General features: G+C 38.4%; 5 protein-coding genes and 1 long non-coding RNA gene across 7 annotated transcripts in view; 3 read left to right on the forward strand and 3 right to left on the reverse strand.

Annotated features, from left to right (window-relative positions):
• Nucleotides 1-3,838: 3,838 nt before the first annotated feature.
• Nucleotides 3,839-4,786, forward strand: LOC142101506 (olfactory receptor 8G17-like). Its single transcript, XM_075185961.1, has one exon. It carries the CDS (start codon nucleotides 3,839-3,841, stop codon nucleotides 4,784-4,786), a length of 948 nt encoding a protein of 315 aa, XP_075042062.1.
• A 6,603-nt stretch (nucleotides 4,787-11,389) lies between these two features.
• Nucleotides 11,390-12,337, forward strand: LOC142101507 (olfactory receptor 2AP1-like). The gene has a single exon (XM_075185962.1). The coding sequence runs from the start codon at nucleotides 11,390-11,392 to the stop codon at nucleotides 12,335-12,337; it is 948 nt and encodes a 315-aa protein (XP_075042063.1).
• A 1,440-nt stretch (nucleotides 12,338-13,777) lies between these two features.
• Nucleotides 13,778-17,554, reverse strand: LOC142101508 (olfactory receptor 6C74-like). Its single transcript, XM_075185963.1, has 2 exons — nucleotides 16,646-17,554; nucleotides 13,778-13,807 (listed from the first exon to the last, which is right to left on the reverse strand). Exons 1-2 carry the CDS (start codon nucleotides 17,552-17,554, stop codon nucleotides 13,778-13,780), a joined length of 939 nt encoding a protein of 312 aa, XP_075042064.1.
• A 5,153-nt stretch (nucleotides 17,555-22,707) lies between these two features.
• On the reverse strand, nucleotides 22,708-23,661 carry LOC142101509 (olfactory receptor 5B21-like). Its single transcript, XM_075185964.1, has one exon. The coding sequence runs from the start codon at nucleotides 23,659-23,661 to the stop codon at nucleotides 22,708-22,710; it is 954 nt and encodes a 317-aa protein (XP_075042065.1).
• A 19,501-nt stretch (nucleotides 23,662-43,162) lies between these two features.
• On the forward strand, nucleotides 43,163-49,396 carry LOC142101461 (uncharacterized). Its single transcript, XR_012679023.1, has 3 exons — nucleotides 43,163-43,338; nucleotides 46,785-47,189; nucleotides 48,130-49,396. It is a non-coding gene; the product is annotated as an uncharacterized LOC142101461 (long non-coding RNA).
• Nucleotides 49,397-54,337: 4,941 nt separating this feature from the next.
• Nucleotides 54,338-72,089, reverse strand: part of MVB12A (multivesicular body subunit 12A) — an 18,451-nt gene continuing 699 nt past the window's right edge. For both annotated transcript variants that reach the window (XM_075186765.1, XM_075186764.1), the window contains exons 2-10: nucleotides 71,497-71,595; nucleotides 69,297-69,389; nucleotides 66,836-66,929; nucleotides 62,331-62,463; nucleotides 61,152-61,283; nucleotides 60,923-61,020; nucleotides 60,770-60,831; nucleotides 59,378-59,437; nucleotides 54,338-57,612 (exon numbers count right to left, since the gene is read on the reverse strand). In XM_075186765.1, the coding sequence (XP_075042866.1) occupies nucleotides 57,568-57,612; nucleotides 59,378-59,437; nucleotides 60,770-60,831; nucleotides 60,923-61,020; nucleotides 61,152-61,283; nucleotides 62,331-62,463; nucleotides 66,836-66,929; nucleotides 69,297-69,389; nucleotides 71,497-71,571 (792 nt within the window). In that variant the 5' untranslated portion in view covers nucleotides 71,572-71,595 and the 3' untranslated portion in view covers nucleotides 54,338-57,567. The remainder of the gene's footprint in view (nucleotides 57,613-59,377; nucleotides 59,438-60,769; nucleotides 60,832-60,922; nucleotides 61,021-61,151; nucleotides 61,284-62,330; nucleotides 62,464-66,835; nucleotides 66,930-69,296; nucleotides 69,390-71,496; nucleotides 71,596-72,089) is intronic.

Raw genomic sequence — 72,089 nt, forward strand, 5'->3', positions numbered from 1 at the left:
AACGCCATCTACACAGGACCTCCTTATACCTGCCAGACATAGGACCAAAACCAACCAAATGAAAGCACAGCAAGAAATCAAAATTACTGTACCCAGTACTGGTCTGCAACAACAAGCTAAGCCATCAAACTTTGAGTGATGAACTTATCAATGAAAACTAGGCTTTGAAAAAAAATTAAAATAATTGAATCTCTTTATTAAATAGCCCCCAGGAAATAAATGTAATGTAACTGCAGAAACTTAGCTTTTGCGTCTGTTATTTTTAGAATATTAAATGAAAAAAATGTTGTTTATATATTTATTTTTCCTGCTTCTGTCTGTGAAAAGAAAAAAACAATATAGGTGTTTGTTTTATGCTATATTTAATTACTAGCAAAAAGTCATTTGGGACTATTCCAGTTCAAAGAATATAATACTTCAGAGATTAATTAAAGATATATATAAATAACATATACCAACCAGCTAGTACTTGGGCTATAAAAACAGCAGCCCATATGGATTATTCTGTTGATGAATATAGATTTCCAGGCACAGCAAAATATTATTGTCAGTGAAAATGCAATTACTATTGTGAATCAAAGAGATCTACTGTAAAGAGTAATTAAGTGCATAATTAACAAAAGTGTGAGCTGCTAATAAATTATCTTTTAGACTAGACATTGAAAATAACAATATATAATTATAATGTTGGTGCAGAAAGGCTTCATGTGACCTTGAAGCTATTGGATTCTGTAGTATTCTGGGTTTTGTGGAACTCATGGGGCTTGTACAGCTTTCAGGACTAGGTCATTATAGAGTCACAACTATTACTAGAAAACTGCCATACAGACTGAGATTTCTGCTTGTGGAGGTAAGTGAGGTAGGCTCAATCATCTGACATTTGGCCTGCAATATTACCATATGGCTCTGTTTTGAGTTAAAAAAAACTATTTTTATTATTATTATTTATTTATTTTTTTGCCGTGAGGAAGGGCCTAATTCATTAAGGAACTTATGCAAGAATTTGAGTAAATTTTCTTTCTTAAGTTTTCTGGACAAACCCATGTTGCAATGCAAGGGGTGTAAATGAGTTTATTATTTTGCACATAAGAAAAATAGGTTGGGTGATTTTTTAATCTAGCACACAAATACTTGATAGCTTATTTGTTCACTGAAATTTAAAGTTGATATTTGTGTACTACATGAAAAAACAGCCAGTATTTAACTTATGTGCGAAATAATAAACTAAGTTGCACCCTTTTCATTGCAACATGTGTTTGTCCAGAAAACTTAAATAAGAAAACTTACTCAAATTCTTGCCTAAGTTCCTTAAAGAATCAGGCCTGAAAAGTTTATTTCCAAAGAATGTGTCTTATTTTTTTTATTCAAATACAAACTGTAATTATTTATTTGCAAATAATATAGGTTAGCAGAGCAATAGAACTATGGATAAAACACATAAGACATATTTGACATGGAAAATCCAACTACAGTAATATTACTGTAGCTGGAATGTCAACATGATTTTTCTATGGTGAATATAATGCATATTCTACAATCAATTTATTTCAAAATTGTGCATTATGAATTGCCCAAAAGTGTGTATCATACTCAGTTTACCAAAATATTTCTCTTTTTCTTTGAGTCACAAATGTTTTGTCTAAATTTTAAAATACATTTTAAGGTAAATTATAAAGCTATTTATCACATAAATCTGTTAAATCTGTAATATTTTCTATTTTAAAAAAACTTGTTATTAAAATTATATTTAACCACAATTTTTAGCAATTCCATGTGCAAAATAAAATTTTTGACACCTGAAAATTAAAATACATTGAATTCTGAAGCATACTAAATTGTTTTGTTAACTTCTACCCAGAATTAAGGAAAGAGAACAATTGTCCCAAGAACAAATAGACTATAATATAATATCATACTAGTACACCATATAGTTGCCTCTAAAGTAAACACAGAAGCACTACATACAGGATTATTACAAAGTGATAAACTTTAACATGCTAGAACGCACTGATCCACTAAAGCACGCAAAATGGATATGGAGGGATACTATGGCATTCTAATACCCTAAACCTAAAATGTTTTTGGGAGAATGGGAAAAACAAAACAAAAAATGGTAATACTTCTACTTTCTATTATTTTTATAGTATATGCAATGGAAGAATTGAAATCTGCATATAGACGGTTTAATTTTCATATGGACTCTCCAATTTCTCTCCATGCATTGAGACAGGAAGCAGCTGTATATGAAATCTACCTAAGGCTCCTCAGTCTGATCTCTTACAAAATTTAGAGACTGCTTATGAATTTTAATACAGAAACGTTACAAAATGTGTAAAAAAACTTGGTATAGATGCTGTACTGTAATATAAATCTAAATATTCAAGAACACAAATATTTCTTTCTTTAAAAAGTTTTGTCTATACTATTTCAGAGTATGGGTTTTCCTTAAATTAGATGCATTTACCCAACACCCTCATGGCTGTTTATGTATGTACGTGCAATTGTACATGGATGTTTCAATATATGACAATTGAATATCTTGCATTTCTTGCATATCTTGCTTTATTGTTGAGTATTGGACACATGGAAGCCCAATTCTCCAAGAATATGCTCAAGATTCAACCAAACCTCCTATACACACCACCGTTTATAGAAACAAATCAAAATATCCCAAAAGTTTATCATTATCGTCCAACATTTGTGTATTGTTATGACTATAAGGAGATATAGTCCATTCCAACTGTCTAGACACCACCATTAATACTTCTTGCGCAAATCCCAGATGTAACATCAGAAGTTATCACAGCATTGACAGACAATGCAATGGAGCCACTATGCAATTAAAAGATGTAAGTTACTAATTCACTTAACATAACATGCTGTGGGGGAAATACATTGACAAGAAACAGGAAGAGCAGAGTGTCTAATCTGTAACACTACTGTGGTCACTTTGATCTTGGCTGAAATAACATTCTCTCTACCTTTTCTCTTTTCTCATAGTTTTTCTACTTAGAGTAACCTCCTTGACTGTGCGTGGTGGACGTTTTGAGAATACCACTGTATAGCTGAGCCCTGTGGAACTAAAGATATAGTATAACAACTGTAAACTGTAACCATATAGATCTCAAGCTGGGAATCTCCAGTCTTCAGGAAGGTTAAGACATGGCTAAGGAGCAATGCAACAATTTCCAAATGAATGGGGACAAGGTGGATCATATTGAACTAATCTCAGCTTCTCCTTAACTCCATAATGGTACATAAGGAGTAGTGCACAAATTGAATGCAGCTCATTTCAGACAGGTGTGAGATCTGCCAGGATCAGGGAGGGACCAAAAAGAACCAACCTGGGAAATGTGTCCTGTCTAAAGAACCAGAAAGTAGATCCAGACAGCTGAACACAGTAGACAAGGCCAGGGACTGGAGTAGGTAGGGTAATCACAAACTGAGATCAAGATTGGAGAGAGTATACTGGTCAATGTCACTACCTGAGAACAAGTGTTGGAGAAAACTGAGAGGTAATGCAGGCAAACATTCAGCAACAGAGTATGAACAGGCAATGGAGTTCTTACTGCAAATGTTTATAATTAATTCCTGGCTCTGGACAGGTATCTTAAATAGGAAAAATGAAAGTGTAGGTACCAATGAGACGCAGTGGCATAATCTTGTGACAAAGCAATCCGAGGGCAACAGATGCAGTGACAAATGTATTGCTTAGAATTAATTGCATTCTAAAATTTCCTATAATATATTCCCTTTTTATTATAAGAACTGTGTTGTGCACTAAAACAAAATGTATTATTCAATATGTGTTGTCTGTTACAGATAAAAGTGGTGAGTCATGTTTTTAAATGCTATAAATCAGACTATGATGACATATTTCATTATTAAAGGGATTACAGATGTCCCAGAGCTTCAGGCTCCTGTCTTTCTTCTGGTTCTACTCATTTATCTCCTCACTCTTGGTGGAAACATGACCATTCTTCTACTTATCTGCTTGGATCAGCATCTCCACACTCCCATGTATTTCTTCCTAAGCAACCTGTCCATTGTGGACTTGTCTTCTATCAATATCACTTTGCATAAAGTTCTCCTCATCTTCATAGCTGGTGATAATACCATTTCATACATTGCATGCATAACTCAACTGTATATTTTTGCATCTTTAACAGGTCATGAACTTTTAATTTTGACTGCAATGAGCTATGATAGATATGTAGCCATCTGTAAACCATTACGTTATAATATGATCATGAACCATAAAGTTTGCACTATACTTGTTACTAGCTGTTATTTGATGGGCTTTCTACAAGTTATTCCCGCTGTTTTGTTCTTCTCAGGTTTCTCATGCTACACAACTAATGAGATAAACCATTACTTCTGTGATATGATAGCTCTGATGAAAATTTCCTGCAATGAGAAGTCAGTTTTGGAGATTACATTTCTTATTCAATGTCTTTCAATTCTAGCACTTATTCCTTTCCTTCTTACCATTATCTCTTACATTTTCATTATTTTTGCCATATTGAGGATCCATTCTGACAGCGGGAAACGAAAAGCCTTCTACACCTGCTCATCTCACCTCTCAGTAGTCATCCTTCTGTATGTGACACTTGTCTCTCAGTACTTAACACCAACATCGAATGATGCATTGAACACAAAGAAACTTTTCTCTCTTCTTAATACAGCTGCAGTTCCTTTGTTAAACCCGCTAATTTATAGTTTAAAAAATAAAGATGTTATGTCAGCTGTGAAGCAAAGACTGAACTTGTGTAAAACCGTGACATAAAGGATGATTAAATACATTATACTGTGCCAATAATCTACTATATATACAATGTATTTTTTGTAACATACATTGTACTGAAAGATTGTTTTAAAAACAATATGTCTTCTCTTTTCTTGCTAAGTAAACAAGATTGCTAAGATAGCTGATATAAATAATTATTCAATAGTTATTTTTTGAACAGGTACTGTAGTTTTTTATGCTTTTACAAAAACTTTGGGGAAATATTTGCAACAAGCTGTACTTGTCATATTGAACATTATTTCTGCCTTTAATGATATTGTAATCGACTATAATGATGTATATTGTTAATGTACCTATCATCATCATCATCATCACCATTTATTTATATAGCGGCACTAATTCCGCAGCGCTGTACAGAGAACTCATTCACATCAGTCCCTGCCCCATTGGGGCTTACAGTCTAAATTCCCTGACATACACACACACAGACTAGGGTCAATTTTGGTAGCAGCCAATTAACCTACTAGTATGTTTTTGGAGTGTGGGAGGAAACCGGAGCACCCGGAGGAAACCCACGCAAACACGGAGAGAACATACAAACTCCTCACAGATAAGGCCATGGACGGGAATTGAACTCATGACCCCAGTGCTGTGAGGCTGAAGTGCTAACCACTGAGCCACCGTGCTGCCCTACTTATATCCTCTGACAAAATGTATGCGTGTTTTAAAAGTGTTTAAATAAACAATAACATATCATGGAAGTAAAATACTTTACTGTTCAATACAGTCAATAAACGCTTAGACATATCAGACTGGCCATTTAGAGTAGCTCTTTATTTGTGTGTTCCATGACAGTACAAGTAATATAATATAATGCACTATTATTAATAAATATAACAACTAAAGTCAACAATGTAGTACCTGCACCAAATAATCTATGGCTGTACATTTTACTGTTACATAGCAAATGCATTTTCAATATCTGGGGCTAGATTTACTAAGCTGCGGGTTTGAAAAAGTGGGGATGTTGCCTATAGCAACCAATCAGATTCTAGCTTTCATTTTGTAGAAGGTCCTAAATAAATGAAAGCTAGAATCTGATTGGTTGCTATAGGCAACATCCCCACTTTTTCAAACCCGCAGCTTAGCAAATCTATCCCCTAGACTGTAAGTTACACCCCATCATAATGACACATTGTTCACACTGTGCAGTAGAGATATGTGCAGACCCCCTCATTTTTCTTTTGGTTTTGGCCCAAAATCCTCAGGTGTTTTGGTTGTGGTTTTGGATCAGGATTTCATTAAAGATTGTGAAAAACAGGTAAAACTGTCATTTTGAGCAGTTTTTGTTCCTACATTAGTATTTATAACATTAACATTCATTTACAATCTATTTTCTAATAATCTCTTTACAGCTGTCAACATTTTCACCAATGATGGGCAAAAGCTGCAGCGAGCTGGTTGGCTTAAATTTGTGACAGAGCAGCAGCACAAATACTTGGCAGTTTAATAAAAGATATAATCCCTATGAAACATTGTGGCACAGCAATGGTAGACAGGATGGCAGTTTAATAAAGTAACTTTTTCGGAAGCTGCTACAATGATCTACATGCGGTTGCTGAATGCCGAAAATACTCAGAAATTTTACGGGCCACAGACAGCATCACCAGCACCAACCTCTCATTTTTTAAGAAATTCTGAACAACCAACTTTGGTATGCAAAGCATGCTACAATACATGATACAATACAGTGGCAGAGCACTGGCTGATTGAATCCTCATTTTAGAAAAGAAAATAGACAAAGGTGTGCTGTTCCCAGAAATGAAATAATGGGAGAAAGATCATGGACACAATATTTTCAACATTAGACAGCATGTGTCATGGAAAGTAAAGAGGCAGTAATTAAAGTTTATTAGATGCAAGGCAGTATGAATAGATATTTAGACGAGTGGATAGATGAAGGTGGGTTGCATCCAGAATTAAATAGTTAGTAGAATAGAAAGACCACATACACAATATTTTTAACATTAGACAGTCTATCTCATGGAACATAAAGATGCAGTAATCAGAGCTCATTAAACGGATAGTGTTGGCACCAGTACACATTTTACACAAGCTGATAGACCAGGCCTTAACGTAAAATATTGCAAGATGGTGTTGCCCTTGGGCGCTCCCACCCACCCATATGTTAAAAAGGACATGCATAGTTTAACAAACCAAGCACTTCAGCGACATGGACTGTCATTTTTGTGGCTGAAGTACTTTTTTTTTTCGGGCCCCGATAAGAGAGAACATTTTGGTTGTTGGTTGTTCATTTGGAGAACCAACAGGGATTTTAACAATTTGCTAATGGCCATTTGGCTAACAGTGGCCATCTTCATCAGTGGTGATAATGTCATCACCCTCATCATCAAGCTCATCACAGATGTCAATATCCATGTTATTGACATCTTCCTCACTGATATCTGTATGAATTAAATTATCATTTTAGAAAAGAAGATACACCAAGAAGGTAGGCAGCATGTGTGACATATTGAGGAGGGACAGCAGCGGCGGAAAACAGATCTCATAGGGCAGCACGGTGGCTTAGTGGGCAGCACAGTGGCTTAGCACTTCTGCCTCACAGCACTGGGGTCATAATCATAGCCTTATCTGTGTGATATGTCTTAACCACTTATTGTGCATGTTTCCTTTACAAAAACCTTGCTACATTGTCCCAGGAATTCTCCCAGGGGGGGGGGGGGTTGGTGACTTATCTCCTGTCAGCTATATCCAAGGTCATGGGCGCAGCTCCTTGCAAACAACAAGCTAATAATGAATGACTTCTATAAACTAGCTGTCTTCCAGCTGTGAAAGGACAAAATGGATGACAGGTAACAAGATGGCAACAGCTTAGCAGAATCACATTTCTCAACCCTGTACATCCATTGATGTCTCTGTTCAAAGATAAAATGTTTCACTTGTTTTGAATAGACTAGCCTGAGACAACCTTAGACAGAAAGAAAACAAAACAGGTCCTCTGAAACATGGGAGAATTTTATTGATACTCTACCCAGGATGACCAAACAGCAATTATATGACTGTTTGAGACATACCACATGGTATGAAGACTGAGAGTTTCCCACGTGGCCTCCTTGCTCCTCTTTTGTTGACTCTTTCCAACCCTTCTTACATGATATCATATGATGTTGATTTCTGTCTGTAATAGTAACACATTACCACCTTTAGGAATCATATTATCATTTTAGTATTAACCAAGTTATTGTGGAATAATAACTGTTACTATATAGTTTATAATAAAACCTCATGCTTGTTCTACAGTGAAACTCTTATTAAGTAAGATGATATTGAATGGTAATGTTTATACTTGATCACTGAGTTTGTAATGCATCACAATGCTTCTATAAAAATAAAAATTGAAAAAACTATATTTAAACTGTAGAATAGCCAGTGAGTGGAGGCAAATTGGGAGGTGCGAGTTGAACGAGGGGATATGTAAAGAGGTATGAGGGGCATGTGGGGAGGGATGAGTGGCTTTGGGAGAGGTGTGGGGTACATGTGAAGAGGTCTGAGTGCATGTGGGGAATATGTTGAGTTGTCTGAGTGACATGTGGGGGGCATCTGGGGAGGTCTGAATGACATATCAGGAAGTCTGAGTGACATGTGGAGAGATGTGGGGACACATGTTGATGACTGAGTGGCATTTGGGGGTGAAATGGGGAGGTCTGAGTAGCATGTTGAGACATTTTATAGGAAGTGGTGGCCTGAGTGCATGTGGGGGAATTGTATGGTTAGTGGGGGAATTTTGGTGCAAAAGGGAGGTCTGAGTGGCAAGTGGTGAAACTTTAGAGCAAGTGAGGGACATTTTAGAATAAGCAATATGGGGTTACAGATGTTATTTTGGGATGTTTGGGATGTTTTCACATCCAGGAGATCAAGGTTAAAGTGCAGCCCTATTGAAGGCTAGAAGGCCCTTGAAGTATATTAGGTCACCATGACTATATTACCGCTGCTTCTTAAATCATAATGTTAAAGTACAATACAATGAGTACGGTAAGGTTTTCCACATCTTACTTTTACAATTCAAAGATTAAGTTCATATTTCATTTTTGATATGTTTGATTGATTCACATTTAAATTGCATTTAGATATAATTATTATTATTATTATATTATTATTATTATTATTATTATTATCATCATCATCAAAAAACTTTATAGAATAATTCTTTATACAGATGTAAACTTAATTTTTCGGGGTTAGTATCAGGTTTTGTGTATTTTTTAATCAGATCAGCCAATAGTGTTTATTATTTATTATTAAATATATTCTTTAGATGTCTCAGGGTTGCAGAATGTAATCCTACCTCCTACATCTGCTCATTAATCTCATCACCCTTAGCGAAACATAACCATTCTTCTACTGGACTATCTAAATCACCAGCTTCAAATTCTAATGTATTTCTTCCTGCCAACTTATCCAGAGTAGACATGTTTTCATCCACCATCACACTATATAAGATTCTTATTAACTACAAATCTGGAAATAACATAGTTTCTATCTATGCTTGTTTGACCCAAAAATATAACTTTGTATTATTCACATGGTATGAGTTTATCATTCTGACAGCTATAATCTATGACCAATCTGGAGATTATTCCTCCCTACGCTGCTCAGGACAATCTATCACAATCTGCATCCAGCAGGGTATTTTAGAAATTTTAATTAAAAATGTGTTTTTTCTTATTTCTTGTACCTGTTTCTGTCTGTGAAATAAATAAATATCAATGTTTGTTTTACCCAATATTTAATTACTAGAACTTTACATCACGTCACATGGGACCGTCGCAATTCCAAGAAAATAATACCCCAGAGATTAATTAAAGATGTACATTAATAATACTATGTATCATCCAGCCATCACTTGGGTTATAAAAACAACAGGCCAAATGGATACTTCTGTGGATTAAGATTGATTACTGTTATGAATAAAATAGTTCTATCCTAATGTGTAAATAAGGGCATTATTAACAAAAGTGTGAGTTGATAGCTAACAAATTGGCTTTAAGACTAGACATTGAAAATAATAATATAGTAAATGCTTAATGTGACTTTGAAGCAATTTGATTGTGTTTAATTCTGGGTTGTGCGGAACTGTTGCGGCTTGTACAACATTTAGGACCAGGAGATTATAAAGACACAGCTGTTACTAAAATAGCTCTGTACATACTGAGTTTACTGCCTATGCAGGTAAGTGAAATAGGCTCAATCATCTGCCAACTTTTGTGCATTATCACCATATGGTTCTTGTTTGATTTGCATAATTATTTTTTTTGCTGTGAGGAAAATTTAATTTCCAAAGAATGTCTTATTTTTTTATAGTCAAATATGAAGAAATTGATTTATCTGTAATTATATTTAATATAAATAAGCATAGCAATTGAACTAAGGAAAATAACACATAAGACATCGTCATATAAATTCAAGCTACAATAATATTACTTTCCTTTCAACATAATTGTTCCATGGTGAATACAAAGCATATTCCAGATTCAGTTTAAAACACACTGACCCAATGAAGTACACAAAATGTATATATAGGGAGACTATGGCCTTCTAATGCCCTACATTTAATTTGAAGAGAGTAACATATCTTCAACAGGAGAATGGAAAAAAATAAAATTAAAAATGGTAATGCTTCTACTTTCAAAAAGTATTTGTATATGTATATGCAATGGAATAATTGAAATCTTGACTATAGCCTGCCTTGTTTTCATTTAGACTCTCCTGTTCTAAGTTGAAATTCTCATCATACAATGAGACAGGAAACTGCTGTATAAGAAGTCTATCACAGGCTCATTATTCTGATATCTTCACAAATTTTAGGAGGTATATGGCACTATGAAAAAAATGTGCACAAAACCTAGGAATAAACGCTGTACAGTATTCTATTTCTAATTAAATAGAACAGACAACATATAGGGATTTTTTTTTTTCATTTTGTTGCATTTGTCTGTAATATTTTAATGAGTGAAAACTGTCAAACTAGTTTAAAAAGAGGTGTAAAGATAATGTAGTTTATCTCTGTAACATATTCCATTATAAAGGATTACATCGTTTCTAACCTCAGTTAGATTGTCTACTTTTTTCCATTCTTCCCCTTACCTTTGTCAGCTGAACCCTGTGGAACTAAGTAAAGTGTATACCTAACGGTACATTATAATCATATAGATCTCCTGCAAAGAACCCCAAGCCTTCAGAAATTACTCTTCCCTGCTGATGCCTCAGCCCCTATCAGTATGCAAGTATTTAGAATTATTGGAACTGAATCATTGGTGGGAGTGAATGTGTTTAAAATCTTGTGTCAAGCAGTACAATCTTAGGGTAAGCAGAGATAAGTTTCTCTCCTCATTGCTTGGCCCTAACTTGCTTAAGTGTCCTAAATACTAGAAATACAAGTGTAGGAACTAATGAGGCATGATCTGAGTACAACAGTTGCAATGACAAATGCATAACCTACAAAAAAATGCATTCTAAAATGTTCAATAATAATTTCCTTTCATCTTGTATGCGCTGTACTTTGTATTGAACAACATCTTTTATTCAACATCTTTTCTCAGTTACAGATAAAAGTTGTTGGTCATGTTTTCAAATCCTATAAATCAGACCATGATGACATATTTCATTATTAAAGGGTTCACAGATGTCCCAGAGCTTCAGCTTCCAATCTTTCTTCTGGTTCTACTCATTTATCTCCTCACTCTTGGTGGTAACATGACCATTCTTCTCCTTATCTGCTTGGATCATCACCTCCACACTCCCATGTATTTCTTCCTAGGCAACCTGTCTTTCGTGGACTTGTCTTCTACCACCGTCACTTTGCATAAGGTCCTTCTCATCTTCATAGTTGGTGATAATAGAATTTCCTACAGTGCGTGCATAACTCAGATGTATACATTTGCATCTTTACTAGGTCATGAACTTTTAATTTTGACAGCAATGAGCTACGACAGATATGTTGCCATCTGTAAGCCTTTGCGTTATCATAGGATCATGAACCATAAAATTTGTACTATACTTGTTACTAGCTGTTATTTGATTGGTTTTGCACAAGTTATTCCCCCTATTGTGATCTTCTCTGGTTTTTCATGTTACACCTCTAATGAGATCAACCATTTCTTCTGTGACATGATACCTCTGATGAAAATTACCTGCAATGACACCTCCGTTTTGGAGATTATATTCCTTATTCAAGGGCTTTCCACGATAGTCCTAATTCCTTTGATTCTTACCTTCGTCTCTTATATTTTCATTATTTTTACTATATTGAGGATCCAGTCTGTCAGTGGGAAACGAAAAGCCTTCTACACCTGCTCATCTCACCTCTCAGTAGTCATCCTTCTGTATGTGACACTTGTCTCTCAGTACTTAACACCAACATCAGATGACACATTAAACGCAAAGAAACTTTTCTCTCTGTTTAATACAGCTGCAGTTCCTTTGTTAAACCCGCTGATTTATAGTTTAAAAAATAGAGATGTTTTGTCAGCTGTGAAGCAGAGACTGAAAATGTGTAAAGCTGTGACATAAAGGATGATTAAATACAGTATACTGTGCCAATGATCTGCTATATCTAATATATGTTGTTTTGAAAGGACATTGGACAACAAACTTGTTGTAAAACCATATGTCTTTTCTAACATTTCTTGCTATGTAAAGCAATGTTACTAGCATAACTAATGTACATAATTATTCAATAGATATTTATTCAAGAGGAACTCTAGTTTGTCTTAGGTCTACAAAAACTTTGAGTAAATATGCGTATAGAAGCTTTACTTGTTATATTGCATATTGTGCCTGCTTATAATGATATTGTAACTATAATGAGGTACATTTGTGATATATTTTATATTAACTAACAATCTTTATGGCTGTTTTGTAAATGTTTCAATAAACAATAAGATAGAATTAACTTAAAAGAAATACAGTTTGTTAAAGGCAAGAGACACTCTACTGTGTTTCTATCAGTCTGCTCATTTACAGTTGCTCTATAATTGTGCTTTACTTAACAATATGATACACTATATGGACAAAAGTATTTAATAAGCTTTTTTCATCTCTGTTACTTTGCACTATAGTGTTTTCATTTGGCTTATAAAATACAGTTGTGGGAATCTGCACTTACTGGACAGCATTTTTACAGTGGTTTTACAATTATAATTTGTTTATGGTATCACTTGTGCTGAGCGCTGATTGTGTATTATTTAAATTAAGATTAAAAGCTGACAGGATTGGAAAATAGATACTAAACTCATCAACCCAAGGAGCCTTGGTACAGCACATATATATAGGGATTTCCCAATTCTGAAATTTAGTAAGAGCATTGTGCAGTGCTCAGAAATCAGATTCTGCCGTATATCTAGTAGACCACATTAGAGTTCCTAAGAGGAGCAAGAAAAAGGTTGAGCAATTACGGGACACAAATGCAGACAAAACAAGGTGGGACAAACAATAAGGATGGAAGGCAGACAGAGATCAGAAAGGTATTAGTGGGCCTGTAGCAGTTGGAAGTTTGATGGACTCAGGCTTACATTTTGCATTGGTACCCACTGCATACTCAACAGTTTATGTATGCATAGAACGCTGTTTTATCATCTTTATATATTATTGTACACCCCAATGAGATTTTTCCATGAAACAGAGTTTGCAATTTAGATACCTCTTTAGGTTTGTTGCTGAGGTTTTTAGCTTTGTAGCTCCCATTTTACAAACAATAAATTTTGATATATCCTTTAAAAATCTACTTAGCAAAATATATTTTAAATATATGAGAAATAAGTTATTGCAATTCTTAAAATTCTTTAGAAATCTTAAAATGCCTGCAAAATCTACTTTTTTCTTATTTTTTCCTATTAAAAAACATTTATAGCAAACATCACCTTTTCAATTATTATGCACCCCTAATGAAGATGCAAAGAGTGCATGAAATATTGAATCTTTATATACATTAAAACAATTATTTTAAACCTGTTAACACTTTTTATATAAATATGTGATTTTCTCTGGTATATGAATCTTTCCATAGTGTGGACCAACTGAGTTTTCAACTGCTGATTGTCTGCAAATAAAGTGCACTATTTTGTGTGTCATGGAAATGAAAGTCAACCTTAAGATGATTAGAGTGTTGAATGATCTGAGATTCCTTTATTAAAAGCAAAGTTAACATGTATTCATTCATAGAGCATTCTTACATATAGACTTCATGCTGTTTAGATAGTACTACCATGAACCTATGTGACAGTGTGATTGACATATGTAACACTTTCCTAATCTTTAATAATTTACAAAATATAAGGCTTGGAAGAGACCCTGAAAAAATAAAAATTAATATTGGATAAGATAGGACTCACTTATTTCTTCAGAAAAGTTTTTTCCTGAAGAGGTGAGGAAGCCTTCACGAAATGTGGTAAAGTGGTCTGAGTGAAGGAATTTCTAGAATTTGCCTATTGGAGAGTAGAGGAGAGCTCCAATATCAACATGTCTAGTTTAATTGTTTCACCCAACTTTATGAGAGTGCAGAGAATTATTGATAAATATGCAGTATTTTATTGCACTATTATTGTTATTTTTAATACTGCAAAAAAAAATGCTACAATTAACATGGTTCTTTGATGTTGCACCAAAAGCTTTACTATGTCATAGTCATCTTTGGTTGAAGGTCCTATCCCGATTGTGAACATAGTGCAGATTGTTATTAAAAAATATCTTGAATCAAAGGAAAAATATATTTTCACCCTTATAGCAGAGTTTAACATTTTCAGTTACTTTTCTATTACTTAATAGTACACAGTGAGTACTATGTTGCACTTACTTTTCTATCGTGCACCACTGATATTTTTGGAGGCATTTATAGTAAATCAGAATAGATGGCGTACCTCATAATTTACTGGTTATTCACTTTCAATTATTTTTTCTTACCTAATAAGGTGAGTTGTTTTAAATTAGCTACTTATGGTTCATGGTTTTTAATTGATCTACTCTATATAATTTTTCTGGTTTTCTGCTGCACAGATCTTTTGCAAGTGATCTACATTGGATGTGGGAGCTTCTCATCGATCCTGGGCTACATTTGAGGAGCCACAATATATTTGAATTATATTGAAAATTAAACCATCCTTTGGCACAGATTGTGACTTTTATTGTATTCTTCATCTTTAACATATATAGTATAATAAAGACACGTGTAGTACATGATAACATTAGATTGTAAGCTTACGAGAAGGGCCCTTTTACCTCTCTGTCTGTATGTACTACCCAGTTTATTGTTTATTACTGTTTGTTCCCAATTGTAAAGCGCTACGGAATCTGCTGGCGCTATATAAATGAATTTTGATGATGATGATATAAAAGAAAAAGTATAATTTTTATTATTATCTTCTATTTACGTTAATATTTGAAAGATCATTTTCACAAATTAGAAATAACTGACCCTTGGAAGAACACGTTCATTGACAGTGTACAGCTGTTACCTGGAACTAAGGTAAAACCGTCTTTGTTATACTTGAACATATTTTACTAAAGTACAAAACATTACATTTTTAATTAACTTTCCGAAGGTGAAATTGCTGATCTGAAGAAGTTTTAGTAACATAGTCTATCAGCTTGATGTTGTCTTCCTCATTGTGTATTCCTGCTCAATTCCAACCTTCAGTACTGATTTCCAAGTGGTGTAATACATTGTGATCTAATTTGTCCCAATTTTGCAGTTGGAAACGTGTAGATGTATCTTGTTCCATCATATGCCCTGAATTTATTCATGAGTTCTTGATCAGTAAACAATCCATAGAGCTGTGTCTGATAATGTCTACTATTTTTATTTTGCATTGAAAATTTGCTTACCTAATTTGAATTTTAGTAAGATTTTTGTTAAAAAATATTCTGGAATAATGATTCATCTACAATTCTACATAGTCCTAAAATCAAGAATAATCACTTGACAAGTAGTCTATACTACAGACAGCAATCTAACTCTAATCTATACAGTCAAACCCTAAATCTCTCCTGCTGCCTGATGTTACAACACTTTAGCCTTCCAACCTAATACACACCCTTCCATCCTGAAAATTACCCGCTACTATGCTTCCCTGGAAATAGGAACACTTGTTTTATTTAAAATAGCAATGGTAGTCCAGTGTCTAATGGATGCTTTATTCATAAGATATGGCTTAGTAAATTTTGGTAAGCATAGTGTGCTACACCTTGTAAACATTTGGTGGCTAAAGGTATTGCTTAATTGGAGTAAATAGACAATATGTCATTGTACCTCAGATGAAAAATCAATATCTTTCCACCATTATAAGAAATAATGGGACTAATACAACTATATAAGTTCTGATATGAAACTATGTAATTGTAAGTTCTATATTAGTGTCACCTAGATGTGATTTTTGTTCATGACCCTGTTTTGTTGTCCTTCTGTCTTGGTCCTAATGTCATTGATTGTGACTTTATAACTAGCTGTCTGACTGATTCTAACTTTCTTCTCTAATAGATTATATATATAGCACTTACTGTCATCATTCAGAGTCCAACCATAATGAATCTTTTTTGTATGGCTGGCTCCCTTCCATAGGCCACTTTGCTGATGATGTCAGGTTTGTGACACCGTGGAGGGGTGTAGCCCTCACTAAAACTCACTAAACTTTCCCCTTTCAAAGATAGCTGACCTGTGGTTGAGGTATGTTTTATATGTACTTTACTAGTGAGTATATACAGAAAAGGCTTATTGATAGGAGAGACAATACATTTTATGTATTTGTGCCTGTACAATTAGCCTCTAAAAAAGTCACCACAGAAATAGACTTTGCTTTTAAAGTACACTCTACATTTTTTAAATACCCTTCTAAGTGCTGCTTTTACATCTTTATTTTTTAAGCTGTAAATCAGTGGGTTTAGCATTGGGACAGCAGCTGTGTTAAATAGAGCGAAAAGTTTATTGGAGTCCAAATTATCCGTCTGGTTAGGTCTCAGATACTGACAAAGAAGAATTATATAGAGAAGGATAACAACTGTGAGATGTGAGGAACAAGTATGGAAGGCTTTACGTCTGCCAATGCTGGAACGTATTCTTAGTATGGTGGCAATTATGAAAATGTAAGGAATAAAAGTCAAAGGAAATGAGAATAATACATGAAAAATTACACTTGCAAGAATCAAATTATTCAAAAGTGAAGTGTCGCTGCAAGCAATATTTTTCAAAGGCAAAATGTCACAAAAAAAGTGATTGATTTTATTGGATCGATAGCAAGAAAAGTTGATGATTATTATGGTATGTGGTAAACATTCAATAAATGCCCACATCCAGCAGACAGAGGCCAGAAGAGCACACACTTTATGACTCATGATCGTGTGATAATTCAGTGGCTTACATATGGCCACGTATCTATCATAACTCATGGCTGTCAACATTAAGAGTTCAAGGCCAGTTAAAGAAGCCCAAACATACATCTGTAGCACGCAGGCAGTGTAAGAAACCATTGTAGCCCCTGAAATGAAGCTAGTGAGGATCTTATGTAAAGTAACAGTGGATGAAGCCATGTCCAGAATAGACAAGTTGGCCAGGAAGAAGTACATGGGAGTAAGTAGTTGACGATCCATGCAGACCAATAGAAAAATGGTCATGTTACCACCAAGAGTTATGAAATAAATGAGAAGAACTAGAAGGAAGATCGGAATCTGAAGCTGTGGAAGATCTGTAATCCCTACAATTATGAAATAATCCACAGAGGTATGGTTGGTGGGATTCATTTACGAATGGTTTTTAAGAGAGTTTATTGTGCTATTTTTATAATGTTGCCTTTATTGTGCATTCCATACAGAAACCAGACAAGGATCCCATCATTTGCTGATGTTAGTTTATCCCAAAAATAATGCAAATGGAAATGGAATACACTGCAGTCAAAGGCAAAAACATATCACACAATTTTCTGTCCATAGCCATTGATTGTTGGAGGTTGTGGTAGTGGTGGTGTTGTACAAGAGCTCTGGTCCGAAATGGTGGAAATAGATATGTGATAGTGGTCAGTAGAAGATGGATGAGTGGGCTGAGTGGAAATAAGCAGCCACAAGTATTAAGATTTAGGGGGTCCCGAGAAATTAAGTAGTGGAATAAGTGCTGTAAACATTCAAAAAAACAGTGCTGCAAAAAAATGGGAAAATTATTTGAATAGGCATAGGGGTACAAGTGGATTATTGGTTATAGATCAGAGATATATATATATATATATATATATATATATATATATATATATATATATAATATTACACATGTAGTACATTAAGAGTATTAAGTGGTGGTACATAGGTATTAGGATAGCAATGGTAAGATGGTAGTGAGGAGTATAGTATGGTAGGAAGTAGACATAGAAGATGGGTGTATAGCTGTATCATTGAAAAGATGTGCAAAGTGTATAGGATAATAGAATGGAGATATGCAGGCTTTGTGACAATTAAGAAGAAATGGTGTTACAGAATAAAGTAATTTGGCAATGTTAGAAAAGTGAAGCAAAATAAAGTGGGTATATATAGTAACATAATCAATAAAATTAATAATTAATTAAAGTAATACAATATTAGAATAACTACTAGTGGAAGGTGAGATGGTGAAAGGGGATATTGCATTTAAGGAAATATCATGTCAATAACAAACACAAAGTAAGTTAATAATGAAATAAAAATTAATTCTGTGAGCAGTACGATGGTATCTGCAAACGCATTTTGCCAGCTGTGACTTCCATGATGGATTAAGAATTTGAGCTTCACGTACTTTGAATAACTAATCTTTTACCCTATTACACTTTAACTGTCTTAAAAAATGACCTACAATTTAATACAGTAATTGTCAAATGCAGTAAGAACTATTGGCCTGGACATTTTAAAAATACTGTAGAATATAAACTTGCAATCAGTGTCCTCTTACCTCTATCTGGTTGTTAACACCTAATCTTGTTTTTTTCCCTGTCTTTAATTTTGCAATTGTGCAATTTCGTATAGATTTTGGACAGTTTGGGTGTTCCTTGCTGAGTGCAGCCTAGGTGTATGAATGCATGCATGTGCAAAAACAAGATTTCATTATGTAGGAAGAGATTATTTAAAAGATATTCAAGAAGTGGATAAGATTCAGGAACCGTTTCCCTATTTTTTGGGAGACCACATAGCATTTATTCCCGTTCTGGTTTCAATGCGATGGCCTTTGCCACTTCCGGGCACTTTATATGTGCTTTATATTTATAGCGCACTTTACATCTTTAATTTTGTGCACTTTATATTAGAATAGGCATATCATCATCTATTGTGCGCCACAGCTCTGTACAGAGAACATTTTGTCATTCACATGACAACTCCAAAAGGGAAATTTGACATATGAATTGCAAAAAGTAAAGTACTATGTGAAGGTGACATTCTACTGTAGTACTGTTAAATAGTGAAACTATTCCACTACAGATAGCTGCGACTGTTTCCACATCTTTAGAACAGCGTCCTCAATTTAACTGATAATTGCTACTACTACTACTACTACTACTATTGTTGCTACTACTATTGGCCCTGTCCCTTTGTATGGATTAACCAAATCACACTGTACATTTCTGCCAAGCCGTCAGTCACTCTCTGCCAGTTTAATTAGAGAAGCATCACCCTCAAAGGCATAACTACCATAGTAGCAGGTGGTACAGCTACTATGGGGCCTACATCTGATGTGGGCACACCTTCCCCATCAAAACTCGATGGGCCTGATTCATCAGGGCATGCATACTGAACGCAATGTGTGTCTGTTTTAAAACACACAGAATTCAACATACACACGTCCAAATTCAACAAGAAGTGGATCTGAAGATACATGTGCTGATGAATACAGGTGTAGGTCTGTTCATCTCTACTACACAAGACACTGCAGGATAAGTCCAAAAGCTATGTGGAATTTAAATTTGCAAAAGAAAACTATTCAATTATTGTCATCTGTTAATAATAAAGGCATTAATGATAAAACAGTTTAAAAAAAGCGCTTTTTTTTTTTATTTCCCCCCTTCCCCAGTGAAATACATTTATTAGGATGTTCTTAATGTCTACGGAACATAAAATACATATTTACAGTTGTTCCTGATTGCAAACACATGTTACAGCATGCATAAGTGACTGTCGTCACTAGTAATCAAGACTTAGAATAGCCCTGTAGCTGGAGCAAGAGCTACAGCAGATAAACAAGTATCTCTGAGATGCCCAGAGCGTGAATCGGACATGGCTGTGTGTGCTCCAGTTTGGCACGGTCCTTACTGTACACTGACTATGGGTGAACGCCTTTTCTCCGCCCTGTTCCCTTATAGAAATCATAAGCTGTAGCCAGTGTCCCTTGTGTACGTAGGATGTGGACATGCACAGATTAAATTTGTGGATTATAAGCAAAAAATCAACATTGCTTTCCTTGATGAATCAGGCCCCATGTGTAAATGTGAGTTTTCTCTATTGGGTGGTACATGGGTGCCCCCACAGTTGTCTAGTGATGCCCCTGACCTCCCTCCTATCATAGTAAGCTGCTACAGAAGTGTGAAATAAAGGTGGGAAGACCTATTTAATTTAAGTATAAACACTCCAGTAATTTAATGTCTATCATTCAGCCCAGTAATATATAACATTTGATATTTTTTAAAATCAAACAGTGACTTAGTATGTAAATAGAAGTATTACATACATAGACGTGTGTATGTACATATGTACTACATACCTGTCAGTGTGCATGCTGCACGCTGTGAAATCATCTACACTGTGCAGATCACTGAGATTTTTATCCTCTTTTGACAAGCTCAACAAAATGTCTTCTGAGGTTTTGAATACCCAATAGACCAATAGAGACTATGGTTTTATACTCATTATGGCTGCGTGGGAAAAGTTAAAGATAACAAGGCCGTTTTACTTTATGTAAACATTGAAAGTTCAACTTTTTTCTATTAAGTTTTTCATTGCAGTTTTCTAAATATATAGACATGTTTAAGACTTTTTTTTAATGTGTTTGAAGTTAATGGGGTCTTGAAATAATTGAAGGGAATGGTGGGTGTGCATTCACAGACTATTCTGTAAATGTGGCCTATACATATTTTAAGTTGGCATTTACAAAACAGTGAAAGCATAACAGAACAGCAATATAGAATGAGACACTTTCTAAGAACTAATATTTAAGTTAAATACTGGCTGTTTTTTCATCTAGCACACAAATACTTGATAGCTTTATTTTTACACTTAAATTTAAAGTTGATCTAGGACATGCCCTACCCCAACTATAAATCTGTCCCCCCATTTTAAATTTAGCTCACCTCCAATGCAACATGGTTTAGCCAAGGTGCAAAGGTACTCCTTTTTTTTTTGCTTTCATTTCCTTAGTGAATCAGGTCCACCATCTATAGTACAACATGCACTCATATAGATCCAACTTTTTGTAATTATGATGTAAGGTTCCATAAGGAACAGTTTTTCCATCTCTTAAAGTTTTTTTATTTTATTTCCCTTTGAATTTAGCTTTTAATGGAATGGTAAATAATAGCTTGGCAACGTTTTTATTGTAATTAAAATGCTTGTAAAGTTGGGGCTTTTTGTAAGGAACATTTGTTGAACTACATGTTCCAGCGGGCCCTGGCTGCCAGGGCATTCTGGCACTTGTAGTTCTACATGTTACTGTTTGTGATCAGCAAAACAAACTACAGTATATGTGGTTCAAATTGTCAAGTACAGTCAACACCAATTGACCCACAAAGCCCTCTCTTTTCACTTAAAAATACTGTAGTACATGTAGATAAAATATTTTATTTCAATTGTGACATTAAATTGCATTTTTAACACCTGTTTTTACTCAAATCAATGCAACACTAGACATGGTTCAAATTCTTTATATACTTTATTCTAAGTGACACACCAATTAATGTACAGATATGGTTAAAATTATTTTAATATACTTTACACCAACTGTACTGAAAAATTGTCTATCATTATATATGCCTGTCTTCTTAAAATAAAGATCAAAGTACATGTGGTAGTACATGTGATTATGTTATTAGAATATAATCAATACAATAGCATTTTACTTATAAACTAGGTATCTAACAAATAAATATGACCCTTAAATTGTAAAAGCAAATAAAGTGCAAATTTGATTAGCAAAAGCTGAAAACATTGCCAGTAAATACACAACTCAGATCATCGTCAGCTATTTATATAGCGCCACTAATTTCGCAGCGATGTACAGAGAACTCACTCACATCAGTCCCTGCCCTATTGGAGCTTACAGTCTAAATTCCCTAACATACACACAGGCCGAGAGAGGCTAAGGTCTATTGGAGTGTGGGAAGAGACCAGAGCACCCGAAGGAAACCCACGCAAATATGGGGAGTACATACAAACTCCATACAGATAAGTGCTAACAATTAAGCCACCGTGCTGCCCCAGATCCCATTCACATTAGTCACACTAGAAAGAGATTAGACATTCATAACTCTACGAGTTACATATTTATTGAAGTTGAAAAATAATAAGTATGTCAAGTTCATCCTTTATATCAAATCATAAAAATAATTATATAGGGCATAATTCATTAAGGAAAGTTAGGCAAAAAATAGAGTACATTTTCCTACTCAAGTTTTATGGAAAAAAACATTTTGCAATGCAAGGGGTGCAAAAGAGTTTATTATTTTGCACATAAGGAAAATACTGGCTGTATTTTCATGTAGCACACAAATACTTGATAACTTTATTTGTACACTGAAGTTTAAAGATGATCTAGGACATGTCCTACCCCAAGTATAAATCTGCCATCACATTTTAAATTTAGCTCCCCCTCCAATACAAACTGGTTTTGCCTTACTTGCTTTCTTTTGCTTAACTTTACTTAATGAATCAGGCTCATACTGTTTTAAAAATTAAGTTGACAATTGTGCTATCATTTTACACCATTTCAGCTTCCTACGAATGGCTGACTTCACATCTTTATTTCTTAGACTGTAGATCAATGGGTTTACTATGGGGACAAGAACAGTATTAAACATGGAAAACAGTTTGTTTGAGTCTGTTGATTTATTGGATCTTGGTGTTAAGTATTGAACAGAGATGGTGACATAGAGAAGGATGACAAGTGTGAGATGGGAGGAACATGTGTAGAAGGCTTTACGTCTGCCACTGCTAGAATGGATCTTCAGGATAGTGGTGATAATGAAGATATAAGAAACGAAGGTGAAAAGAAATGGCATCATAATAAAAAGAAGAAGTCCTGCAGTGAAGATGACAATCTGCAAAATTGTAGTGTCATCACAGGTAATTTCCAAGAGAGGTACAAGGTCACAGAAGAAATGATTGATTTCATTAGATGTGTAACAAGAAAAATTTGATACCATGAGAACAGGAGGGAGAACTTGTAAGAAACCTCCAATCCAGGAGATTACGGCCAACAGAACACAGACTTTCTGGTTCATGACTGTGTGATAACGTAAAGGATTACAGATGGCCACATATCGATCATAACTCATGACTGTTAATACCACCAGCTCATCAGAAGTCAAAGATCCAAAAAAGTACAATTGTACCATGCAAGCAAGATAAGGAACAGATTTATCCCCGGATATAAAACTAGTAAGGATCTTGTGAAGAGAGACAGATGAACAGGACATGTCCACCATGGAGAGGTTAGCCAGGAAGAAGTACATAGGAGTGTGGAGCTGATGGTCTGAGCAGACCAGTAGAAGAATGGTCATATTACCACCAAGAATGATGAGATAAATTAGCAGAACCAGAAGGAAGACTGGAACCTGAAGGTCTGGAACATTAGAAATTCCTCTTACGATGAAATATGTGACCATGGTCTGATTTATTGTATTCATGTTTAAAGGATAATTCTGAAATCTAAAGAGAAAGTTGATTAATGGACTGTCTGCTTTTATCTTCCATCATGGTTCAGCTATTTACAATGTGTTTTTGATCAATTTAACAGTCACCTAGGGGGCTGTCCTAATATCTTAAAGATGATGATGATGCTGTTCACTAGTTGCTGTTAGCACAGGAAATACCAAGATAAACAAAACATTTGCTCTAGGATTGATGTGTAAAATTGTGAATGCAGCCACACAGAAGACAATCCTACCTCTCAGCCCAAGCACTGAGGAACAGGTCACACATGTGGGCAATGGGATGATCACTTTCATTTGACACTGGAGTTTTCTAGTGCTGTGGAAGATGACAGGCCAATCATTTTCAACATGCTTGTTAAGTATGTGACCGATTTCGGTTAGATTATAATCACCATTATGTTCTTAATTGACCCATACACACTGTGATATTGCATACAATGGGCAGTGTAGTTTATTTACTGATGCAAATTAGTGACTGATACACAGAATTAGACATCTTTACCCTCCAACCAATATTTGTTTTAGTTGCACTTTAATATTGCTAGATAACTCTATTCCAAACACAGAACAACAGGGCAGTATGTTGCGAGTGAAAATTTAAATACTGCATAGTATAATATCAAACAGTTCAGAGTCACTTCTAAATTACTCTATATTTGTATTGTTGTGCATTTTACCCATTTCTAAAATGAAGAGTATAATCATTGTACATGCTGGATAATTTTTTTTTTGAAGCATGCTACGTTTTATTACTTTTGCTGTGATAGTTATCTATATTTGCAGACTTTGCATATTTACTGAGTCAAGTATTTAAACATTCAGGGGATAAATGTGCAACGTTATCTAAAATCGTAGTATTGTTATGTGCTTATTTATGTAGTGCGTGCAAAATATATTTAAATCAGGCCATGGCTTAGGCTGACATAAAAATATCGATCTATTGACTTGTAGCTTAATATTTTCCCATATATTATTTAGTTAATATGACAAAAATAGTTGGTAACAAGCCTCTCTACAAACAATTTAAGAAATCAAAGTGAGATACAATATATAATTAAATAATATCTTCACTGCTTAGCAAATGAGAAATGTCATCAAAATAGAGTTAAAGTTTTGTTTACAGAGTTTACATTCTGATCAATGGCAAAGAGATCTATGTCACCCTTTTGCCTTGTTACCAACTGCGGTAAGATTATGCCCTGAGTTACTGATAAATGCAGGTCCTGGACAATGTATGTCCTAGTTACATGAGGCTGCAGGTATCTGAGAAAAAAACATGATTTGAAGCATAAAACCACTATTTCTTGAAAAGGTAATTAGGGGAAGATTATTCTATAATCAAAAGTGAGCTGTCTTACTCTGGATATTAGAGGTAGAATATGGTAGAATGATTTGATGCCCCCATGTTGCCCATCAATGATGGGCAACATAAGGCCCTAGCCATCTGAGCCTTCACCTGTAGCACCAGCTCCTTTCTGCATTATTATTAGATTTTATTTATTATATTATTATCTTTCATTTATAAGGCGCCACAAAGGGCCCACAGCACCGTACATGACACATACAGAAAGCAGTGATCCATAACACGTAACATGATGCATAAAGAAGAAAGTAACAAAGACCAGACATACTGAATGAATAAAAACACAGGTAACATGGTAATGCAGATCAAACTATATGCTGGACAGTGAGTGAGAGTGATGGTAGTAATCAGTGGAAAGTAGGCCTAAGCTTAAGAAAACAGGGCTAGGGAAGCCGGCCAAGAGGTACAGAGGGTGATGGAATATTAGAAGGAGAACACAAGGAAAGAGGGCCGTGCTCTTGAAAGCTTACATCCTAAAGACAAAGGGGAGACACAAATAGGGTGGTGCCAACTCGGAGAGTGGGGGACACAGGATAGAGGAAGAGAGGGAAGAGGAGAGATGTAGATGAGGTTGTTGGGGTTGCTGAATTGAATGGGTGTGTGATATTGAGTGATGGGCATGACAGGGAGAGAGGGTTGTAATTGGACAAAAAACAGAACTAGGAGGGGACCCGTCATCGAGCAGGGAATGGGGTGGAGGGGAGCAATAGCTGGTGGAGGGGTGAAGATGGGGCTTATTTGGGGGGGCATGAACAGGAGAGGGAGAGGCAGGAGAAGGAAGTAGTGATACGAGATAACAGATTTTCGTGGGGGGAAGAAGAGGGAGGGGGTAGGCAGGACACTGAGGGAAGAGCAGCGAAGCGGACAAGAGGGAAAAAAGCTGAGGAGGGAATAGGAGGAGAGAGGGAAAGATGGGGGGACGGGGCAGTGAGTCAGATCAGGGGCACAGAAGCAGAGGAGAGAAGAGGAATAGGGAGGGGGACAGGAAGGGAAAGGGGGGAGGAAGGAGGGAGGAGAATATAGGAAGGTTGGACAAGGCAAATAGAGGAATAGAGGGAGGGGACAAACATAATAATACTAGAGATAAGCGTGGAATAGACAATTGAAAGTATGACAAAAAGAAAGGACTGAGAGGTTACAAGTGAGTTGAGGAAATGGTGAGAACAGGAAAGTGAGTAAAGTGAGAGACTGCAGAGGTAGTAGGAGAGCAAAGAGGAAGAAAAGATGTAAAAGGATCAGCAAGGGAATGGGAAGTAGTTAGGACAATAGAGATAAGGGATGGGTGAGTAAAAAACAGTTAAATTAGACAGTGACATCAGGCAGGAGTGGGGAGGGTTTATATAACGGTAGGCATAGTGGAAGGTGAACTGAGATGACTGTGTATGATCATTTTGCAGGGGGGAGCTGAGGAGCCAGTTAAAGATTCAGGATAAGTGAAGCAGCAAGTATGGTTTAAAGGTGGGAATACAAGGAACAGCACAAGTGAAACCAATAAGTCATAAAAAAAACTTCAGATACAAGAAATAGGGTTAAGAAACAGATAAGAAGGGAGTGTCCAGGCAGTGTACAATGCAGGTGCGTAAGGTGAAGGATATCACAGCTTACAGATGATTAATGAATGCTGTCATCATGTAGCTGTGTTTTCTGGTAGGATGTTCCCCTCCTGTTCAACTCTTGTGTAACTCTTACTATGCTAAGCTTGCCAATACACTTGTAATAAACAAACACTGGCTAATGCAGCCTAACAGGCTTACACAGCCTCTAACTGTTGATTAAGTTGGGTTACAGAGTCATGTGATCACTTTCTTGAATTAACCCCCACTAATCTCACACACTAGAAAGAAGGTTAAACAATTCTTAAACAAACAATTAGAGGGTAAGCATACCATATATCTAATAGACAAAATTGCACATCTGATCCCTTAAAGATAGCTGATGCCAGGGTAATGCCAAATATTTACCTGTGGATGAAGCAGAGAAGGAAGAAAGTAGAAAATTCTTCTTCACTCTTGTCTGATGTAGAACATAACTCTTGTGTAACTCTTACTGTGCTATCTAAATTTGTCAATACAATTGTAACGAATCCACGCTTAGAACAAATGCACTGGCTAATACAGCCTAACCAGCTTTTAACACTTGTTTAAAATGCCTGTTGATATGATATAACAGATAGGTGAATCTTTATTTGACAAAATGGATTGTTTTGAAGGTTAGAGGGCCGCACCATGCGTCCTCTAAAGTGTATTGGGTTGCCTATCACTGGTTTTCATGTTCTCCAAAAATGCAGTATGTGCAAAATCAGGTTACTTGTGCAAAAACCCAAGGTGTATTCATCACATTGCTCTAACTAGGCCCAGGCACTACTCTTTCGTGGACAGCAAATCATTATATGGTTTTAGAAAAAACTTTGTGCATTTGAGTTGGTGTGAGTATAGTAATCTTCATAACCTGCTCATTCGAGATGACCTCAGTTTTTGATGGATATAGAACAACCTGTAATCAAACAGGTCACGTGAATGTTCAGGGGATGAATGTGCTTCTCTTGTGAGAGGCTGTGACCTACGGAGCTGTGATTATGTTAGTGAGGACAGGGCTGCAGGTGAAGGGGCAGTGTCACCATGTGAGGAGGGGAATGGAAGCAAGCATGACGTCAAACACTGAGAATGAAACGAATAACGGAATATAAAGGTGTCCTATATGGTCTGCAGCCGGGATGGTAATTGAAATTGTGTCCTTCAAATCCTATACAAAATACCATAAATATTTATGTATTTCAAAAGATAAATGTTGTAACATTTAATTGTTCCTAGATCTGTGAATATGATGTATTCCACAAGACTTTTGCATCAAGAAAATTATCTCTCTACTCAAATAAAACGCAAAGCTATCAAGCCATGTTTAAAGGCTCTATCTAATGATATCGTAGGACTAATCGGGAATGTTTGTAGGATGGAACTAGCAACCACTTACCTGCTCTGGTAGACAAAGTGCCAGCGACGTGAAAAATTCATATGCACTGTGGGTTCAATAGTATAATTAAAAACAAAAAAAAGGTTTCAACTAACAAATAGAAAGCATAAGAGCCCTGAGCCGTTTTAACACATTTAAAACCGCTAACAAAAAGCAAATTAGCCTAGTCATGGAAAATGGCAGGGATTTTATATCCTGAAACCTGGATTGTTAGTGTTAATTAACCTCCTGGGTATGAATACATGGGATTAATTTTGTCATTTTAATTAACATTAAAATGTGTGTGTGTTTTTATGGGTATATGGTGATTACACATAAATAGACTAAACTAGTAAACAATTTGAAACCCTAACATGTCGTAAAAAAACAGCTAAGTAGATTATTAGGACTATAATGTGCATGGTAAAACAACTGTTTGGGGAAGAAGAGTAATGAGAAATAACCATTATTTTTAACATGTACATAATGTTTTAAAGCTGCAGTCCCATGAAAAAAAAGATGTGTATTTTTCAACACAAATCACTCTGGATTACTATAAGATAATACATGTTGGTATCATTTTTCCTTACATGTTTTCTGCAAGCTTCTATTAGTAATTTACAGTTTGCCAAGAGCCATGTCATAGCAAACACAGTCACATGACATATGATGGAATGAGCTGAGAGGCTTCCAAGCAATGCTCATTCCAAGTACAATCCGTCACCCCTGTCCTTCCTCCACCATAAAGTACATAAAGGGAGGGCTCTGACTCTAGTGACCCTCTCCTTTGGAATGAATTTGGGTACAGAAGAAGTTTGAGTATCTCAGAAACTACTAATCTTCTGCGATTTTCATTCCCAACAGTCTCTAGAAAACACCTTCTTAATAAGAGAGGTCGGAGGACAATGGTCAGATGGTTGAAGCTGACTGGAAGGCAGTAATTCAAATAACTATGTGCTACAACAGTGATATGCAGAAGAGCATCTCTGAATTCACAACACGTTGAACCTTGAAGTAGATGGGCTAAAGCAGCACACCGGTTTCCATTCCTGTCGGTTAAGAACAGGAGACCGAAGCTACAGTGGGCACAGGCTCACCAAAACTGGGCTATTGAAGATTGGAAAAATGTTGCCAGGTCTGACGAATTTTTGCAGTAACAGCAGGATAACTTGCCACGTCACAAAGCACACATCATCTCAAGCTAGTACCATGAACATGACAACCGTGTACTCAAAAGGCCCCCAAAGTCACCAAATCTCAATCCAATAATACATCTTTGGGATAGGGTGGAATAAGAAATTCTTAGCAAAAATATGCAGCTAACAAATCTGCAGCAGCTACGTGATGTGATCATGTCACTATTGACCAGAATCTCTAAGGAATGCTTCCAGCACCTTGTTGAATTCATGTATACCCATATATATATATATATATATATATGTGTGTGTATATGTGTGTGTATATATATATATATATATATATATATCTACTTTATAAATGCCTAGGGGCGTGTGTGGGAAAAAAAACTAAGCTGCAGCGCCAACTGCTGGGCAGAGTTATACACTGACCTATATATTTCTTGAAGGAGAACTGACAGTTGGGAGTGGTTGGTGGTTGCCGGGGGTGACAGTGGGGAGTTTTTAACACTTTAAGTAGCTTGATGAAGGATGTGGCGATGAAGATGAAGGATGAGATGATGGAGAGAAATGATGAGGTGGTGACATGTGGACAAAACCACGTTAAAAAAGGGCGCTTGCGTCGGGAAGTAACGCTCTTCCCCTGAGGAGGCCTGGGCTAGGCCCAAATGCATGACAAGAACCTTTTTAACACCTTAAGTAGCTTGATTTGACTAGAATGCATGAGTAAATTATGGTGATCCTAAGGGTGCCACGAACTGAGAAAGTCTGGGATCCACTGGCCTATTGTGAGAAGTGCCATCCCACCGTGGGTGTGGCTGGTGATGTGTGGGTGTGACCAGCTGTGTGTGGGCGTGGTCAGCACCATGGAGGGAATAGCTTGAACTTCCCTCCAACCACCTACATCTCCCTCCCATCTTCCCTTACATAAAGGGTGCACCTCTAACTGATTTACACAGCATGTATATAAAGTGAAGAGTGGAAATACTTCCCAGGTGTCCCTCATGCCGGGACAAGTTCCTGGCTGATCAAGATAGTCCCCTAAAACAGAACTATCCTGATGGAATTGGGCCAGTTGAGCGGTATAGGTATTTTATTTTATTGACCATTGAAGACAAAAATACAAACAATGGTTGATTATTTTTATTTATAAGGTGCTACCTGAAGAACCTGCTAGTTAATGCAAATATCTAAACAGCCAATCATGTGGCAGAAACTCAATGCATAAAAGCATGCAGACATGGTCAACAATTACAATTGTTATTCAGACCAAACAACAAAATAGAGAAGAAATGTGATCTAAGTGACTTTTACTATTGAACGATTAATACAGGTTGTTTCAGTACCTCAGAAACTGTTGATCTCTTGGGATTTTTACACACATAGCAGCCTCTGGAGTTTACAGAGAATGGGGCTGAAAAATAAAATCAAAAACATACAGTGAGAGACGTCAGAAGAGAATGGCCAGCCAGGTTCCAGCTGACAAGAAGGGGACAGTAACTCAATTAACCATGGGTGATATACAGAAGAGCATCTCTTAATGTACAGCACATCCAACCTTGAAGTGGATGTATTATAACAGCAGACGACCACACAGCACCCTTGTGACCGCCACATAATGCACAGCACCCTTGTTACTGCCACATGATATATAGCACCCTTGGGACTGCAACACAATGCACCCTTGTGACTACAATATAACACATAGCACCTTGCCACTGCCACACAATACAGAAGGCAACCTTGTGACCGCCACACAATACAGAGGGAACCTTGTCACCACCACACAATACAGAGGGCAACCTTGTCACCACCACACAATACAGAGGGCAACCTTGTCACCACCACACAATACAGAGGGCAACCTTGTCACCACCACACAATACAGAGGGCAACCTTGTCACCGCCACATAATACACAGCACCCTTGTTACTGCCACATGATATATAGCACCCTTGTGACTACAATATAACACATAGCACCTTGCCACTGCCACACAATACAGAAGGCAACCTTGTCACTGCCACACAATACAGAGGGCAACCTTGTCACCGCCACACAATACAGAGGGCAGCATGAGACCCTTACCAGATACAGAGAGCAAAATATGATTTGTATTATTACAAACAAACTGCGCAGTTAATGTGTGAGAACGTGACAATAAGCTGCAGGTCATTTTCATACCTGCTAACACCTCAAATGAGAATGTATAAGATTTGTTATATATAACCATACTTTCTTCAAGTATTCATACATCTGAGCAGACTTCAAAACACAAATAGTGAAACACAGTTTCACTGTCAGTGACACCAGGGTATTATCTCCATTGAAAAGGTGGTAATTTTGTTGTAAGAAAAGGAACTGATCCCTATGCTAATACACACAGACCATTCACACATATATATTATATTTTCAAAAATCCCCTGTTGTCACATATCCCCTGTTGGGCCTGTTGTCACAGGCCCCTGATGGGCCTGTTGTCACATATTCCATATTGGACCTGTTGTCACAGATCCCCTGTTGGGCCTGTTGTCACAGTCCCCTGATGGGCCTGTTGTCACATATTCCATATTGGACCTGTTGTCACATATCCCCTGTTGGGCCTGTTGTCACAGTCCCTTGATGGGCCTGTTGTCACATATTCCATATTGGACCTGTTGTCACAGATCCCCTGTTGGGCCTGTTGTCACAGTCCCCTGATGGGCCTGTTGTCACATATTCCATATTGGACCTGTTGTCACATATCCCCTGTTGGGCCTGTTGTTACAGATCCCCTGATGGGCCTGTTGTCACAGATCCCCTGTTGGACCTGCATCACCACCCCGCACTCCTTATCACCCCAAACCACTCCTCCTGCCTGGCCTGGGCCTATTTCCATGGAGAGGCCTGGGGCTGCAGCCCCAACAGGCCCATTGTTACTCCGGCCCTATTTTCAGGAACTACTAATCCCAGCCTTTAACCTGCAGAGCATGATTGAATTTGTTGTTTTACAGCAGCTGGAGAGCCCCAGAGTAAATCAAGTCTGTTACAGAATAAAACAGGAAGAGACTTGAATGTAATATATTTATTTAAGCACAGATTTATTAGGAGAATGGAGGTGACAACATCAGCCAACCTACTGTCAACATACCAGTCCAGGACTAGGAAGGCAAAATTGCAGGATTGCCCTTGTGTTTCTATTCAGTGCTTTGCAACTCAACAAGGCATGAACATGAAAAAATGCTGGCTCGCTGCATATACTTTTATAGGAATGTGCATAAATTATCCAGTCAACATGGTGAACATGGGGGGGAGAAATTGAACTCCTTATGATGGAAGGAGTTGGGTGGATGACGGCATTCCTTGCTGAAAGCAGGTTAGTAATGTTCACTGATCCGATGCTCACAAGCAAAAGTGACATATTTATGTTTACCGAGCTTCGCATTTGTTATGATGAACCACAATACTGCAAATGGTCACGCAAAGTGAACTTCTAAACGCAGAAAGTGCACAGCGGGATGTTTACACTAAAACACGCTTTGTCCCTCCAGATTCTTGGTCATAACCCAATTGTTTCTCTCATTTTATATCTACACTGTATTTTGTACTGGGGGGTGGAGAAGATTTAGTTGACCTTATACTTAGGTGACAAATGTATATTTCAGAGATATTACGTAAGTTAAATGTCAAGATTTGGCCAGTGATTCAATATGGATAATGACGTGGTGTGTGAAAGAACACACCTAGCTAATGAACCTGGGAGTGGTATAAAGAGACACTTAAGAGAAACTTGTTGATAGCAAAAGGTCAGACCTGCAGTACAAAATACGTTTTGTGAGGTTGTGTGCCTATGTGTAGATGCATGCACCCATTGGGCAGCACGGTGGCTAAGTGGTTGGCACTTCTGCCTCACAGCACTGGGGTCATGAGTTCAATTCCCAACCATGGCCTTATCTGTGTGGAGTTTTTATGTTCTCCCTGTGTTTGTGTGGGGTTCCTCCGGGTGCTCCGATCTCCATCCCACACCCCAAAAATATGCTGATTGTTATGTGAACAACATGAATTACTGAGACAACATGGCATCATCGGTAGGGAATATAAAGTTCACATCTTCTAATTGGAGAAGCTGGCTGAAACTGGGTGGATCATCATCATCATCATTTATTTATATAGCGCCACTAATTCCGCAGCTCTGTACAGAGAACTCATTCACATCAGTCCCTGCCCCATTGGAGCTTACAGTCTAAATTCTGTAATATAGACACACACTCACACAGACACAGAGGGAGACAGACAGAGACAGAGAGACTAGGGTCAATTTTGATAGCAGCCAATTAACCTACCAGTATGTTTTTGGAGTGTGGGAGGAAACCGGAGCACCCGGAGGAAACCCATGCAAATACAGGGAGAATATACAAACTCCACACAGATAAGGCCATGGTCGGGAATTGAACTCATGACCCCAGTGTTGTGAGGCAGAAGTGCTAACCACTAGGCCACTGTGCTGCCCATGGATGGGACAGTTTTTAGATGAATGGGGGCTAGGTGCATTTGTGTGTATTGCATTGAGTATTGTGCCATCATGCAAAAGCAATATTCACCTTCAGAACAAGATATTAAATGGAGATTGAAGGGATGGAATTAAGAATTATTTAATTTTAATATCTGCCAGAAAGTTGTGGAGATTGGATCTAGACCTATACCTTTAAATGTGGAGCCTTTTGCACATTCCAGACATATTTTACACCAGAACGCACTTCTATAGGTCCCTAAATTTAAATTTTGATTGACAGCCGTCACAATGACGTCAACCTGCAGTGCCGAACAGTTCTTCAATTGGAATCACTTGCTGTCAGCATAGTGCTTTTATCAGAGATGTCCAGCGTTGGGTTGAAGGTCTTTTTTTTTTAAAATCGGATTTTATTTGGAGTCCTTCTCCATGTCAGAATAATCATCATAGGAAAAGCGTACCCAACCCAAATAAAAACATGATTAGGTCTACAATAGACCGCAGCTTTATTTGCCAATCAATGTAAGTCCCAATATCAAGTATAACAATCAATGCCACTTTTTTTTGACATGTACATATATCAGATGCGTTAGATAGATCAAGGAATGTTCAGAAATATAGCCGAGATTTTAACCCAGATATTTGCGTTAAAGTGCACAGAAAATGCCCTCCTAGGTCCGGTATTAGGGAATCTGAGGTTGATGGATAGGTGAGCAGAGTAGTTTGCGATGCAGATGAGAGAACCAGGTGCAGAGGTACCTCTTAGTTGGATAAAGCGTAGAAGGTGGGAAAAGGAGAGGCTCTCACTATAATACAAAAATATTGTCTATAGAAACCCTGATATGTGTATATATATATATATATATATATATATATATATATATATATATATATATATATATATAGATATATATATAGATATATATATATAATTACATTTGACCCTTTTTTATGTGCATACTGCAAAATAACCTTTTTACGCTAAACTATATTCTTTTGATAAAAATAAAAACATTTAGTGGTCCCCACACTTTAGAAGTAAGCGTGCCGGTGTTGCTTCTAAAGACCTGTCTGAAGCAATGCTATTTTATTTATGCGTCTGAGGTCATAAATCGTAGGTGGACAGAGGGTTCCCTTAGTCTCCCTCTGGTTTTGCAGATTTCCTGTACATTATCTAACAAACATGCTACGTGATTCTGACTAAGGTGTATACGGAGTGGGGTATATTATTGGATTGATTTTCTTAGAAAACAACGTTGAAACTGTAGGAACTGGTGGGATGCTGTGCGTTGCCTCCGCTACTGGGGACCGGCCGTCTGGCCCATCTAGCTATAGGATATATATTTGTATCCTGTGTTAAATAAACCAATGTTCTGCTTAAGTGACAACATGTGGCTTAACCTCATTACTCACATTCTGCTGACATCTGTTATACACATGTGTCATACTGCCAATAGAAACAAAAGCCTTGACGTGAAGCTGCTGCCATGCCCATGTGAGACTGAAATGCCCAGAGGAGGGGCACATTTTTGTATCATAACTGGAAATATGGGTTTAAAGTCTTATAAAAAGATCTGACTGCTAAACGTTCAACCAGAGGAGATCACATCCAGACAACACCGCAGGTCTGTAAATCTACATGTATGTCTCTCTATTCTATATATGTCTGCTTGTCAGCCTTTCCATCTCCATAAACTATAAAAGCATGGTGATCATTAAATTATGCTATCTTTGTCTTTCTAATTACGTTAATTGGGCCATTTAGGAAAATGCTAGGGATCATTTATTAATATCGCATTGAGGTGCAACATTTGCAGTAAACTATATGCAATAAATCAGACACTTGTTTTCATTGTCTAACTTGCAACAGACAGAGAAAATCTTAGTGCTGTTTGGTTGCTGCAAATTTTGCAGCTAAATGCAGCATAAATAGAGTGTACTGATTAGTGTGAACTATTCAAATACATAGATAGAATAGAATTTACAATCAAAAATAGTTTTTGTCACTTCAGCATAATATTCAGGCTACTGGGAAGGTATTCTGGGGAATTTCAACTATTAAGTCATACCTGTTTACTCTCTTGGAATGTTGAGAGGTTTACTGAATTATGAGCGGTCCTCTGGACTTCGGAAGATCAGGGTGTAGACACAGCATGGGGGAGGGGAGACAGTGACACAATTGCGTCACCATGTCAACTGACCTCCCTTCCAGGGTCTCCTAAAAGAGAGGTAGTTAAAGCTGGCATATGTGGTATGTGTTAAACCCCATTCATACTGCACCAAAATCCCGGGTTTTTGCCGGGGCGAGCTCAAACGACCCGGGTCTTGGTGCAGTATGAATGGTACAAGTCAAAAATCCCGGGTCTAAAAACCCGGGATTTATCGAGGGGTAATTCCCGGGTCGGACCTGGGTTGCCTGCACTATGAATGGTGCAACCCGGGTTTTTCAACCCGGGTTGCACAGAAAACAAGCTGATTGGCTGTTTGCCTGTCTCTGGAGGATGATGTCATCGGTGGGAGCCCGTGGAAGTTTTCTTCTGTTGTGCCATAAACTTCGCCTTCCTCCTCCTGAACTGGGACTGTGCAAGAGTGCACAGTGTCAGCAGCTGCAGCAAACTCTCATTTGCTGCATAAAATAGCAAAAACACACTAGTAAACATGAACTCTGGGCTACACAAAAGTGAGTCGTTGGCTATGATGAAAAGTAATGTGGTAAACAATCACCACCCACTTTTGCATCATCTTTATGCGTCAAAAAACCAGTCACCTTTCAATGACATCACCATTTTTCAGCCAATGAAAACTGCTCTGGTGATGACTCCCACAAATTGCCAGGGCACAGACTTGTGCAGTATGAATGGGGTCAACCCGGGAAATTCCCGAGTCCGAGGTGCAGTATGAATGGTGTTTCTGAGCTGGGACACTCCGAGCCACGGCAAAAACCCGGCTTGAAAAACCCGGGATATTGCCAGGGCGGCAGTATGAAAGCGGTATTACTGGGAAGATGTTGGGAATCTCAAATATTTTATATGTGACTGAGAAATTAGACTGCACAAAAACATAAGGGGCTAGATTGACTGCAAGTTTGGAAAAGTGGAGATGTTGCCTATAGCAACCAATCAGATTATAGCTTTCATTTATTTAGTACATTCTACAAAATGATAACTAGAATCTGATTAGTTGCTATAGGCAACATCTCCACTTTTTCAAACCCGCAGGTTAGTAAATATACCCCCAGGTGTCTTTGGTTTTATTCAGTAAAATATAATATTGATATTCTTAGGCAATTAAAAGCAAATAACCTTATTTATATTTATATTTATATATTGACATTAGTGGGTGCTGTCACACTGCTTTTATATCAGCCACACACTTCAAAGAAACAGTGACCCCACTCGGCACAGCATCACAAACAATGGAGGAATGCCCTCCTGGCTACACTTTTAACTGACAAATTCAGCAGGTGTCAGACTGTTTGTTTATTCAGCAAAGACATCTTTACAGAACATAGCATTATTATCATTTTTAAATTAGTAGTATTTCTGCATAATTTTCCTTTAAGACTCTTTTGTTGGCTGAACCAATATTAATTACAATGCAGCATCTCATAGGTATAGTAACTAGAGACAACAAATTGATACTGTGACACATTACTAGGCTGGATATTGGATTTGACCACAATTTATTTGCCTCTACTGTGCTAGGTGAAGTGTGCATTTTAGATTGAAAACATATTGAGTGTGAGGCAGGGTGGGACTTGCAAGAGTTTGTATAGAGTATCTGGGGCCTGATTCATTAAGGATCTTAACTTCTTATGTAAGTCTCCTGGACAAAACCATGTAACAATGCAAGGGGTGCAAATTAGTTTTCTGTTTTGCACATAAGTTAAATGCTGACTGTTTTTTCATGTACCACACAAATATCAACGTTAAATTTCAGTGTACAAATAAGCTATCAAGTATTTGTGTGCTACATGAAAAAACAGTCAGTATTTAACTTATGTGCAAAACAGAACACTCATTTGCACCCCTTGCATTGTAACATGGTTTTGTCCAGGATCCTTAATGAATCAGGCCCCTTGTGTAAAATTACTGCGCACACATATGCACCTATGCAGACTTGCAAGATTCTTGCACTCAAAGAGTGGGGACAAGGGAGGTACGGGCTGTTCTAACATTGGCTGGGTACAGACTTGCAGAAACACGCAAATACACATCTTAGAAGGCGTTTCATTACCACCTGCTATAGGACAGGTGTAAATACTCGCTGATGATGACGACGTGTCACAAACCAAGCGCTTGTGCTACTGACGCAAAGGTGGATATATCTCGAGATGTGTACGGCTCTGCATGTGGGTGACAATACATTCTTTTCCTGTGCTCATAATTTAGAGTACTTAATCCCTTATTGCAACCAGCTCTGCATCAGCCTCATTGTCTACAAAATGTATTGCCTCCATAAATAATGTATCTGTCAGTTTTTATCTCTATATATGTTTGTAATAATTCTATCTTTATTTAGGCCTGTTTCGCTTAACCACTTGCAGTGATGATTCCAATGCCCCCCAATGTGTTTCACAATCACTATGCACCAGGCACGACTCCCCCTGCAACTCATCTCTGTTATGAGGTGTATCAGCAGAGGACACTTATTGAGTCAGGACACTTTACAAACACTGATGAGGCCCACGCTGAGGAAGTGTTCATTGGGGAGCGGTTCAAGGACACATGGAAAAGCTGCACAATTGTCTGGTACATCTCCTGGAGTCCCTGCGATGACTGTATTCGTATCTTGCTGAACACATTTCTACCCAACAAGCCCCACATCAAGCTGCACATCATATTTGCCAAGGTCTACAAACGCACTACGAAGAATAAAATACAAGAACTCCAGGCAAGAGGAGTGAACATACGTGTGATGTGTCTTTTAGGTAAATACCTTGGGTGTAGGCAGGGCTGTGTTTTGGGGGCAAAAAAAAAAATGTTTGTGGTCAGTATATTTTTTAGCAGAAAAACCTATCAGACACGGCAGGATATTAACTAAACAAAAGCACAGTTTTCATAAAATTTCCAGGCACAATGCTTTGATCCCTTCCAGACGGCTGCTGGCTCTTTACACTTCAGGTGAAACCAGCAGCTTAAATATTTTCCTAACTTGTCTCATTGTTTCAGTGACAATAACACTTTCTGTAAGAGACAGTATAACACACTAATGACCACTAGGTTATTTTGACTAATCAAACAAACATTCTGTTTCTCTTTTAGATTTTCGTTGGTGCTTCAATCATTTTGTCGAACCTACGGAATCCTTTGTCCCATGGAATAATATGAACAATAATCATCAAAGGGCTAATCAGTGGCTACAGGATGCTTTTATATGACAATTTCATGTAACAGGGGACTCTTCTGTTAAAGTCCATGTATGTGTTTCTTTCACCCATGGATGATACTTGGGGCCCTAACAAAATTTTGTTATGGAGCCGACAATTGTTTATTAATATTATTATTATTTTTTATTTATAAGGCAACACAAGACTTCCGCAACACTGTACATAGAACAAAGATACAAAATGACAGAGGTACATACAGATAAAAACAACGAGTACAGATAAGTAGAATAATAAATGCATGGATGCAATTAGCAGAACAAATTGCATGATATACATAAGACAAAATGGACAGAGAGGCGGACGATGAGTGGGCGAAATGAGACATAGAGAACAAACAAGAGATATAGAGTTGAGGAACCTGTCCGTGAAAGCTTACATTCTAAAGGGAGGGGGTAGTGAGAGACAAAAGGAACATAGGAGTAGTGGAGTTCACTGTGTGCATAGATCTGCAAGATACTGAGGCCGTAAGCCTAGATAGGGCCATGATGGTGCAGAAGCCTGTTTGGGCAACACACAGGATGGTGCAGAGGCCATGATGATCTCTGGGTCTAGGTAGTGTAGACGTCCAAATAATGACAAGGGAGATATGACAGTAGCAATGTAATCAATGTGGCCAAACAACAGAATGGAAATATATGACAATATGTTATGGTAGAGCAGTACAGTGACAAAGTGAATGGATTACAATAACGGTAGAGTTAAGAGCAGTAAATACAAAGGCAATAGGAACATAGTAGGAGAGGGTTTAGTGGCAGGAGAGCAGTGAAGACACAGAGATGAGAGGGTTTGTGGAAAGGAGAAGTAGTAAGTAAAGGGTAGGGGTCAGAGAGAGAGAGCAGAAACAGAACAGCCAGATGGTGGAAGTGAAGCAGGGAAATAAAGAGGGAAATAAACATATAATAATCAATTTACAATGTCCAGGATGGGAAACAATAAAAAGTGTAGTGTCAGGCTGCAGCAGGTGAAGTTAGTTATTGGCATGCATTGCCGGTTGTCCCTTGATGCTTCACTGACCAGCAGTCTAAAGCTGGGTACACACTACAGGTTTTTGCCAATCACACGATAAATGACCGTTAAGTCCGATATCGCATTAGTGTGTACGATCATGTTTTATTGTTCCAAAGCACATCATATGGCTTGATTTGATTTTATAAACAGACTAAAAATCTCTATAAACCATGGACCGATGTTGTGCCAATTCTGCAGTGTGTACGCACTCAGGACCAGCAGTGTAGGCAGATCACCATAGAGTGTATAGAGTCACCATCTTTTCAGCAGATGGCTATGACAAATGAAGAACACAGATCTGAAGGTGTATAGTGTGTAGACAGGAATCGGCATGCTGATCGGGACTTTCAGTCGTTGGTAAAATCGTTAACGATATCGCATCGGGAGAAATTTTCTGTAGTGTGTACCCAGCCTAATGGTTATAACAAGAGATAACAAATTCCTGTTACACATCTCGTTACGTTACGTTAGTATGCCCAAGTTATATTTTATGTCCTATACTGTGGAATGGCAAAGAATGTGACTTCTTCCTTTGGAGTCTTCCCCTCTTATTTATTATTATTGTTCATTTATATAGCGTCCCCGTATTCCACAGGGCTGTAAAGAGAATAAATGTCATTCAAATCTTTTAGATTTTCGTTGGTGCGTCAATCATTTTGTTTAAGCTACAGAATCCTTTGTCTCATGCAATAATATGAACAAAAATCATCAAAAGTCTTTTCATTGGTTACAGGATGCTTTACCTGGCAATATCAAGAAATGTGGGGCAGCTGGTTTGGGGCTCACAGCTGGGGGAGGGGCATAGTTTCTGTCAATGACCCATGTGTATGTGTTTTTTCGGTAAGTGGGAGCCCTTACAAAATGTATTTGGAGTCCCCAAGTACCATGTGCAGAGGCATAACTAGACCGCATTTTTTTTAAATTGCGACCCTGTTAGTATGCCCAAATTATGTTTTGATTCCTAAACTGTGGCATGGCAAGGAACATGTCTTCTGCCTTTTGAGTCTTTCCATTTTATTTATATGGTGTTCTTGTTTTCAAAGAAGCCATTTATCTCTGGAATGACCTCCCTCGCTCCATCTCTCACCCAATCTGTGCTCCTTCAAGAAGGCACTTAAAACTCACCTGTTCCTTAAGGCCTACCAACCATCCAATTAACCTCTCACCTCTTCTGTTTCTCCCCTGGCTCCTTTTTACTCTCCCCTTTGCTTCACTGGCTCCCTCTTGTGCCTGATTTTGTTTACCCTCCCTTAGGATGTAAGCTCGTATGAGCAGGGTCCCTCTCCCCTCCTGTCTCCACACCTGTTCTTCCGCTCTGTTTTTACAGTATCTGCCTGCCTGGAGTTTCTGAAGTTCTGGTACTTTGTGTTTATTGTTCTGTATTGTTTTACCCTGTATAGTCTACTGTTTGTGCTGTGTACGGCACTGCGAAACCTTGTGGCGCCAAACAAATAAACGATAATAATAATATTAATAATCTCTGTGAGGCCATATAAATATACCAACAGTACCTTTTACTTTATGGGATGAATAAATCGCTATATGATATGAGCTTATGCCTGACCAGGAGTCGTAAGTGACCGCAGCAAGACAAGGGTGAATGTATAGTAATTTATTTTTATTGTCATGGAGTTGGCTGAATAAATTATCTATCTCTTTCTATTCTTTTTAAATTGACTAGTATAAGATTTGCACAACATTATACAATAATGTAACTCCCAACATAAACAAATCAGAGAAGCATAATGATTAGCTATTAAAAAATAAAACATAAATATAAATTATAATTATATAAACATACAATTTTTGTTGCATTCATTGATAGTCCATATACCCTGACAAGTGTCTCAATAAAACGGACATAAAACACAGCTTTGTATATATAGCAGCAAAATATTAAATAGAGATGATTAGAATCTCTGTAAACTTTTGCTCAAATTGTGTCTTGCAGCAGAATAGTTTGTTTCCCAGAGGTGAGGAGTCCCTGGTGACACAAACTTTGAATTTCTTTTTTCTGCCACCGTTCCATATGCTAACGTTCAACACAAAACCATTGATACATTTTACTTCCAATACCATGGCTAATAGTAATACCGGCATGGCTTGCTGTTGAATTATTATAAATACACGAGGTCGCGGTGAGAACCACACTTTACACAGGATGAGAACTGCTGCCGATATTAAATAATTTAAAAAAAAAAATAGTTTACTTTTAAATGAATGAATGTGCAACGGCATTAAAGTGACTGAGTAGCGAAGGAATGCATGTGATTAATAGTCATCTATACGTCGACCAAAAATCCCACCGCTGCCACCAGTTATAAACTGTGACTGGATGGACTTACTATGCCACCCGGCCTTGGGGGAAAGGATCTTATACAGTTTATTTGTGGTTCTTTCTCACTGTCAGTAACCAACTGTTACTGACCACTCCTACTGGTGTCACCTGCCATCAGACACTCTCCGACTTGCGAATGCCAACTGCGCAATAGGTGTAGGAGGATTCGGCTGCCACCACCAGGCTCCTTCACCGCCAGCTGGAACTGCTTACTTCTGGTACCTGGTATAGCTGCTGCAGTGCCTCTTTGCTGTGGGCTGGCTGATACCTCCTGACCCCTTACTATGGATCAGTACTGCTGGGTAGCGGGCAAAACGTTGACACAGAGAGGTTGGGTTTAACACAGGAAAGCCGGGGAATGGATTACAGTGTAAGCTCTTATCTGTTAGTCACACAGGATACAGCATATAATAGTTGCAGGCAGAATCTTTAAGCAGGGATGTTCATTGCTCAAAGGTCCTGATAAGGATGTTGGACTGCGGCAATAAAAAAAAATCCACAAACAAAAATCACAGCGTAAATTACCCAAACCATCAACTAGACTCAGTGCTTGACAACCTGGCCTGATCTCCTTCAGATTTAACGAGATGTTGAAATGCATTTTAAAACCTGCTGATTTTTATTTGAATAAACTGGATTATCAAACTACACATCTTACACTGCTGTATTATCCCTGTGATATGTAAAACTTATTAAGTCACGGGACTAAACCTTTAACTGGAAACATGAAAGTTATCTATTCCACAAAACACTTTCAGTTTCCTTTCCCAGGAGTTACCTTCAGGGTGAGTGTAAACGGAGTATGTATAGTATTGGATGACGTTAAAGCCTTGACATGAAACTGGGATGTGATACTTTAATGCCCAGAGGCGCGGCACACGTTTGTATCGTAACAGGAAATATGGGTTTAAGGTTGTATGAAAATATCTGACAGTTAAATGCTCAACCACAGGAGAACACATCCAGACAACACCGCAGGTCTGTAAATGTACACATATGTCTCTCTATTCTATGTATGTTTACTTTTGGACATTCTGTCTTTATAAATTATAAAAGCATGGTGATAATGAAACTATGCTATCTATATTTTTATTATCATGATTCCTGGGTCATTTAGGAAGATGCTAGGGATCATTTATTATTATTATTGCATGTAGGTGTAACATTTATTGTAAACTATAGCTATAAATTAGACACAGTTTCATTGTCTAACTTGCAATAGACATAGATAAGGTAATTGCTAATTGGTTGCTGCAAATGTTGCACCTAAATGCAGCATTGGTAAATAGAACTTACTGATTAGTTTGAATTATTCAAATAGGTAGACTAAAATAGAACTCAAGCTGCCGGAATGTTGTATTTAGGAATCTCAATTATTGTATATGTGACCAGTAAATTGGACCTTGTAAAACCATAGGGCGTCCCTTTTATACAGTAAAATATGAATGGATATTCTTAAGCTATAATAAAAAAGTAATATTATATATATATATATATATATATATATATATATATGCACATATACATATATATATACATATATACATACACAGACACTAGTGAGTAGCGCCATGCTGATTGTTTTGTCAAAGCGAAATTAAATATCAGTCGTACACTCCAGAAACAGTTGTCCCACTTGGCACAGTATTGGGATAATGGGATAATGTCCTGCTGGCTTGAATTTTAACTGCTGGATGCAGCATGTCTTGGACATACAAGCACTGTTGGTTTATTCAGCAAACACAGCGGAGGCAGTCATTTTGTAGGCTGAACCCATATTTGTTAGAATGAAACATCTAAAATGTCTAGTAACTAGTGACATCAAATTGATATTATGATTATTATTTTATTATTATCATAGATTTGTAATGCGCCACAGTGCTCCACAGCACCGTACGTTAGGCAAAACAGGACATACATAAAATAAGGACTTTAGGGACAAACAAGGTAGACAAAATAAATTCAGACATGAAAACTAAGGGTATGGAGGAGTCTTCTCATTAAAGAGCTTATATTCTACATGGAAGAGGGAACAGCTGAAACAAGAGGGGTGAGTGTGGTTCAGAGTGGAGATTGGGACAGTTGTGCATCAATGTGGGTATTATCATTGGGGATAAGGTAAGCTCTAATAAAGAGATTTTCAGAGAGCGTCTAAAGATTTGAAGGCTGTGGGCAAGGATGACTGGACATGGTAGGGAATACCATAAGTGGGGAGGAGCACGGGAGAAGACTTATAGGTAGGAGTGAGAAGTGGTTACAATGCACAGGTCAAAGGTAGATCTAAGAGGGCAAGAGAGAGAGTATTTTCATATGAAATTTGAGATGTATGTAAGGGTAGTGTTGTTGAGGGCTTTGTAGGTAAGGGTGAGTAATTTGAATTCTAGAGGACACATGGAGCCAGTGTAGGGATTTACAAAGTTGTGCAGCAGATGTGGGGTGGTGAGAGAGGAAGATCAGTCTTTAGGATGTACAATCTACAGTATTTAGGATGGATTTAAGTGTGGATACATGGGTGAGTGGAACGTCAGATAGCAGGAGGTTACAGTAGTCAAGACGGGAAATGATGAGAGAATCGATAAGAATTTTGGTAGCATGTTGAGTAAGAAATGGGAGTATTCTGGTAATGTTTCTAAGGTGGACTCGAGAGCACTGGGGGGAAGTCTGGATGTAAAAAACAAAGCAGAGGGCAAAGTCAAGTGTGACACCAAGAGAGCTGGCTTTGGAGACTGAGGAAATTGTGGTGTTATTGACAGTGAGGGAGATTAGAGGGCAGGTAGTGACTCTGGGAGGAGGAAAGATTATAAATTCTGTTTTAGACATGGTGAGCTTTAGGTAGCATTGGGACATCCATATGGAGATATGAGAAAGCAGTTGGTTACATGAGAAAGTAAAAAAGGGGAGAAGTCAAGTGAAGAGATACAGATTTGGGTGTCATCAGCATAGAGATGGTATTGGATGGTACTGAATGACAAATGGGACAGTAAGAAAAGTAAAGGGCCATGAACAGAGCCTTGTGGGACCTCAATAGATAGTGGGAGTAGAAAGGAGGATGTGCCAGATGTAGAAACACTAAACTAGAGGTTCGATAGGTAGGAAGTGAACCAGGAAAGAACTGTATCACAAAGGTCAATGAAGTGAAAGGTGTGTAGGAGAAGAGGGTGATCAACAGTGAAAAAAGCAGCAGAGAGGTCCAGGAGAATGAATATAGAGAAATGACCCTTAGATCTTGCTGTAAGTAGATCATTTACTACTTTTGTGAGAGCAGTTTCAGTGGAATGTTGGGGGCGGAAGCTTAATTGCAGAGAGTCAAAAATAGAGTGAGAGGAGAGAAAGTGAGACAGACGTTTGGACACCAATTGCTCAAGCTTATTTGGCAATTCAAAGGGCAGTGCTGAAAATAAATTTATAGTGAAGGAAATCGGGATAGGAACAAGATTTACACCAGTCACGCTCTGCAGTGCACTTTTGCATTTAACGAGTCTGTTTGGATTTGGATCATTGGAGACTGTATATGGTAGCTGAAGCTGCATTGTCTAGGACTGAAGCGAGTGTTTACAGAAAAAAGGCACAACAGTAGGGGAGGACAGTGCAGTCAAAGTAATAAGTAGATGTTTTAGTAAAAATAATAAGTGGATAGGGTTAAGAGTTACGGTGTACATGTGGATCTGGGTGCAGGGGGTGGGGGGCACGAGGTAAGGTGAGGCTGAAGGAAGGTGGTTGTAGTCGGAGAGTGGGAAGGCTAAGTTGGCGACACTAGAGATGGAGCAGTAGTGGGAGAAGACAAGTTCAAGGGAATGTCCATCACAGTGGGTGAGAGATAAGGTCCATTGAGAAAGACCAAAGGAGAAAGTAAGTGAAAGAAGTTTTGTGGCAGAATAGTCAATGACACGTTTACCTATAAATTTTTTGACTCTACCGTACTAGGTCAAGGGTGCATTTTAGATTGAAAACATATCGAGACTTAGGCAGTGTTGGAGTTTGCATAGCATATCTTGCATGAAATCACTCTGTACATGCCCACAAAGTGGGCACAAACCTATGCAGACCTGCGTGATTCTAATACTGGAGAGGGGGGGAGGCGAGGGAGGGAAGGTCCATCCTTACGTTGGCTGAGTACAAACCTGCAGAAACACACATATACGCCTGTTAGGAGGCATATCATTTGCACATGCTATAGGGCAGGTGCAAATATTCGCTGATGATTATGACAGGCACATATGCAGCTAATGCAGAGGCAGATACATCTCAAAATGTGTATAGATGAAATATGTTATTTTTATGTGCTCTTATTTTAGAGTACTCCCATGGTGCAACCAGCTCTGCAGCCCCATTATCTACATAAAGTATTTTTTCCAGTATAATGTCTCAATATAACTGTCAGTTTTATCCCTATGTATGTGTGTAATAATTCTATCTTTATCTAGGTTTCGCTTAACCACTTGCAGTGATGATCCTAATGCCCCCCAATGTGTTTCGCTCTCACTATGCACCAGGCACGACTCCCCCTGCAACTCACCTCTGTTATGAGGTGTATCAGCAGAGGACACTTATTGAGTCAGGACACTTTACAAACACTGATGAGGCCCACGCTGAGGAAGTGTTCATTGGGGAGCGGTTCAAGGACGCATGGAAAAGCTGCACAATTGTCTGGTACATCTCCTGGAGTCCATGCGATGACTGTATTCATATCTTGCTGAACACATTTCTACCCAACAACCCCCACATCAAGCTGCACATCATATTTGCCAAGGTCTACAAACTCACTACGAAGAATAAAATAAAAGAACTCCAGGCAAGAGGAGTGAAAATACGTGTGATGTGTCTTGCAGGTAAATACCTTGGGTGTAGGCAGGGCTGTGTTTGGGGAGAAAAAGACAAAAGCGTTGTGGTCAGTATGATTGTTTACAGAAAAGTCTATCAGAGACAACAAGACATTAACTAAATAAAAACACAGTTTTCATTAAATTTTCTGGCATAATGTTCTTTTATTCTTTCTGTCCCAGAGGGTTGCTGTCTCTTTACGCTTCAAGTTTATCTAACGCTCAGGTGTAAAAAACAGGTCTAAAGAATCTGGGCAATGTCAAAACAACAGGTACACCAAATCAATTTGCAGCAATTAGCAAATTGCTCCCTTATAAGCTTAGAAAGATAAATATATACAGGTGGAAAGGAAACACCTTTCCTACTGTTTTAATTTTAGGTAATGTGAGATATAATACCCTAGAATGAGCAGTCTACAGATCTGATACCGATTATTATAGAGATAGTACACATTCTTTTTAGATCAGTGATGCCCCCTAAAGTGTGGTAGATGTGCCGAATTACACCACAATAAATATGACTTTCATTTCAAGTGGCTGGATAGGGCTAGGCAAGAACAATGCAATCAACACATTCTATCTCAGTGTTCGGCTGAAACTATCTGTACTATGGAGTACAATGGACCAGGGCCGCAACTAGACCTGAGCGACAGGGGCAACTGCCCAGGGCGCAAGGTTGAAGGGGGGGCGCAATTTAGGAATATTTTAGGTTAATTTGGTTAAACTTGAGGGCTAGGGGGGCGGCATTTGTCTTTCTCGCCCCAGGAGTTAGAATTCTAAGTTACGGCTCTGCAATGGACCTTACATCGATGTCTGGATCTATGCAGAAACACTTGTGCATAATATTTTGACTGAAAGTGCTGCCATTTCTGCAAGAGACAGTATAATACACGGCTAATGAGGACTAGGTTTTTTGATCAATAACACAAACATTCTGTTTCTCTTTTAGATTTTCGTTGGTGCTTCAATAATTTTGTCGAACCTACAGAATCCTTTATTCCATGGAATAATATGGACAGAAATCATCAAAAAGCTTTTCAGTGGCTACAGGATGCTTTATATGGCAATTTCAAGAAACTTAGCGGGCAGCTGCCAAGGGGTCCACAACTCGGAGGGAAGCCACCGCTCCTGTCAAATCCCCCTGTGTTTGTTTTTTTTCAACCTTGGATGGTTCATGGGGCCCCTAACAAAATGTTGTTAAGGCCCCCGTGTACAATGTACAGGGGCGTAAATAGACCACAACTGTCTTTTTACACCCCTGTTAGCATGCCCAAGATATATTTGAAGTCCTAAACTATGCAATGGCAAGGAACTTGTCCTCTTTTTATTTTATCATTATTGTTCATTTATATAGCGCCACCATATTCCACAGTCCTGTAGAGATAATATTTGTCATTCTTATCTTTTAGATTTTTGTTGGTGATTCAATCATTTTGTTTAAGCTACAAAATCCTTTCTCCCATGGAATAATATGAAAAATCCCCTCTACCAAGCCCTACACTGGCTCCCTTTCCCCTACAGAATCCCTTTCCAGCTCCTCACCTCACATTCAAGGCCCTCACCAACTCCACTGCTCCCTACATTTCCAACTTCATCTTCATTCCCACGCCATCCTGCCCACTGCCATCGGTCAATGATAGTCGCCTCTCTTCCCCTCTGATTACCTCTTCTCATGGATGCATCCAAAACGGGCATTAAAAACCCACCTTTTCTTAAAAGCCCTTCAGTCATCTTGTTGGCTACCTCTCCTTCTCATACCTTCTTCCCCCTTCCTCTCTGGTTCCGTGTGACTTTATCTCCATATCACCCTTACGTCTTCAGTTTGTTTGCCCCTCCCTTTATATTGTAAGCTCCTTTGAGCAGGGCCCTCTCTCCTTCTGTTTCCACCACTTTTAACTTTGCTCTCCAGCTGCTCAGCCCACCTCATTCTTGGACCTTCTGCCCTCTGACTGCTCTCGCTTTTCTCTGCACCTCTCAGTGGCTCTTAACCTGTCAGCCATACCCACCCTCTTGGGCACAGGTTTCCAGCTTGTGCTAAATATCCCTCACCCTCAACCATTCAGCCTGTCTCTTTAGCTGTGCTTTGAGCTTCCGGAGTTATAGCGCTTATTGTTAAATGTATCGTGCTGTTTTACCTTGTACTGTCCTATTGTTTGTCTCTGTACGGTGATACGGACACTTTGTGGCGCCCTATTAAAAAATTTTTTATAATAATAATGAAAGGTTTTTTAGTGGCTTGAGTCCACAGCTGGAGGGGAGCAGCGTAGCTCCTGTCAAAGTCCCATGTGTATGTGTTTTTTCACCCTTGGACGGTATCACCTTGAGAACTCTATCTTCTCACTACTACCTAGAAGGGATTAGGAATTACATGCCAGCTAAGTCTTTATTTATTTACATTGATATAAGTGCAATATTAAAAAAGAGTGAACAGACTCAACAGGCGCTCAGTCAGATGCAGTTAGACCTAACCCTAAAGCAATACACCAAATTGCTAAAATATATATCAAAGCGCTTCTGGTCCCACTTTACATAAGTCAAGGATGATTAGAAAAAGCGTGTAGCAGACATCTAAAATTCCACACAGTTTCTTTTATCCTCGTCACAAGGGATTGTACTTACAAGACTTCTGTCTTAGAGACAGTATAGTCAAAATCCTCAGTATGGGTGCTCGATATGATGTAAAAATCACTAGCTGTATCCTTTTCAGTTTCAGCGTTATTCCTCTGTACTACAGACAGCGTGAAGGCAAATAAAGCGATCTCTATCAGCTGGTGAGCCAATATTTCCAAAACCGATCAGATGGCAAATACTGGCTTGGGATTCGTAGCACCTCTTCTAATTAGGCCAAGAACTACTCCCTGTTCCCACAGCATGTAGATATTCTGCCTGTCCTCTCACAGACCGTTCAGGGTTTAGAAGTGTATTTTCCCACAGCAGGCTGACAGGGTGTGACTGAAATCAAAGTGGTTCTGTCCATTTCACTCACTTTAGCAATGGACTGTTGTTTCCATTTTGGTGTATATCCTCTGGCCAAAACATTCTTATCCCTAGTTTCCAACTTGGTAGTACATTATATAAGGTCACTGCAGATGTATGCAGCCCTCTGCATCTGGCAATAAGGTCCATAGGCAAACCGATGGGGGGGGTTCCTAGTGCCTGGAAACCCCCCTCCAAGCCTGGGGCACTGTATAATTGAGGTGGCTGGACCCTGCTCCCGCTTCACACAGATCTGCTTGAAAAGGTAGAGCTGTGTGCACCTACCAGTAGTGCATGCAACATTGCCCATGTATATTATGGGGATAGGAAGAGTTGCAGAGCAGCCAAGCGCTGTCTAAAATTATAGCTACGCCCCCATGCATGCTGGTCACGCCCACTGGCGGCATGGTGTGGAAACCCCCCTCTACAAATCCTGCGTTAGCACAGCTAGCACACAGTCAGCAGGCAATTCAGTGATTTTAGATAACTGAATTAAAAAAATATAATTAGTGGCGTCTTTCAAACAACAGCAGGCAATTCTAGATAACTGAATTAATACAAAAATCAGTGGCAAACAACAACTAATATTCTCCAGACAAGATGTAATATATATTTATCAAAAAATGGTCCAATTGGCTGAATCAAAGAATCCTGGGCTGAGGCAATAGGTCTGTCTGACAATTAATGGTTTATATACTTTTGGCAACAAATATAGCAAAGGACAAATAAGATATTCTTCTGTACTTTCTGATACAGTCAATAGTTAATCAAATTATCTAAAACACGATTAAATTTAACAGCAGGATCAGAAGGTGAGATCTGTTAAGTGTTGAAATTGCTGAGTTGTCCGTTTAGTTCTTCTTAATCCTCTGTGTTTTGCATCACTACTGCTCCCCTCCCCCCAGCGTCCTTTATCAGCCGAGCGAATAGCGAGAGGTAAAAGCAGCGGTAGAAGTGGGCTGGTATACGGTGGTATGGCACACCGCCACTTCTCCATTGTATATCTTTATCTTTCAAATTCCATTAAATTCCATTTTCCATAGCATCACTTCTAAGTTTACACTTTGACATCTGGGTAGAACGATAATAATTTAATTGCTTCTCAGTCAATAGATTTTAAACAACTTCTGCTGCATGTAATCCCCTTAAAAAGTTGTGATATCTCAAACTCAATTTGATTGGAAAAGGATTTAATAGTGGGATTGTAACGAACAGGTGCGCTCATCCGGTAAACGACCAGCCTGTATATAGAGGTATAACGCACAGAAGGAGATTGTCAAATATCAACAACTGGTTTAAAAGATCAGCGTTGTATACTTTATAGTAATAATATAAATGCTTATCTGGATGGGTGTAGGTCGCTCTGTCTCTTGGTAATAGTGTTCCCAATGTCACATTTTATATACAGGAATGTATTTGCAAATTGTATTTTACATACAGGATGTATTTGCAAATCCTCAATGACTTGATGTCAGTAATTCCAATTTATGATCCTGTAAACAAAACAGTGGTAAAAATGATGCGCTATAGGTCTAAACACCATACATAATTCTAATAAACATAGGGTCTAAAAAAAAAGTTCAATAAACTCTAAAAAACTAATCGAATAAGGTCTTATTAAATAATTTAAAGATTCCTTGTCTGGATGAACACAACATTGGTGATAACTGGATACACTGCCTCTTGTGTACTCCGCTTGTATTACTTCTCTGTCGGCAATAACACTAAAAATAGTGAATTTTGTATCCATTAATGTGCACATTACAGTGACGAGAGGGAAAACGCCCTTTGCTGTCAATTTGCTGCAGCCGGCTAGATGTTAGCAATACCAGTATAGCTGTAGACAATTTGTATACAATAACAAGCCACATTACCTGCACTTTCAGTTGTGTAAAGTGTATGATTAGGTGCGGCTGTGGGCTCAGTTGTCTCTGCAAAATAAAGAGACAATAGAAAATAAGAATATAGGAACATGTAATAAATATGAAGAATGGGTTAGACGATGATAGTGTTCCGAGACTAAACGCAGTCATTATTTCTTTGATTTTAATATCTTAATTTTAAATAAGAGTTATTTTTTAAATCAACTGGGATTTCCAATCATCAGCTAAAAGATTCTTATTTTGAGACATCAAACTAATTTTTTTTCTTGAACTTTATATTGAATCTAATTTGGTAAGTAGCACCTCAGTAATGCGATAATCAATAAATATTTAATATAATAACATTATTTATAGTTATCCTTTTCTATAATATTAGAAATTAATTACCAACAATATATAAAACTTTTTTACTGAGCAATAGTCCCTATATACAAACTAGTGCAACAATGTTTTTGGTTTTGCTATAAATACAGTCATTCACAGCTTTAGGGTCAAGGGAATTGAACAAGTGCAGTTAGGATGCAGAGGAGGTAGCCAATTAGCACTACACAAAACAGAATCATATTGGATCTATGGCCGAAGGTCCCCAGTGACCTCGGTTAGGGAATTGCTATGGTCGCATTTTTGGGTAATTAAAATAAGTCCTCTAGCGGATCATCAGTCTTCTTTTAAAATCTGACAATCGTTAGAAAAAAAAATCTGTTTTAGAATATTCAGTCCCTATTTTACGGATATTGCTTTACACAATTATTAAGTTTATGCTATTTTACAGGATATATTTTTTGTATATTAAAAATGTCAATAATAGACCTGCTAGTGATGTATGCATGCATCCAGGAAATTGTTTTTCATTTTTTTTGCACTTATTTGTTCTATTATAATTTTCAGAGTAAGAAAAGAGACAAACACAGTTTTGAATATAAAGCAACATCATGAAAACAGGATTCGGGGAGAGGGGGAACAGAAGGTGGGGGAGAAGACGGTGGTTAATCACGGAAATGGCATTAGGTAGTTTTGGATGGCAGTAAGACGAACTTGTGGTCTATGTTCTATTTTGAGGGGGAGAGGGCAGCTCAGAAAACAGGGGTAAAACCTGAGCGTGTGATGGGGAGGTTGAAGGTGTGTCGATTTTCTCCAAACTAGTGAACTGGTTTAAACATGAATTTTGCGGCACAATTTCCATGAACAGGAATTAACAGTATTACCGTTAATACGGTAATTTTAACCTGGATTCTTCTCGCGGCTTAGGGAGCCGCGAGTAAAGATCCAGCATTGAAATTACCGTATTAACGGTAAAACTGCTAACGTCGCGTTATTTGTGGCAGAATTGAATCGGCTCCTTAGGATGCTCAATTTCAGTCCCCATTAAAGATCCTGTACACAGACTGAATAATCAAGACCAGCGACACAGCACCCCAGTATCTATGCTCAGAGGCATGTATACAACTGACATATTACAGTTGTAATAAAATATGACTTTATTTCTTATACCAGCTCATCCACAGTAGCACATTTTATCAGTCAATTCCTACCTTGCACATATCAATATGGTAACACATTATTGAAACTACTGAATGCTACAGTATATATATATATATATATATATATATATATATATATATATATATATATATATATCTAGCTGTAATATACACGTCATAGATTTATTAATGTGTATTTTGTTCCTGCTCTTTTATGCAATCGCACATTCTTATAGTACTACTGTACATGTGAATACTAATCACACAAGTGGGATGGGCATTATATTACTCTCCAATAAAGAACGTATCGCTTAGATTATGGAAGGGATAATACACTCACATACCTAAAAACAGATTTCTACTGTAATGGGCAGGGATCATTGACTTGTTGTAGTCTCTGGGATTTATTTTTTGCTCAGTAGCATAACATTTTACCAATTGTGTCCATGAGAACCAGGTTTAAAATATTTAACTTTTTCATGCAGTTTCAGCTTTAGGTGTTACAGGTGTGAATTAGAATAATAAAAGATAACAAAGTAAAGACTTAAAGCTGACATAGACATTATCAGGCATCTGTGTGCAGTAGTCACAAGCTAAAAGTCAGGTTATTTCTGTTAATGGGGCAGCAAAATAATAATAATAAAAAAAAACCAGCTATATTCACGTTATTAATAGATTATAATAATATATCCATATAAAGACACCCCACAAGCTGCATCCTGCCACAACAGAGAGGGGATACATAAAAGACAGTTGTGTCTGTGTGTGGTGGATAGAAGAATGATTATACAACTAACACAAGACAGACACATTTGATCCCTTTCAGATTCCATAGTTTATTTGGAGCTTTGAAACATAAAGTCATGGAGAACATCACAGAAACAATGACAGTGTACAATATTTGTACATAATTGCACATAAACAGGTGGACTACAATCACTAAAAAGGAATGTATGTATATACAGTAACTACTATGCCGAAACATAACAGTACTCCCATTGTTGGGAACAGAGTTGTTGATAAGAACCAGAAGGCTGTAACATGATAAAAGGGGCAGCGTTAGACTTTATTTTTAAGGAGGGGTCCGATTTGCTGGTCCCGCCCCCGTTCGTGATTGGCCGCACCCCCTTTGATCAGCATCTTGGCCATTTAAAAGCTTTGTTTGCTGCTGAGGGTGGGGGGGAGCGGAATCGCTATTGCGTGATAAAGGGACATGTGGCAAATGTTATGTGTGTTGATATCAGTTAACAATACAAATTAGCATCTCACACCACTGATATTAATATTGGAGGGTGGAGAACACATGCTCCACTTACTGCATTACACTGGAAATATTCAGGTGCAAATACATAATCAGGATGCTCTCATGTAGGAGGAGTTTGAAGCATTTAAGACTTATCACAACCCGTTTATAACGTTGAGTTGAGTAATTGTTGGCAATTTTAGGGGCGTATTCAATTGTTAGCGTTAACGCTAACAAACGAGCACTCAAAAAATCTTACCGTTAATACGGTAATTACTTGCGGAATTTCAGCTCGCAGCCCCCTGAGCGGCGAGCTGAAATTCCGCGAGTAAACTACCGTATTAACGCTTTTCGCGCGCAATATTACCGTATAAACGGTAATATTTTTTGAGCGCTCGTTTTTCAGCGTTAACACTGACAATTGAATACCCCCCTAAATGTCTTAAAGTATTAATTGTGCGGACCCTCATTTTTCTGCCTCTGCAAATGTAAATTTCCTTGTGGCATTTAACCCTTCGACACTGAGACTTATTTTTTCACCTAAGGGCTGGTCACGTTCCAACATCAATGTTAGTCATTTTTGTGTAGGACCCACACAAAGCACACTTTGTTTTTTTACCATACCTAGCCAAATAGCTCAGTCTTCTAAAAAACATAGTACCATATTTTTCTATATAAACCTTCATATGTAATTTGCCATAAAGTTGTGAGTGTATTGTCTGTTCATCACCAGCCAATATCTACCCAATGGCATCGCTGTTTGAAAGATGGGACTCTCCTATTTCAAATAAGGGCACCCCTGTGTCTGTAGGAGCTTGGAAGTGGAAATAGAGGTCCATTTAGAGACTTCCCATCCCTGCCCCTGAATAGTGCTGGGGGTGCGATATCATTGTGCGGCCCTGTCCCTACCTATGAAGGAAGAAAATACCCACTGACGGGGAGCTTTGTGATTGGCGAGTATTCTCATTCTCCCTGGAACCCTGTGCGCTGCTGAGGACAAGTGGGACTGGTATCCCATATATAAAAGGAATGAATTATATTTTACAGCAGGGGATTTATAAACATTTGAGCACCTTTGGTCCAACGCTGAAGAGGTTAACAACATCTGCGGCGTGCAATGTTATACATGACATATTTCTGCAAAGTTTTATTGCATTTTAACACAGTATATAAAAAACTAAAGCAGTTAATAGTTTCATGGTTGGTGGGATTTAAGAAAAAAAAAAGTCAAGTTCAACCCTTAATAAATTATTTTGCATTTTCTGGGTTATGGCAGACTCCAGGTTGCTTCATTAAGTCTTTTATATAGGACTCAAGACTTAATTGACTCGTTGGGCCTTAAATTAAGCAGTTATTTACATATTATAATTTTTTTATGTAGCACCAATCATATTAAGCAGAACTGTACAGAGAATATTTCACATCTGTCCCTGCCCCAGTGGACCTTATAATCTATGTTCCCTACCACATGGACACACACACGCTCTAGGGTTATGTTCATCAGAAGCCAATGTTAACCAATGTACAGACAATTTCAGAGTTAAATAAATACTCTGACCTTTCTAACCTCTGGGGATGGTCTCTCCTCTAAGTAGCAGAAAATAAAGATAATGACGGGTACAAAGCATCAAAGGCTATAGAAAAGACATCTAAACATTTCCAGCTTGGAATTTTCACTGTTCCACAATTAAAACATAGAAGTTACGGAAAAAGTCAAGGCATTGTCTGGAAGGCCCAGATAGATGTAGGACAGCACTGCTCCCAAACTGGTTAGATATGCAAAGCAGAAGCCACATATTTCTGCAAATGACATGTACAAAGTGCTGTGGGCTGATGGAACAAAAATGTTACTTTCTGCCCACAACCAATTAAAACAAAAACAAAACAGCATTTTGAGACACACACCCTGAGGATCGATAAGCATGGGTTAGGTTGGACCTAATATTATTGGCAGACAGTGGTACTGGAAATATTGTCTAGGTGGAAGATAGAATTGATTCAAATAAATAAAAAAAAAAAATCCTAGAATCATTATTTGCCATTTATATAGCTCCACAAATTCCGCAGCGCTGTACAGAGAACTCATTCACATCAGTCCCTGCCCCATTGGAGCTTACAGTCTAAATTCCCTAATACACACACACACAGACAGACAGACTAGGGGCAATATTGATAGCAGCCAATTAACCTACTAGTATGTTTTTGGAATGTGGGAGGAAACCAGAGCACCCGGAGGAAACCCACGCAAACACAGGGAGAACATACAAACTCCACACAGATCAGGCCGTGGGCAGGAATAGACCTCATGACCCCAGTGCTGTGAGACAGAAGTGCTAACCATTAAGCCACCGTGCTGCTAGAATCTACTGTCCCCAACTCCCCCAGTGAAGAAACTGAATTTGAAAACAGTTGGATAATTCAGCATCGCACAATCAAAAACATATCTAAAAGCCAACCATGAAGTTCACACAGGAACAGAAGATTATAGTCCTCAGACTTTATATTATTGGAAATCTGCGGAAAGATCTCTAACATGTAACAAATGCAGGAAAGCTTTACCTACTTATATGTCTGAGCTAGAAGAGTTCCACAATGAAAAGAAGGAAAAATGGAAAAGCAAGAATAGAAGGGTTCTTACAGTGGTGTTATAAGTAATGACCGCACATCACTGTTCTATTTTTTCCAATCTATTAAGTTTACCCCATAAAAAGTAATAGTGCATTAAAATGTACAGAAATATGTCCTGTATAATATTGTGTCCTGCAGACTTATTTTCAGCCCATCAACGATTCGTTGCATTACGGTCATCTGGCACAAGCTGTGCGCTCCACCACAAAGCCATAGTTGTACTGAAAAAGAAGAGAAACAAAGTTTTGAATTAATTATGATGCTGACAAACACAGTCAGTTCCTGCAGCTAAACGTGAGCTCCAAGAGACTGGATCATTTTCCAATTACTCAGCAGACTTGAGAATCTAAATTGGACAGATCCGGATATGTGCGCCAAACTGCCGTCTTCCTAGTATTCCCACAATGGTCGCACACACAGGCTGATAGAGATAGTTTGCCAAATAGACTCTAGGAAATATTGGATTGTTTTGGTTCCACAGGAGGCAATATATGCCAATTTGCCTTTATTGCTGCAGACACTGTGGTGTGTAGCCAGTACTACAACACAAAACAAAGACTATTAATGCCATAGTACAATATACTATTAAAAATAAAAGTGTACAAAGAAAAAAAAAACTTTGATCAAAGTGCTTTTAAAAAAGTGGTGCTGATCACTGATAGCGGACACCCTGCTTTGGAACGGCTGTGAAGGTGCTCTATCTACGGCGATGTATCTTTAAGGATTTTTCCTAGCATTCCATAGAGGTGGGCAGGAAAATTAGCAATATTGGGTACAGCGGTACCTGAAAACAAGCGCAGCCGGACATTGCAGGGAATTGAAATACCCCCTAAACATTGAACATTGTTCTGGCGATTCTGAAGTTTGACATGAAAGGCCCGAATTATCTTTGAATGCAATGTGAACGCAACTAGCATTTTAAAAAAAAACCGCACATAACTTGCCCGCATGTCTGCCATATTCAAGTACAAGCGGATCTCGAGAAACATTTCCATTTGAATCTGGGTATAAGTATCCTCTGGCTAGAAGTTGCTTGCCGTATGCAGACAGGCAGAAAACACTGCAGGATACTCACATGCAAAGGTGTAACAAAGTCCCATCAGAATGCATGCAAAAATAATATTTTATCCAAAAACATGTAAAACTATTAATACTATAAATCATTAATAAAAATATATGCACGATTATTTTTTTTACTCTACATATAAACCATTTTTACGGTTTATCTGCAAACAAATGTTCTGGCACGCATACGCATCCATCACCACTATCAATCGGCACTTACACCTGCCCTGCAGCTGGTGCAAGTTATACGGCTAAAAAAAGAAGTCCTTAAAAAAAAAAAAAAAAAACCTAAGAGATGCCCTGAACTTGAAGCGGACGAATGTGAGCGCGTTTGACCTTGGCATGCTCTTGGTGTACATTGCCTATGTCTGCAGGTTCCCCTCCCACCCCAGTTACAACCTTCAAGTTAGCAGGTGGAAGTGTCATATGCATGTAGACATTGATTAGATGCAACTGTATTCATTGGCGCAAAATCCATTTCTTTGCATTCGCAGACCAATTTCACACAATATACAGCATGCGACGGGACGTGCATAGGAGGATGAATCAGGCCCACAGAGAGGGCTTAGCAGCAGCCAATACATGCTGTGCGCCTGGTAATTGTCAGACACCATAGATGTCAATAGAGCTGCATTTTGTCTGCTGGGTTAAATTGTTCTCAGCAGTAGCTGCCAGCGGATCGCTAGGGGACAATCGCTGGTGTGCAAACGACATTTAGTCGATGTCTATGGGAACCTATTTGCAGCTAGCTTCAACTCTGAATTTTACAGATGTAATTGCTGCATAAAAAACCCACTAGTGTGACACCAACCTTATTTATTAGGCTAAAATAAAAGGCATAGTTTATATGTGGTCAATAACTGAATTTATGGGTTTAAATGTGGTTTATACAATAACACGTGCTTAAATTACTGGACTAACCTCGTTTTCAATGTCAGCCAGGGTTTTGATTTGAAGCTCCCTGGAGTTAGAAGAGGACACCTGGAGAGAAAATAAGATTTTTTTTTAAAGGATGTATGAATTGGCTCAGGTCACTTTTGTTATCACTCTTCAACTCCTGCAGTTCCTACTTAAGAAATGGGCAGGCAGAGAACAAGAGTCCATTAGATCAATAGAACTTTTGCAACAGCACAAAGTATTTCAGGAGTGGGCAATGCTGATCTTATGGAGGCAGTGACCTGTCCTGTGTGACTGAGCGAGCACAGGGCTACATGTTACAGAAGTAGTGTCATTATGGGAAAGAGGAATTGGGACAAGCAGGAAAATACAGAAAGAGCTGTATAGTGAAATGAGCAGGATCTCCCAACAGCACCGACTGGCAATATAATGCGCCGGCCAGACTGAAGCGAGAAGATTGTGGTGTCAAATCAAGCATCCAGCTTTAAGATGGTTCCCAATTTCCAATGCTTTCTATTTACTAGCAATAGCATACCTCATATGTAGACAGCATTAGAGGAATTAAAACATAAAGTAATAATTCAATATTGAACTTTGGATCCTAAAGGCAGCTTCTAAACTTATTCTGTGTTGCAGTCTTGTCCATATAGAGGTTAGACACTGTGACTACAAAATATATCATTCAAATTCAAGAAAATACTACCTGGCGCTTTTACTAAACTACAGCTATTTCTTGACAGTTGCAATGGCCGCCTCTTATCATTGTCAGCAGCGGTCGAAGTGGAAATTTAGAAGTGGCGGTATGGAAAATGTAACGGGAATGTAATCTGATAGTAATTACATTTCATACACAGTAACTACACAGAGCGATGAGATTATAATGGACATATTTACTTGAAGTATACACACTCCGGTTAATTTTCTATATTATTCTGCTCAGTAACACACAGCCTTGATATGTAAATAACGCAAAATAGTGGCTTTTAATTTAGAGTATTTTTTTGTAACATTAAAACTGCTTCACTAATTATGACAATAATTATTTTATGTCATAATTTATGTCCTGCTTAATAGCCATTGATGATTTCTTCAAGACTGCTCATGCAGACAATGAAAATATATTATAATAAAATATATATGTAGGTTTAGTGCATATTCTGCCAACATGCAAGAGGAAGACATTTTTGGGCTGAGTCACTGCTTATAGAATGCAAGTTTGACGTCACATAATGTCGCTAATTCCTAGTAAATCGACAGGCTGCATTCAAATGAATACTGGTTAGTCTAGAAAAAACGGTGTCCTCTATGACATATCAGTGACAGGTGTATTATCCCCCAAACAGGATTGAAACTTGTGTTTGTCATCGGTGTAAGTACACAGTGTATCCTATCAAGGAGCATAATCAGGATACTCACATCAAGATCTGTTTTCTTGCTTTCAAACATGGGGTGGATGGTGAATGGAATCCCATCAATAGCTAAAAGACAAAGCATTATAATGTACTATAAGCTCTGGGATATAGGGATAGAGACCCACACAAACAGGAAAACCTTTATAATCAAACTTACCAGATACTCCATAGACGTTGGCCTCATATATGGGGTGATCGGACTGGGATGATTTTTCACCTGGCTTAGGAGCAGCTATAGGGACCGGAGCCGGGTTACTGGTATTGAGGAACAGAGGACACGTTTCAGGTATCTTTTCATTATAACAATTTGCATGGAGTGACGTAGGAGGCTGGAAGGAGATTGAGCGTCCTTCTAAGGAACGTTCATGACGTCTCCAGACACTTACCTTGGCCGCGCCGGGCTGCCGTTTTGTAGAGAGAGTCCACTTACGCCTGACGTTATGTTTCGAGGTTTTGGAGTAGGCGCTAAGGCAGAAACAGGAACCTTCTTGCACCACAAGGCCACGCCACTCATGTCACTGAGAGGGACACATAGGGATAAAGTCACTGCAATACCGTAATAGGTGAATATACAGGAGATTTATTCAAAGTTCTGTTTTGTTTCCGGTCGAAGCTTCTCACCATCAGTTTAACCGGATAACAACCATACGTATAAAATCACTCTTCCTGACCAACATTTACAGTTAGTGTAAGCTCCAGCCTAATCTCCAGGTGTATTTTGCATTCACCGACTTCTCAGAACTTCCATCAGGCACTCCAATCAAATGATGTGATGCAGACGGGGAAGGAGAGGACAGAACCTGCTCTAGCTTCTGTTATGATATGCACATATTATATCACATTTATTACATTCAATGGTATATTTGTTATCTATCACACTATAACCCAACTGAGATTACACTACAGTTTGTGTTACGATGCTCCATGCTGTTTGTTTTGTTTTTAAATATCCCCTATAGTGAGGGGTGACGTCCCAAGTGTTGGAAAATTGTGAAACATATTCAAACATTTGCAAACTGTGTTGTACAGAACATTTTGGAAAATAAGAGTAATAAAAACGAAAACAAAAAATTAAGCTGATTACTTTACATTTAAAACAATGTATTGAGCACAGTATAAACACTAATATTACTAGATACGTTAATTTGGGTGTTTATTTCTGGACAACCCGCCAAGTTCGCTAGTCCCCTTGTTTCCTTATAGCCAATGAGTAGGGTTCCCCCCCAACCTGCACTGGGAAACCAGACCAACAATCCACACAATGTGCTCTTTGCTCTCTATGCCGTCAGCGCGGAAAAGCAGGTAGTGCTATTCCGCCTGTAATTTCCCGCACTGTAGGTGTAGTCAGAGACCCAGGTGATTGGACAGGAGCCACATACACGACACAGCCGTATCCTAGCTACAGTATTTCAATAGCTAACAAGGATACACCAGCGCAAACAGCTCTGTCTTCTCCAGATGGTGTAATATTAGACAATACCTTTAGCAATTTTCACACGTAGGTATATGAGCAGCATGCAATAAACAGACCATTACAATATTAAAAAAAAAGTATGCCCCCCTACCCGATACGTGTATACGGTGGGCCAAGCTGCTTGTTTTTCACTGTCAGTTTGATTTCAGAGACAGCAGAACCTGAAGTGTGTACAGGGCTCAAATTAACACACAACCTTTTCTTCTTCTTAGGAACTGCAACCTCTGAAGAGAAAAATAAAGTTTAATCAGACCCTGAGAGAAGCAAAAATAAGAATTGAAAGAAAGCCATTTGCTAAATTCTGTCCATTTGTGCTTCAGAGATGGATTGTGGAACTGGCAAATCTAAAAATATATTAGTAGCTTAGTTGGCTGCTGACAAAATTAACCCTAGTCTGTCTGTGTCTGTGGCAGGGAACTTAGACTGTGGGGCAGAGACTGATGTGAGCGAGTTCTCTGTACAGCGCTGCACATTTAGTGGCGTTATATAAATAGATAATGAAGATGATAAGTGCATGCCTAGGACTCACATCCACGGCCTTTGGAAAACACTACTAAAAAGCACAGGGTTTTGGACATACTAAGGGGTATGTTTACTAAACTGCGGGTTTGAGAAAGTGGAGATGTTGCCTATAGCAACCAATCAGATTCTAGCTGTCATTTATTTAGTGCACTCTACAAAATGACAGCTAGAATCTGATTGGTTGCTATAGGCAACATCTGCACTTTCTCAAACCCGCAGTTTAGGTAATCTAGCCCTAAATGTTTGACGTGTGTTCATTTACATGTCTCAACACTGCTTTGAAGCATAGTATATTACGTATGGGAGTTCACACAGAACTGCATGGTATTTATCAAGCAATAACACTTTTGAACAATGTTAGCAATATTTAAATTGCCATGAAGCAAAGGAAAAGTAAAGAAACTCTTTTCAAACTGTGTGAGCACAGGTTCGTTTGGTTACATTATTTTTTGTACTACATGCATGAAAGCGTTTGATAGTCTTTGAGAACGCATGTTAAGTGTTTTCCAACAAAGCTTGTGTGTCCTTAAGACTCATTTTCTCTTAAATGTCTGTGTTCATCTGCATAGCAAATGTGTCTACTACAGAGTCAAATATCTCAACCCGTACTATTAAAGCACCTTTCCAATTTTTGCCATTGTTCATACAATAATGAATGCATGAAAAAAAAAAACATTAAAAATAAGCAAAATAGCATTTTTGTAATAATTCTGAATATTGAACGATTTATTTCGTATGCATTAACTTGTGCTACCAGAAAAAAACAGATTGCATGAAATGGGCATGCAAAACACATCTAAAGACTGCATTAATTTTCATGCATTTGTAGTCAGCATACGCCCTTAAGGTTTTACTTATATTCACGTTCATTTGCCTAATTCACCCTTCCCCTCCCCTCTGCCATCACATTGTTTATCCCCATTGAAATCCCACAAAGAGCACCTGCATCGCTCCTGTCAAGTGTATTTCTAGCTTGTCTCCACACAAACAGCACCAAGTCACACTGTATCATAAAGCTGAACTCCCAGGTAGCCATGTGAGCATTGCTTGTATGCCAGTGTTAGCTAACCTGTGACACTCCAGGTGTTGTGAAACTACAAGTCCCAGCATACCCTTCCAGCAATAAGCTGCAACATATTGGCAAAGCATGCTGGGACTTGTAGTTTCACAAACATCTGGAGTGTCACAGGTTAGCCAACACTGTTGTATGCCATTCTAAAATGGTGCTTGAAAGTGGGTGTGGCCAAACAGACCAATAGGAAGCAGCAAGACCTCCCCCCCCCGCGGCTGTGAGACAAACAACAGTCTCCAGCAAAACAGCTGCATGGGGCCCTGGTGAGCTTTATATAGTACCCGCATCTGAAACACGGTGCCTGAACAGCCAACATCTAACTAAAAAGATGAAACACAGCTTACATATTACATGTTGCTGTAGTTTCTCCTACAATGATCTTTTTACAGGCCAGCACGCAATTAGCCATATTCTAGCCAGCTATGAATATGCATGAGTAGTAACAAGTGCTGCCATCCCAAGTACTGGCAGGAGCATGCTCACCGCGCTTCTGACAAACATCCTGTGACATCATCAATTTGCCAGCTCTCAGTACATTGGCTATGAACGACAATGGGAAAAATAATGCCTTTGCTATAATACTGTGTCCTTCCCTCTCTTTCATAAATGTTTGATTTTCTCAACATTGATGTATGTGTTGATAATTTTACATTGCAATTAGGCTTTTAATTAGGATGTACTACTAGCATTATTATTATTATTTTTTTCAAAACTGCATAAACGATACATTGACCTCCACTTGTACTTTTAAAAACTTTTACACAGAAAGGGCTAGATTTACTAAGCTGCGGGTTTGAAAAAGTGGTGATGTTGCCTATAGCAACCAATCAGATTCTAGCTATCATTTTGTAGAAGGTACTAAATAAATGAAAGCTTAAATCTGATTGGTTGCTATAGGCAACATCCCCACTTTTTCAAACCCGCAGCTTAGTAAATCTAGCCCAAAGAGTCTTCTCGCAGGACACCAGCATGGAACCACGCCCTCACATCACCTTCTGTCTCTTATCTCTCCACCTTAATTCTCTCAGTACAACTCTCAAACTCCCGGCTGCAATTCTGCCTGCACTCCAGCTCACAGCCATTACTATGCCCACTCAGTACCATGCAGCCTCACAAAGCTACAGCGGGTAAATATCTGAAGGGACACTGCTCACTTTGGGTGATAGGGGGTAAATGTGCAAAAGAATTTAAGCATTAAAGGCTGCTAGGACATTGAGGGGGGGCAGATTTTTATAGCACAGGTTCTGGGAAGGGAAGGGACAACAGAGGAAGCCAAGACTGTTAATGCAAGACTAATCATTCAGTGATGTGTGTCTATCAGTGGTGCCATGTGTGCTCTCCTTATTATGTATATCTATAAGGTAGGGAGAGAGGGGCACATGGGGCCTGATTCATTAAGGAAAGTAAAGCAAAAAAAAAAAAGAGTAACTTTGAACCTTAGCAAAACCATGTTGCATTGGAGGGGGAGTTAAATTTAAAATGTGAGGACAGATTTATAATTGGGGTAGAGCATGTCCTAGATCAACTTTTAATATCAGTGTAAAAATAAAGCTATCAAGTATTTGCGTCCTACATGAAAAAACAGCCAGTATATTCCTTATGTGAAAAATAATAAACTCATTCGCATCCCTTGTATTGTAACATGGTTTTGCCAAGGTTCAAAATTACTCATTTATTTGCTTTACTTTCCATAATAAATCAGGCCCATTGTGTGTATGTATGAGAGGGGAAGGGAGAGGTACCGTGCATATATGTAATGAGTGAGATGGGGAGAGGTGATGTCCAGATATGCAGTGATAAGGATAAGCACTGACAACTGTCTTTTTGCTTTGTATACATATATGGGCATTTATATTGCCACGCAGCTGGTACCATATACAATATGGGATATAGAGCGCAGGCTTGCTTTTTCTCTGGATGTGTTTCAAAATATTGACTTATTGTCTTAGCAGTTGTCTATCAGGCCTATATAAGACACATTTGGGTGTGGCACACAAGCCAGCCCTTGCTAGATGTAAACCACTATACCTGTGAGGTGAGTGCATCTGATTTTAACTGCATTTTGATGGTGTTTGGAGCATATAAGTCAGTGTAGGACCTGCATACAATGAGGTGCCCTTTGACGCTGGGATGCAGGCTTAAATGTTTTGATCAAAATATGAACTAATACCTCATGTTTTCATTTTGCTAGATACACACAGATATGCAGTGTAAAGGATAAGCGCTGACAACTGTCTTTTTAGAGAGGTGATGTCCGGCTGCGCTAGTTTCAGGATACTATGGTACCTGAACATCATTAATTTTTCTGCCGCGGAAAGTGTTCCAGTGGCATTACGCAGCTCATTGCGGGGCATTGAATACACCCTCCCTATGTGTGTACATTGGTCCATGTGTGTGTATATGTGATAGTAATATTAGGGAAGAGAGAAGGGGCTGTAATGTGCAAGATATGAAGTAGCACTGATGTGTGAATTGTGATGTGCTAAATATGCATACACAGAAACAGCAACACTTCAATATGTTCACATGGAAGGATAATATACACACACAGACAAGAACACACACACAGACAAGAACACACACAAGAGCACACACAGAGACAAGAACACACACACAAAGACAAGAATACACACACACACACAAACACACAAAGAGCACATATGAACGCAGACAGAGAATACACCAGATAATGCAAATTCAAAAACAACATTATATAAAATTGCAATTTTGGCCCTTTAAGATGTTAAATAATGATCGTTATTTTCGTGTAATTGAACGATTCCAAGATATACTCTGCCTCCGACACACTTAATAGTCATATAAGAATGATTTAGAAATAATGAGCGTCCTAACATGAGACAACTTATATACAACCTGAAGTCATAAAACAGTGTGATTAAGAGTGATCACATGAGCCAAGCAGGACATACCGGTTGTATTAGTCAGTGAATGTTTTTGTCCTAGATTAAGAGTCATAAGAAAACATAGAATTAGCTACTTACTTGTGTCTATGTATTCCCCAATAAAAGCGAATCCAACTGGTAAAGGGCTCTTTTCATTCAATATCATAACCTCAGTAATCACTTGTTCTGTACTCTGTAAACACAATTTATGAAGAACCTTACTCAGCGATACATTGTAGGCAGGTGACATGAAGGAACTTAACATATAGAGAGAACACCACTATACAATATAATGTGTAATAAGGCACCAATATCAATCAGAAGTTCTGAATTGTGCCGTATATCTGTGTGTTTAGCTCCACTAATCGGTACTACTAGTGAAATTACTGTAATTCTGCAAACATTAAACAATAACTTGAAACACAAATTTTAAGGCATCATTCATACTTGTAAAAGTGATAAAGGGGATTTTATATAGCTCAATGTTTATTGAAAACAATCACCAGTCCCGCCCCCTGTCACGATTCATGGCGTTGTGCTGCGGTGGTGGGGCGTAATGACACGATTCAAGGTCCAGGAGGGTGTCTGCTCTTCTGGGAGAACTCCCCGCAATACGGGAGTCACGTGGACAATCCGGGAGAATAGGCAGGTGTATTATTAGCATTTATTTATAGTTATCTAATGGTTGCTTTCCCTTCACTGTCTACATAGGAAACTATCAGAAACAGATATGTTCCCCATACCTCATCATTTTCCCTATTTTAATGGGGTGTGACATCTCATTGCTGTCAGGTGAATGACCTTACCTTAGATTAGACTTTAGGGTCCAATCAATGAAAAACAAAGTTATCTAACGGTAATAATGGCAATCATGTAAAATCACTCTAAAATATTAAAACATTTACAAAGCCACGAGATTAAGGCTTGTCGCTGTTCCTGGCGCTAACACACCCTCTGTGCCGCCACTTTATGCTGGTTAACAAAATTAATTTGGAGATTCTATATTATAGAACCGACAGGGTCCTGGGAAAAATGGTTGCTTGTATCAGCCTTCTGGGTCCCAGCTCGGGGGAGGGAGGGGGGGGTCACCTTAGGAAAAAAAATTCCTAGGCGACAGTGCAGCTTTAAAAAACAAAATTAATAGACGCCTTAATTATAATAAAACAAGATCCCACTTCAAAACACAGAGTAATGTTTAAACAGGGTAATAGAAAAAATCAACTGCCTGTATTGACATAAAACTTTACGAGACTGCAGTGATTACAATGGACCATGATCCTTTGCAATGACCACACCTTTTAACAATTCTTTCCCTGACCAGAAAATGTCTCACGCTCATAAAGAACAATGTAGATGACAGGTACCATTCTATCTGTCATTGATATGCGGATTCATTTGCCTTTTCATTATCACACAACTAGACCTTGTGCCTTTCTAAAAAAGTCTAGCGTTACATTTTGCATCATTCATAAACTCACATAACAAATGGCGTGATAACAGTAATGTAATAGATAATGTTTAGATCATTATGTGGGACATAATCAGTGATAACATCAGATAGTCCTTGGGGTGGGAGGAATTAAGTTTTAACCACAACAATAATAATGACATTTCCTCTGCTTCTTGGTATCCGATAAAACCTTTATGGTGCCGTTAGCAAAATATATATATATTTTTTTAACCATTTCTTAAATGTTACCCTCTAAACTGGATGTAACTGTGCAACACAAAATCACAAGACCCATAGCAAAATTTGGGGTGATACGTAACCATCCCCTTCGAAGGCCGCCTCGCTGTTTCTCTGAGCAAGAGCATTTAAAGTGAAACCACGTTTCGGCTTTCAGCTATGGAATAAAAAAGGGGTTTCTATGAGCGTGTGCTAACCCCAATGCTGAGCAGAGTAGGGCCGCGCAACAATTTGGAGTGTCATAGCTGAGCCTCGTACTCCCAGCAACTACTATTGTTCCAGCCCTGACTGCACGCTGCGGATTCTAAAAAAAAATAAATTGTGCGCCATATATGCTAAAAGCAGAAATTTGCTATGATAACCGGATTTATTCACGTCATTAAGTTTTGATTTATTACTTACACAAACATGACAGCATCTGTGAATGGTTTAGCAAGTACACAGAGCTGTTCCAAAAGGAGAGATAAGACCATACAGTTGATCTTCTACACACATACTTACCAACATTCATAACCTTCCCTCCAAGGGGTAAATGTATCAAGCTGAGAGTTTTCCCGAGAGTTTGAAAAGTGGAGATGTTGCCTATTGCAACCAATCAGATTCTAGCTGTCATTTTGTAGAATGTACTAAATAAATAACAATTAGAATCTGATTGGTTTTTCAAACCTGACGGAAACTCTCAGCTTGATACATTTACCCCCAGGAGAACCCTGGGGAGGTCAGGTAGCAAGTGCAGGTGGGAGAAGCCATCCCAGCACCATGACCACCCCCCTGCTACATAATGCCGATATTCTGGTATGCTTCTACAACACAACAAATATAATTTTTCAGGTGTTTTTTTTTTTGTTTGTTTTTTTTAAGAATAAATGTTACCTCTGGTGTTGTGCTGTAGCACAGATAGAGAGCAGATTTCTGGTGAAATCCCTTCAAAAAGTTAGCAGATGCTCCTTCTGAGGTAGCTGCAAGCTGTTGAACAAATATTACAAAGAAGAAAAATGAGAGAGAAAAAAACAGGACAATCTATCTGCTTTACCACATTGTGAAACAGTTTTTAAACCTCTGTACAGTCATGGCCAAAAGTTTTGAGAACATAAATATAATTTTTTACAAAGTCTGCTGCCTCAGTTTTTATGATGGTAATTTGCATATACTCCAGAATGTCATAAAGAGTGATCAGATGAATTGCAGTTAATTTAAAAGTCCCTCTTTGCCATGACAATGAACTTTATCCCAAAAACAACATTTTGACTGCATTTCAGCTCTGCCACAAAAGGACCAGATGACATCAAGTCAGTGATTCTCTCGTTAACACAGGTGAGAGTGTTGACAAGGACAAAGCTGAAGATCACTCTGTCATGCTGAGCTAGAATAACAGACTGGAAGCTTTAAAAGAAGGGTGGTGCTTGAAATCATTGTTCATCCTCTGTTAACCATGGTTGCCTGCAAGGGAACACGTGCACTCCTCATTGCATTGCACAAAAAGGGCTTCACAGGCAAGGATATTGCTGCTAGTTAGACTGCACCTAAATCAACCATTCATCGGATCATCAGGAATTTCAAGGAGAGAGGTTCAATAGTTGTGTAGAAGGCTTCAAGGCGTCCAAGAACGTCCAACAAGCGCCAGGACCATCTACTAAAGTTGATTCAGCTGCGGGATCAGGACATCACCAGTGCAGAGTTTGCTCAGGGATGGCAGCAGGCAGGTGTAAGTGCATCTGCTCGCACAGTGAGGCGAAGACTTTTGGAGGATGGCCTGGTGTCAAGAAGGCCAGCAAAGAAGCCACTTCTCTCCAGGAAAAACATCAGGGACAGACTGAGAACACAGTCAAAAATAAAGAATGGTACCAAAACATTCTCCAAGAGCAACTTCTCCCAACCATCCAAGAACAGTTTGGTGATGAACAATGCCTTTTCCAGCATGATGGAGCACCTTGCCATAAGGCAAACGCGACAACTAAAAGGCTCGGGGGATCAAAACATCGAAATTTTGGGTCCATGCCCAGGAAACTCCCCAGACCTTAATCTCATTGAGAACTTGTGGTCAATCCTCAAGAGGCGGTGGACAAAAAAACCCTACAAATTCTGACAAACTCTGAGCATTGATCAGGCAAGAATGGGCGGCCATCAGTCAGTATGTGGCCCAGAAGTTGATTGACAGCATGCCAGGGCGAATTGCAGAGGTCTTCAAAAAGAAGGGTCAACACTGCAAATATTGACTCTTTTTGATAAACTTAATGTAATTGTCAATAAAAGCTTTTGACACTTATGAAATGCTTGTAATTTTACTTCAGTATACCATACCAACATCTGACAAAAAGGTCTAAAAACACTGAAGCAGCAAACTTTATGAAAAACAATACTTGTGTCATTCTCAAAACTTTTGCCCATGACTGTATAGCACTATACTGCCGTCATAAAAGTGGAACAAATGCAAACTTCTCCTACCTAAACACACAAGGCTCATACACATGGACGTCTCCTATGTGTAACCTACGCGTTTCACCCTAAAATACCTTCCTAACAAATGTCCCAGGAGCACACTACATTTTCCTTGATAAATGTGGGTGTTAGCAACTACTGGATTATAGAAATGTGTGTGTCAGGACACAAATACGTGTCACAAGAATTCAGGTGCAACAGGGAAAATATATGTTGAAAATATGCAAATATGAAAATTATACATATATGAATTATATGTCAATTGTAAACTACACAAATTAGCTGTACTTCAGTTTGGATTTCAATCATTCAGTGTTTATTCAAAATTTCTGGTTTTATAGGTTATATTGCGCCAATAAAAAGCAAACAAGATCACCCTATAAAAAAGCTCAGTCTAAAGATAGCTCACAATTGTATTCCTCTCTAGGTGGCCAGGCTAGCTGAGTATATTAATGGAGGCCGTGTTTACAGCATGTAGTGGGAATGGTGCCTGAGCAACGGAGGAGGAGCAGCCCATTTTCGTAAAAAAAAAACAGTTTGTTACAGATCAACCTATTATTAGTCTCGAGAAAACCAGCTGTTCAATATATGTCAAAATTGCAAAAACTGTCAATCCAGATCAGTGATCTCTTACTATGTTGTAGTCTTTGGGGCACATTGATTGGCCAGATGTCCACGCAAGACCGGTGAGAGGCTTAGAACTTTCCATTGTACGATCTAATCTGACGAATCACTGAAACAAAGATATAAACAGAGGTATTAGGAGTACATTGATAGAAATGAAAGAAGGTAAAAGAAGGTGACATGCAGGTTATCAAGTAACCAAACATTTACAAAATATTTTTGATAAGCGAGAATATTACTGTTAAAGAGGCTTGTTCAATAAATTAAATTTCCCGCAGGTAAGCAAGTCCACTCAACATTTCCTTCTATTCGCTACACGGGTGTCACAGCACCCAGCTCCCCTGACGCGGGTGTCACAGCACCCAGCTCCCCTGACGCGGGTGTCTCAGCACCCAGCTCCCCTGACGCGGGTGTCCCAGCACCCAGCTCCCCTGACGCGGGTGTCACAGCACCCAGCTCCCCTGACGCGGGTGTCACAGCACCCAGCTCCCCTGACGCGGGTGTCACAGCACCCAGCTACCCTGACACGGGTGTCACAGCACCCAGCTCCCCTGACACAGGTGTCACAGCACCCAGCTCCCCTGACACAGGTGTCACAGCACC

The sequence above is a fragment of the Mixophyes fleayi genome, chromosome 9 (genome assembly GCF_038048845.1).
Source record: "Mixophyes fleayi isolate aMixFle1 chromosome 9, aMixFle1.hap1, whole genome shotgun sequence".
NCBI classification, from domain to species: Eukaryota; Metazoa; Chordata; class Amphibia; order Anura; family Limnodynastidae; genus Mixophyes; species Mixophyes fleayi.

Excerpts from the sequence above, each read along its gene's own strand:
- LOC142101506 (XM_075185961.1), top strand. The coding sequence starts at position 3,839 with ATGTTTTTAAATGCTATAAATCAGACTATGATGACATATTTCATTATT.
- LOC142101507 (XM_075185962.1), top strand. The coding sequence starts at position 11,390 with ATGTTTTCAAATCCTATAAATCAGACCATGATGACATATTTCATTATT.
- LOC142101508 (XM_075185963.1), bottom strand. The coding sequence starts at position 17,554 with ATGAATCCCACCAACCATACCTCTGTGGATTATTTCATAATTGTAGGG. Across the intron at positions 13,808-16,645 it reads TAAAAGCAGCACTTAGAAGG|AAAATCACATATTTATATAA; the intron begins GTATTTAAAAAA and ends CATATACCAGAG.
- LOC142101509 (XM_075185964.1), bottom strand. The coding sequence starts at position 23,661 with ATGAATACAATAAATCAGACCATGGTCACATATTTCATCGTAAGAGGA.